A 72089-nucleotide genomic window follows, 5' to 3' on the forward strand; every position below is an offset into this window, starting at 1 on the left:
CAAACTTATGAACAGTATCTCTTAACTCTTGCATATTATTCTGCTCCATTTTTGCATTCTGTTCATGGGCCATATTGTTCCACCAAGAGAATATGATCATCTCAAGACTATTTTATTTTTTTATTTGTTTATTTATTTGTTGCATTTGTATCCCAGATTTCCCCACCTATTTGCAGGCTCAATGTGGCTTGCAAAGCTCCGTTATGGCATTCACCATTCCAGAGTAGACATTGCAATTGGTGTTACATAGAGAATAGGTTAACATGATAAAATTAGGTATACAGGCATAGAAAGAGATCGATCAAAACGGAGGTCGCGTGGTAATGTGTTGTAATTAAAGCTATTGGATGTTGTGGTATGCTTTGTTGAAGAGATATGTCTTCAAGTGATTTACAAAAGTTAGTTAGTTCGTAGGCTGTTCTTAAGCTACGTGGTAGTGCATTCCACATTTGTATGCCTATGCCGGTGTATGAAAAGCTGGACACATGTATTAGTCTGTATTTTAGTTTTTTACAGCTTGGGAAGTGTAAGTTAAGGAATATGCGGGCTGACCATTTAGCATTCCTGGGTGGTAAATCAACAAGGTATAGCATGTAGGCTGGCGCTTCTCCGTGAATGATTTTATGAACTAATGTGCAGATCTTGAACGTGATGCGTTCCTTGAATGGCAACCAGTTTAGCTTTTCTCTTAGGGGTTTTGCACTTTCGTGTTTTGTTTTCCTAATATGAGTTGCATTTGTACCCCACATTTTCCCATCTATTTGCAGGCTCAATGTGGCTTACACAGTACCATAAAGGCGTTTGCCAAGTCCAGTAAAGAACAGATACAAGGTTATGTTGTGTTCAAATAGGTAGGTGTATTCCAGGCTCCTTTAAATCGAACAATGCTTTCTACTATTCTAAATATCTCAATTTATCTGGGACAAAAGTACTCCATAACTGAAACTGCAAGGCAGTATTACCACTAGGCAGTGGCTCCAGTGCCTGATTGTTATGACGGTGCAACATCTTATCGTTAGGACTCTTTGCTTTATTAGCAATATTATCTAGTTTCTTTTGCTACTCTTCACACTGCATTTGATGCTCTCAGCTAAGATATTTTCTCAAGGAATTCCCCTTAGACTTTACTTACCCCACCAGTGGTTTCATTCATTGGACAGATGCTGGGCTCTGAAATCTCTGGGTGAGGGGACCAGAGGTGCTGAGGTGAGGAGATCACAACATAGGGTAAAGTGAGGGTTAGAACCAGGGGAGATTAGATCAGGGGTGCTCAGAGATGAGCAGACGGATAGGATGGGGAGGTGCTCAGGTAACAGGGGATTGGATCATAGGGTTAATTGAGGATCAGAATGGGAGGATTGGGGAGACTAAGAGGCAGGATAATATTGATAACCCAGCAGCCATGACTCTTAAGTTATGCAGGTGCCTGCCAATATTCAGTGCTGCACCACATGGCTTGGTAGCCAAAGACAGGGTGGCTTTTTGGGTGGTCCTGACTTTTTTGCTATGATGACACCTGTACTGAATAAGTTCCAGATCCTTCCTAACTCCATTCCCAAACTGTCTGTCCACTCCCTGATTTTGTTATGGGCCATTAGAGCCAATATTCAGCAGCACTGCCCAGTTAAGTGCCAGCTCCTGGCCGGTTAAATAGCATTTTAGCATCTAATCATGGATATTCAGTGGGAGATAACAAATTATCTCTTGCTGAATATCCACAGTTAGTGGCCAGTGACATAGCCGGTTAGGCATGGGTATTCAGCACCAAACCAGCTATGTTTAGCGGTTAAAATAGACTGCATAAATAGGCCTATCTTTAACTGCTAAGCACTTAATCGATTAGTGCTGATTATCAGCCTAGCCGATTAAGTTGCAGTGGTCAAAAATGAAACCAAATATTCAATGCTGATCACCGAGCGACATTGAATATCCGAGTGGAACATCGGTGGCAGGCAGTCAAGGTGCTGCCCACCGTCAGCTGAATTTTGGGGGGAATAAACCTAATTCAGTATCAGTATTTGTGAAGCAGTAATTGAAACTTAGTTTTCTTAGCACAGTCAATGAATTAACTAATTAGTTAACTAATTAGTGTCAGGTGCTTAAATAACTGGGCAACAAATAAACTACCCTGCAACCTAAATCTGTATGAATGAGTCTGGGATTCAGTATAAAGATACAAAAGGTTTTGAGTCTGGTCTGAACTATAAAAGCCAGTGGGAATTTATTCTGCCATGAGCAAAAGGAATTTCAGAGGTTGAAGCTCATTTGTCTAGACAGGGTTACAAGCCCATTTAGGACTCCATCCACATACTGTTAGAGACTGTACAAATGAAGAATTCAAAACTAAAGTGACTCTAGGTAGCAGCGATCAAAATGACCAAATCACCATAAGAGCAAACTGGAAAACCACCTACAATGCTGCTGGTGCACATTTTTAAAATTAGCATCAAGAGGGAGAGAGATTGAGCAAACACATTTTTAGGCCTTCTATACAGCAGCATTTAAATTTGGTCAGTCAAGTTCAGAAGCTAATGCTGAAAATGGTCACCTTTTACTATTCTACTCTATTCTATTTATTTATTAGGATCTATTTACCACCTTTTTGAAGGAATTCACTCAAGGCGGTGTACAGTAAGAATAGATCAAACACGAGCAATAGGCAATTACAGCAGTCAAAAAATTCAAAAACAATACAAAGTATGGCATGGTATACTACTTATGTCTATGCACTCCCAACGCGTGTCAAAATGGACTTATCACCTGGCTACCGCATGGCTCTTGCGGTAATTTCATTTTTGGCGTTTCCAGGGGAAGTTGACCAACTGGTTTTACACATGAGCAAATGAGGGCGAAGTGATAGTCGTCAATCAACATTGTTCAGATAAGTTTTTGTTTTTCATTTTTGTATTCTTTATTTAGCTATCTGAGTAGCACTTTGCGCTTTGGCACATGCATTATAGCACTATTTTGAAAAACACACATGAGAGTAGCCCGATGAAAGAGGTGCTATGCCACTTGGCAATTGAACAGTATTGCCTAAAAATAGTGGTTGTTGCTGAGGGCACGCTTAAAAAATGTTTCTCTAAAAATATCAAAAAATGAAAAAGAACTTGTTAAAGTAAATACTTTTTAAAATGTATACACATTGGTGCTGATATGTGTGGAGTTATATCATTGATCAATGTGTTTCAGCAGTAAGCGTATAGTCTTGGTTCTATTTGGAGTATGATTACTTATTACCAATGACTGTGGGATTGATTTGTAACTTATCAGATTAGATACTCCTTGAACAGGCATCGAGACCTCCATTCCTTCCACCTCCCTCCACTCTTCTTCCCCTTGTCAGCTTTATCCCATTCCATAGACTCTAACTCTCCTTCCTCTAGCAGCTGTTCTCCCTCTCCTTGATCAGAGTGCATCTCCCAATCTACCCCTCCCCCATCCTGCTGCTGGGAATTGTAGTTTTCCCCTCTACCTTTCCTCCACTGCTGCAAGGGCTTATGGAATTCAATTTCCTCTCTCCTCCTCCAGTTCTGATCATGATTCTTCCCCACTAGAGGGCGAACTACTGATTCCCGAGAATTCTGGGACCTGTAGTTTGTTGTTCTGACCGGTATTTCCTTCTTTCCTCTATTTTTGCCTACTGGAACTGGATGCCTTCTCCTAGGAGCCTTACAATCTTCAGTAAAGGTACAGTAGGGGCATTTTTGCACACAGCAAGGAAGGACTCCTTTAAAGTCTTTCTTGTGCACAGCCAGCAGCTGCCACCCCCAATTTTCTCTCTTACTGATGATAATATATACACTGATCACCACTCCAGGGAATTGTGCCAAAAATATTTAATTAATGTAAATAATACAGCACAACAACATAGTGGAGGAAGCAACATATTGAACAGAATAGTATTTACAGTATTCTGGTAATATATGCAGGTACTTTAACACTTGGCTAGTAATCAGTTCTAGCTCCCCAGATCAGTGTCTTCCTGTTTTGCTTTGTAGTTGTGGTGTGGTGTGGTGCAAAGGGGGTGGAGAGAGTGAGCGAGAGGCATGGAAGGGCAAAGTAGGGCAGAGCAGGGAAGCTCGCTGTTCCTCCAGGCCAGCACAGCAGCAGCCAGGAGGAGAAATTAGTGGTTGGGTGCTTATAACATGTATAGAATGTTTGTACATTTGGGAAACTTGCCAGGTGCCCTTGGCCTAGATTGGCCGCTGTTGTGGACAGGATGCTGGGCTCGATGGACCCTTGATCTTTTCCCAGTGTGGCATTACTTATATATGTCCATACCCCTGTCCAGGAAGGGGTAGCTTATTGGGGGGGGGGGGAGGCAATGCCCTCCCCCGCCCTCTCTAAACTATGTCCATGTGTTTATGGTGTACAGCGCTGCGTATGCCTTGTAGCGCTATAGCAATGTTAAGTAGTAGTAGTACTCTTACTGTGTTGAACTGTTAATCCAGTTACATAGTACACATTGGAAGCCCCATTAATTTTGTATAGTCAATTTTCTGTATATGTGGCAATATACATAAGCAAAATGGTTCTTCTAAGATAGCGCATGACAGAAAAGTACACTTGATGGCATGCACACATTGTGATAAAATCACCTCCAGGATAGTTGGGTTAAGGCAGTTTCAATCTGAACTACAAGTCCCAGAAGGCATTGCAGGCAAGGAGCCAGAGAGTGAGATGAAGAACCCGGACTGGACTCCTAGCTGCAATCGGGGAAGACATGGGTGTAAGCTGGCAGGTTGTGTAGAGCGGCTGCCACTAGGCAGAAAGAGAGTTAGGAAACCCTGTGGGCAGGAGCTCATCATTGGTCTCATTAGTCTAATGCTTAACTCAGCTGGTTTGGGTGTGAGGAAGCTAGTGGAAGGAGAATGATTGGTTGTGGTAGTTGAAGCCAGGGATTGATTGGGCAGGTGGGAAGGAGTCCCAGGAGTTGAGTTCAGTTCAGGAGAGAGAAGCAGAAGGACAGAAGAAGTTTGCAGGCTGAAAATCCTTGGGCAGGGAGGTCCCTAAAGTATGAAGCAGGCTGAGATTCCTTAGGTGAGAGGAAGTCCCAGAAGTATTGAATTCACTGTGAAGCTGATGCAGGGGAAAACCCTTGGGTAGAAGGAGTCCCTAAAATATTGAACTCTCCTGAAGGTAAAGAGGATAGAAGGTAGAAAATGTTCTTGGTGACTGAACTGTGATGATGAACTGAAAGAACTGTTTGTCTTGGGAAATGAATTACTGTATATGGTGCACTGAATAAAGAGCCCAGACTGGAGCCTGTAAGCCTGTATTGAATCCTGGTATGTGCTATGCTGCTGTTGGAACTGTGTACTAGAAACCTGCATGGAATAAAAGTCCTTAAGATTGAAGTTACTGGTGGACATCTATTTCTTAATTGTGCTGGGAGCCTGTGGCTGGATGAGATTGTTCTATCCTTGGCTGCACAAGAGAGGCACCTGGTTACAACATATAGTTCTACTGTAGGCATATGGGTGAATGGTGGGCAGAGTAAAAATTAAAACATACCTTAATTTATTCATGTACTTCAATAATCTATGCTGAAATCTTTACACCTATTCTGTATGCGTGAATCTCTACACTTGCTGTCGAGCAGACACATGCCCTAATTCTATATATGGCACTCAAAGGTGCATGTGCAAATTGGGGCATGTACCCAATTTGGACATGGAATGTAATCGATAAAAGAGCCATTTAGCGCTGATAATCTTAAAAACCTTCTTATTCGCCAAGGCTTATCCCCCTGGCTACTCCTCTGTTTAACCTATCTCTTGTTGGCTCTTCACCCCTGTCATTTACCCGTGTCATCCCATGTACCTTCCCCTCCTGTCACATTCTGTTTCTGTGCCATCTCTGTATTGAATTGTATCCTCTTGACTTAATGTAAGCCACATTGCGCCTGCTTATGTGGGAAAACGTGGGGTAAAAATGCACCAAATAAATACATAAATAAAAATAAAATAATTGGATGCTAGAAACCAATTTTTGTCACTAATTGGCATTAATTAAAAATGTGTGTGCACATCTTTTGGCGCCAGGGTCCGCACACAAATTTTGCATGCGGATCTGAAAAGGGGGCACAGTCATTGGAGTGGCATGGGCAGATTAGGGGTGTTCCTGGAATTTGCACACAGTGTTATAATATTCAGGAGACCTGTGCCTAATTTAAGTGTGAGAATTTACGCCATGTTTCAGTCGGTGTAACTTCTCATGCCCAAAATTGGACATAGATCTCGGTGCCAAATACTATTATATAAATGGCTCCCAACTCTGATTACCATTTATAGAATAGTGCTTATTGCAACATTTTATTGTCACCAATGTTTTTGGCACCATATATAGAATTTTGGCCATGTGTCCATGCCTGCAGTGTATAGTAGATGTGATTTCAGCAGGATTCATGCTAGTATTAAAAAAAAAGAAGACAAATAGGTACAAACAGGTGCTTTCCAGGCTATTTGACTTAGGAGTCCAGTTATAAAATTACAAATTACTCTCCGGTGGTGGGAGGTGGGGCTAGTGGTGGGAGGCGGGGATAGTGCTGGGCAGACTTATATGGTCTGTGCCAGAGCCGGTGGTGGGAGGCGGAGATAGTGCTGGGCAGACTTATACGGTCTGTGCCAGAGCTGGTGGTGGGAGGTGGGACTGGTAGTTGGGAGGCGGGGATAGTGCTGGTCAGACTTATACGGTCTGTGCCCTGAAGAGGACAGGTACAAGTTAAAAATAGCACATATGAATTTATCTTGTTGGGCAGACTGGATGGACCGTGCAGGTCTTTTTCTGCCGTCATCTACTATGTTACTATGTTAAGCCCATGCTAATTGCTACATTAAACACAACATAGAAATTCCAATTAATGGCTGTGGAATGGTCAAGGACTAGGCAGGAAATGCACCATGCAATTAATTCAGAGGTTGTTACAGTGCATTGACTGATAACATGATAGATAAGGCAGTGCAATTAGCTATTCTTCCAGAGGTGTGTATTATTTGTGGTATCATTATTGCAAGTTAGCAATCATTTTTCTGTGTTAGTAGCATGGCTGTCCTCCCCGAAATGTGGAGAATGTCTGTAACAGTCAACACAGAGGTTTTGCAGTTCCTGCAGATGATCATTTTCTGCTAGCACACATAAACTACAAAACCATAGTGCAACATAGTCAATAGAGGCCTTATTCAATTTAGCATGTGTTAAAGATGTTAGCCCTCACTGAATTAGACATAAAATGAAAATGCATATCTGTAACATCAGCCCCAACCAATGCTAAATGCACTGATAGTACTTGAATAGAATGATTTCTAACCTATAGATTTTTATAATGAATTCAGTTTTAAATTATTTAACCATAGCCAGTCCTTAACCTGTCTCAGGTATGAATTTAATATAATGCTAAATTAGAATCATGTATCAAAGCAATATAGATATATTGGTTGGCAATACACTGAAAAAGCAGCCAAAAAAGCAAACAGGATGCTATGAATTATTAGAAAAGGGATGCAACATATGACCAATAATATTATAATGCCTCTGTCTCATTCCATGGTATGACCTCATCTTCAGTATTATGTTCAATTCTGGTCACCGTATCTCCAAAAAGATATAGTAGAATTAGAAAAGGTTCAAAGAAGAGTGACCAAAATGATAAAGGGGATGGATTCATCCCATATGAAGAAAGGCAAAAGAGGTTAGGGCTCTTCAGTTTGGAAAATAAATAGCTGAGGGGGGATATGATTGAGGACTACAAAATCCTGAGAGGTGTAGAATGGGTAAAAGTTAAATCGATTTTTCGCACTTTCAAAAAGTACAAAGTCCAGGGGGACACTCAATGAAATTACATGGAAATAATTTTAAACAAATAGGAGCAAATATTTTTTCATTCAATGAATAGTTAAGCTCTTGAACTTGCTACTGGAGAATGTGGTAAAGCAGTTAGTGTATCTGGGTTTAAAAAAAAAAGAGTTGGAAAAATTTCTGGAGAAAAAGTCTATAGTCTGTTATTGAAGTGGACATGGGAGAAGCCACCGCTTTCCCTGGGATTGGTAGCATGGAATGTTGCTACTAATTGGGTTTCTGCCAGGTACTTGTGACCTGGATTGGTCTAAATACTGGGCCAAAATGGACCATTGGTCTGACCCAGTATGACTATTCTTATGTTCTTATTCTAACTAATTTAACCGGCCGGAAACAATCTTTATCGATTAAATCGCTTGTTCAGGACTATCCACTAATTTTCAGCAGCAATTAACCAGTTATTGTCACCAAAAATTAGCGGTTAGAATCTAAATGAAAACCGGCTATTTAGGGGGCATGGTGGGGGGTGGCATCAAAACTACCCCCCCCAAATCGTCATCCCCTGCTGCTCCCCTCCGATCGCTGCAGTTGCTGAAATACCTTGGATCCCAGGCCCCGCCAACAGAAGACATTTTCTTCCTCCTGCACTGACTGCCTGCCTCTGTGGCTGCTTTTCCTTTCAGGACATGCTCGGTTTCAAAATCAAGCAGGTGCACCTGAGAGGAAAAGCAGCTGCCCAGCAATGGGCAGAACAGCAGCACTGGAGGAAGCTCTGGGTCCTTCCCAGACTCCAAGGGGGGGCCCGGCACCAGAGTTTTCTCTCTCCTGCTCCTGTCAGGACACGATCACTCGGGTCCCGTCAGGAGCAGGAGGGAGCAGGAGAGAGAGAGAGAAAACCCGGTGTTGGCTCCCTTTAGAGGCCCAGGCCCAGGGAAATTTGCCCCCCCTCTCAGTGGCCCTGTAGACAATGCACCTAACTGGTAGATATGCCCATGCCCTGACCTCATGTATGCCTCCCTTTCAGTTAGATACTACCTTATAGAATAGCACCTAATGCACATAGGGGAAGATTCTCAAAATGTTAGTGTAATTTAGGTGCTGGGATGATTCGTCAGCTCAATGGTAAGTAGCAAGTGATGTAAAAAACTAGACAGATGCTTGGGTCCATAAAGAGGAATGTCCCTCAGGACAAAGAGGTGATAGTGCCTCAGTATTTTACTGGTTAGAGCTCATTTGGAGTACTGTGTACAGTTCTTAAGACTTCATCTTCAAAAACAAACTGGATTGAACTGATACAGAAGTTAGCTGCTAAGATGTTCTATAGCCTTCAACATAAAGAACATGGGGTAAGATTTAAAGATCTAAATTTGTATTCTTTGGAAGAAAGGCACAGCAGAGGGTACAACAGAGACTTTAAAGACCCTAGCAATTGAAAGGAAACTCTGAAATGACCGGGTCACGGGATGAGGGTGAAACTGGAGATAATCAGGACTACTCTAAGGAAATATTTTTACCTGGAAAAGGTGGTGGATGTATGGGGCAGCCTCCCAGTGGAGGACCTTATCTGAAGTTAAGAAAGCATGGGATAATCATAGAGGATCTCTGAGTAAGAGAGAGAAATGACATTTTTTATCCTTTAACAAAGCAAACATTCACAAGGCAGTTATTAAGCATATTTATGGAAGAGGCTAATGTAACTTTGAAAGACTGACATCAACAAAGAATTGTTCTTTTTCTTATAATAATTCTCAGTATAATAAAGAAATCTGGATCATTAGTTCACCATAATAATCCAAATCCCAATAAAAATAAATAAATTACACCTTTTATGGATTATAATTTGTTTCATTAATAAAACATATTGGGGCCCTTTTACTAAGCTGCGTAAGTGTCTATGCATGCCCAACACGCGCCAAAATGGAGTTACTACCTGACTACTGCGTGGCTCTTGTGGTAATTTCATTTTTGGCGTGCATCCGATACATGCATCTGAAAATTATTTTTTTTTTTTGGGCACAGATAACGGATGCACACCAAGTGGCATTTGGTATGCGTAGGTCATTACTGCCCAGTTACCGTGTGAATCTTTACTGCTAGGTCAATGGCTGACCCCAAATGGACACGCGCCAATTTTCATTTTGCCGCATGTCCATTTTCTTCAAACATTTTAAAAGGCCTTTTTTACAGGTGCGCTAAAAAAATGGATCGGCGTGTGCTCAAAACCCACGCCTACACTACTGCAAGCCATTTTCACCTTGCCTTTGTAAAAGGACCCCATTTTCTTAGAAGCTAGAGGCACAATAAATTCAGCTGTTTAAAGAGCTCTCTGGTGATTCTCTAAGGACTATCTCTCTTTGATGGAAACCATATAGCATTGTTTCATTGGGAAATACCAGGTCTTTACTAAAGCACAAGCATGTTGCAGTGTTAAGGAAATTCTAAAGCAAAGCAACTGTTCATGATATGTCTTAACAGCCAGATGAGTGTTTTAAAGTGTACAACTGAATTGTTTGTTCCAAGTGTTGTAAAATGTACATTTGCATTATTCACAGCTTCAGTGGTATTACTTTCCTTGAAAGAGTGTTAACTAAGTACTTTGAGAGTTCACGTGATAAGAATTGAGAGGCTGCTCTGAGTGGCTGCTAGTTTGTGTGAATCAACAAAGGGTGCCTCCCCCCCCCCCCCCCTTTTGTTACTGCTGCAATTGTTTTGGCATAAATGAGAAGGCAGGGGGGAAAAGGAACCTTATTTATGGAATAGGATTTATGTTACTGACTTTATGAAGAAATTCGCCCAAGACAGGGTACAACAAGCATCAAATCTTATCTGCTGTAGTCCAGATCATTCCTCAAACTTTCCTAGACCTCTCCTCATGTTACCCACTCTGGCATCACAAAGAGGCAAATCTCTTGATAATCCTTTCAAAATATTGCTTACAAAAATGAAAATGATGAAATGAATCAGACCAAGGATTGGCATACCATTGGCAATGTTCTTCCACTGGCAATGTTCTTATCCTTAAAGAGAATCCCATTTACCATTACCCTTTGTCACCTCCAATTCAACCAGTTCTTTACCCAGTCAATCACTTTAGGGCTCATACCATGGTTCAAGGCAGCACAGTTGTTGCAGCTGCCAGGAACAACTCAACAACTGATGCCAACAAGAGTGAGCAGCAGAATGCAGCTGTGGAGTTTTTGAGGTACACATCACTCAGATTTGGCAAGTGATACACAGTTGGGCTCACTTTATCAGGTGTGGGAACGGCCTTGCTTCTTGCTGCATTTGCAGAATAGGGTCAGTTTTCTTCATCTTCTTCTGGATCCTCTGGTCCTACTTCCAGTTGTTCCTGCTTCATCCTGTGATCCACCCATGTGCCAGGAGGTATTGAGGGAGAACAAATTCAAGCACACGGCCGGGAAGAGGCCCCTTACAGTGCACCTGCAGTGAAGAGCAGAACAACACTTCTGTTGCAGGGCAAAAAGTCAGTTCCCTCACTTTAGGCAGTTGAGGATGAAGGAGAGTAAGGGAATGGAAGCAGAATATACGTCTTCTAATAGTTAAAAAGCTAAACGTGGCCACTTTAAAACTCAACTTGACGTGGCCACATTTCATCTCTCTAGAGGCTGCATCAGGGATTATCAACTATCAGGGTCCCAAACAGTGGCGTAGCGAGGGGGGCTGCCACCCAAGGCAGGGCGGTACACTGTTGCACCCATCCCCTGGGTGCAGCACGATGACATACCCCCCTCGACACACCCCCAGTGCCCACCCTCCTCCATCCAACCAGCTCCCTACCTTTAAAAAAATATCGGAATCCGAAGCGAGGCGCAGTGCCTCACGCCTGCACGTAAAAGAAATGTGCACCGTCTCATCAGGCCTTCTCTCGCTCTGTCTGTCCCACCCTTGCGGAAATAGGAAGTTGCGTCAGCGGAGGGCAGGACAAACAGAGCGAGGAAAGGCCCGATGAGACGGTACACATTTCTTTTACGTGCAGGCGCGAGGCGCTGCGCCTCGCTTCGGATTCCGATATTTTTTTAAAGGTAGGGAGCTGGTTGGATGGAAGAGGGTGGGCACTGGGTCGGGGGGGGGGGGGTGTCGATGCACCGAGGGGGGGGGGGGGGCTGGCAGGGAGCACCCCCCCCCGAGCTGACACCTGGGGTGGACCGCCCCTCCCTTGCTACGTCACTGGTCCCAAAGGCAGAAACACCTAATAGTTGGTAGATGTAACAATGAAAACAGCTCATCAGCTAGCAGCAGGCTAAAAAGAGTGTATCCTTTGTATTCTGCTTTTGTGGACTATACTGCTCTTTATGTAGGGCTTTTGTTTTCCTCTTCTGGGATTCCTTGCTGGAGTGAGGGAATGGAGACAGAAATTACACGTGGCAATTGGAACATAGTTATCTGGAAGCTCAAATGAAAGGGGAGGCAGATTAAAGCATAGTAAGGAACAAGGGAAGAGGGGTGAATCATATTGGGATGCTAGATGCTTTATCATATTCAGAGGAGCAATCAGACCTCAGCTAAGGCCCTGTTACCCTGGTTGAGTCTAATGTAGAACACTTAATCCACACAATAGGATAATGTGTCCACAATATAAGAAAACAATGCAACACCAAGTGGACCCTCTGTTCACTAATTTTTTTTATAGGAGGAAAAGGTCTCAGAGGTCACCAAATAACTCAGCCCTGATAAGTGATCAAGGGTTAGAGAAAACCTTGTGGAGATTATTTCAATCATTGACCAAAAACCTCCTTCATCCTAATTATTTAAACACACTTTTTATTATTTTTTCATGCCAAAATACTGGTTCAAAAGAGTACACATCTTGCATATGCATTCCATCTTACATTGCAGCATTATGTTGGCAGCTAACATTTCATTGCAGTGGCACTTATCTGAAGCTGCTGAATCCTGACAGGCATCCGTTTCACTGCCGCTTCTTCAAGGGATAAATGCCAGTAGTAAAAATACCATGGAACTCGTCCTGCTTCTGCCATCTTATGGGCATTCAGTGAGATGTTGGAACATCCAAGGTGCTCAGGACAGGTGAAGTGTTTTCAGTAGACCCATACTGAATAGATGAATCACCTATGAATTTTGAGCACTAAGTATTATGGTGAAATGGGCAGACCTTATGCGGACTAAATTTGGATATTTTCAGGACCTCGTATCTCAGTTTTGTTATTGGCAGGTTGGCAAACTCCTTGGGTTGGTACTATTGTGACAGGAGCTGGAATTTGTTCTGTTTCTTTGACTGGAGGACATTGCAAATGCACAGGCAGGGAATGGTGTGTTTGTGGAACAACCTTTGTCTTGTTCTGTGCTTGTTCCTCAGGTGGTGTTTCCTAAGATGGGACATCCAATGTTTGAGGAGGCTTTAGGTTCTTCTTATCAGGAAAACTGGAGGAATATCCCATGAATTGTTCATGGTTCAGGAGAAAGCACTCCAGCAGCTGCTGTCATTCATAGTTTGGATGGAGCTGGTAAGCATGAATCTGGGATAAACACCATTGGGAAGGAGGAAGGAGGGTACACCACAGGAGAGCACTGGCAATAACAGTATAGAGTGAAAAGAAGGGCCTGGGGTTATTGGGCACCAAGGATATGGGGATTGTAGGGGTGGGTCAGGCTGAGGCAACCTCAGATCTAAATTTAGGTAAGGGGTTTTTAGAGACATAGGTGAGGATGTAATAAAGCAAGGGCTTCACAGGCTTCAAAACTCTCCTCCTTTACTTCTTCAGTATCTTTGTTTTCCTCTTCATCTTCTTCACATGTAAGAATCTGATAAGCCTAAAGTAGAAGGTGATAGAGAAACTCCTGCTTTAGTATTTTTTACAGAATTATGGGAAGGGGTTTCTCAATCTCTTTCAAATAAAATAAGGTAGCAAAAGTATATTGAAATCTTTTGCTTTCTGTGGGGGGGGGGGGGGCTGTAGGTGTTGGTTGACAGGTAGTAAAAGATTTGAAGGAAGGAAGGGTTTTAAGGGATTGAGCCGAAAGTACCACACAACTGTTATTGAATTGAATCAGATGTTTTTGCACCTCCCCCACATGTTATACTTTCCCCCTCTGCTTCCCTATCATTATTGTAGTTTGAACCCTTCCCTATCCCCTCTCCGCTGTCTCTCTTCTTGATTTCACTTCTCCTCTCTATCATAGAATTATTATGCAAGCCGACTAGATATTGTTTGTTGAGTGGGGGGGGGGGGGGGGGGGAGTATGAGCTTGTAATAAACTGGGAACTTGGAAACTTTGCATCCTTCCAGTGTAGCTGGTCATTATTACCCATCTCAATATAGTTTATTGTTAGCATATGTAAATATTATTTTAGAAACTTAAGAAAAATTACAATGAATATTTTATTATCAATAAGGTTAGTAAGGTTTTACAAGGATAGTATTTCTGTTAACTGAAATTCACAAGGATATTCTTAAGATGAGAAAATAAAGGGGCATTTTTACTAGAGTGTAGTAAAGTCTCACACCCTTACCACTCATTATATGCAAAAATTCAAGTGCTATGCAGTAAATAGAGTTGCAGATAGTGTAGCTTTCTTTTCTTCCTCCTCTTTAGGCAGTTGGAAATTCATCTGTGCTAACTGCATTAATGACAGCACAATAAAGTATCATGCATTAACTGCAATACACAGCCCATGTCTATTCCCTACCCATAATCAACTCAGAAGCAGGACCCCTGATATGATCGGGGATCCTGGACAATAAGAGTCTAAGGCCCCTACCTATCAAAAGTGATTAAACTAGATGGAGGTTAGTAGTGAACGGGACCCTTACTGATGTGGGCCCTTGGGCACTACCTGCCAATCCAATGTTCAGTCCTATCCTGAATCCACCTAGTTCCCCATCCTCTAACAGGCTATACAGTTAGGGCTAGATTCTATATATGGCATCTGAAAATTCCACGTGGAAAGAAAGTACGCCTAGGTGTATTCTTTAAAGCACACCTATATTTTATAGAATAGGCTTAAGTTTCTACACAGTATATAGAATACACTGAGCACCTTTCCACACAACTAAATTTAGTAGCGGCCATTTACGCCATGCTTTACTTGGCATAAATACCAACACCTAAATTAGGTGCAGAGTGGGTGTATTCTATAACAATGCACATAGATTTTAGAAATACTCACACCTCGTGGCAAGATGGCGTCCTAGCTAGACCTACAGCATTCTATGTGTTAACGGGTGTTTTGGTGATTCAGCTTTTTTATCCTCTAAACTTGATATGCCGCACACAAAGAGAAAGGGGACAACAAGGGGGCAACCGTCGCTTCCTTTAACATCGTCTCCTGCCCAGCTAACACTCGATCGGTATGTAAGGTGCTTACCTCCTGAACAAGGACCGGCGTGCCCCGCATTGAGTGATGTCGAGGGAGCGGCACCGACTCAGGGGTTGGATACTACTCTATCGCTGCCTATGCTAAGACCGCCTCCCTGCCCAGCCGCTTCCAGATTTGAAGAAGCAGACCAGACAGCGTCCGATGTGTCGAGTTTGAGCCTGCTCGGCGGTTCATCTTCTGGAGGGGCGGTTGGAAACATCGAGGAGCAGGAAATGCTCAAGGAGGCGTCATTGGAAGTTATTTGGCAAGCAGTCCAGAGGCTGACGGTCGAGGTGGCAAACTCTACTAAGCAAATATCTACAGTTGTGAGTAAACTGACGGCCATGTCAGATTCCTTAGACAATATAAAACAAGAACATACTAAACAGATTGGGCAATTGGAAACGGATGTTAACTCCGTCAAAAGTGTAATGGATACTCTGGTTAAAGATAAAATAATTTCGGCTCGAAAGTTAGAGCAGTTAGAAAATTATAATCGAAGACTAACTTTGAGGTTGCTGAATTTTCCAATGCTACCAACTATGACACCTCGTGATTTCCTTAAGAAGTACCTTCTAGAAATATTGAATTTTTCTTCAACTGATATTCCCCCTTGTAATAGAGTGTATTACCTGCCAAATGTTTCAAAAGAGAGAGATGTCTCTGAGTCAGCAAAGGTTGCTTTGGATATTGATACTCAGAATTTAACTGCTATTTTGGAAGACTCCATGGGAGATGTTACAACAAGAGGAACTTTAATTATGTCTTTAGTCTTTGAACAAGATATAAATTTGTTGATGAAACTTTACTTTAAATATTCCTCAAAATTATTCTGTGGCCAGAGAGTCTGGATGTTTCCAGATGTAGCAAAGATTACACAACAAAGGAGGAAACAGTTTTTACTTTTGAGGAATGATGTTAAGGGATTGGGAGCAACATTCATGCTGGCCTATTCCTGTAAATGCTTAATTCGCCTATCTGGAATCAAATATGTTTTCTTTGATCCACTTCAATTAAAGACGTTTCTCGACTCTAAAAGACCTTCTAGTTGAATGATATAAATAATTCTCAGCGATGATGTATAGGGATGAAGATCAGGATTAGCCTTAGAGAAAAAGTTGCTTCAGTGTTACATACTCCCTGAGTTGTACTTACAAAACCACTCTCCCCCTCCATATGGTGGTCTGAGGAAGAGTAAATACAAATGTTTCATTTAAATTTAGATGTATTTTCCGTTTATGTAATTTCTCTGTATTACCTTACAAATGATTGTTTGTTTGTATTATTGAAATCATATAAATAAATAAATTAAAAAAAAAAAAAGAAATACTCACACCTCGCCCATGGCCACACCCCTTTTCAACTATGTGACTTAGAATTTAAGCGCACCATGTTACAGAATACACTTAGCAAATTGTGTGTGTAAATATTTATTAGTGCCAATAGCGCTGATAAATGCTTGTTAACATCCAATTGACAGTGCTGATTAGCTAATTAAACAATTAAGTTACACGCATTGTTCTAGAATATGCTTTGATTTCCAAGTGGAAATTAAGGCATGATATATAGAGTCCTGGGGTTAGGGCATTGATTGATCATTGACTATTGCCTAATTCTAATAATTTAAATTTACATTTTGCACAAATCTTAAAAGAAAAATGTTACATTCATAGAGTTAAGGCAGATTACTAAGCAGTGAATTTCTTCTGTCACTGGCACACTCATTAGGATTTTGCAGAACTGGCAATTAGAGAGTTAGTTCAACTCTATTTCTCTGCTATTATCAGAAAAGCTGCAATTAAGGCTAAATTCATATAACTGACAAAGAAAAGTATTACAGTTCTATTGAGATAGCTTACAGTTATTTTATCTATTTGTTTATTGAAATTTAATATGCTGCTTTCCATAAGAAATGCATTGAAATGTTTTACAAAAAAAATAATCATCAAAAACTACTCCTTCGTTATACTGCAATTACGTCTGTGATTTAGGCACCCTGATGGCAAGAGGTAGGTGCCTATTCTTTTATGGAATCTAAGCACTCAGGTTCCATTATGGAATATTAGTGTAACCAGGTATTGGCATGTCTGATGTAAGTGCCTAAGGAACCCTTTTACTAAGGTGCGCCAAAAAATGGGTTGCGCTAGAATATGTGCATGTTTTGGGCATGTGCAGATCCATTATTCAGCGTGTCTGTAAAAAAGGCCTTTTTAAACATTTTTGCCAGACGTGCGGCAAAATAAAAATTGGTGCACATCCATTTTGGGTCTGATACCTACCGCCAGCCATTGACTTAGTGGTAAGGTCTCACACGTTAACCATGCGGTAATCGTCTGTGCGCATAAAATGATGATTACCGCCTGGTTTCTGCCATGCGCCAGATAATAAAAATTATTTTCCGGCATGCTTAGCGGACACACGTCAAAAATGAAATTACCGCAAGGGCCACGCAGTAGCCAGGCAGTAACTCCAAATTGACGCATGTTGGTGCGTGTAGACGTCTACACGGCATAGTAAAAGGGTCCCTTACAGTTATACCTGTAAGTTCGAGCACCCTTCTATGTTCCATTCATATTCTGACCCTGTGTACACCCCCCTTTTCAAATACAGGTCCCCCATTCTTTTTAATTTAATTATGACACCTTTGGGTAAAAGGTTAGCTGGGTTGGGTTTTAGAATTTTGATGTATGTAGATGATATAACTGTTTTTATTCCTTTTGAAGGCCATCTGTCGAATATAGTTCCTATTGCAACTGAGGTGATTAGTATAATAGAAGGATGGGCAACTACCTTTAGACTTTAAGGGGGGACTTTTACTAAGGCTCGCTCATGTTTTTAGTGCGCACTAAAATTGGGCACACACTAAACATTAGAGCCGCCCATAGGAATGAATTGGTATCTCTAGCGTTTAGCGCATGCCCAATTTTAGCATGCGCTAAAAACATGAGCGAGCCTTAGTAAAAGACCCCCTAAATGAATAAGGATAAAATAAAGTTTATAGTGTTTGGTAGCAAATTCAATATATGAAATGAGAACAATTATGTATTGATAATATTACTTTTCCACTGGAGTCTTCCGTTAAAATTTTAGGAGTAATTTTTGATAAATATCTCTTGTTTGAAGAGCAGGTGAAGGCAGTAGCCTATAAGGTGTTTATTACACTGTAAAAGCTACGTCGTATAAGATCAAATTTTACGTGTTTAGATTGTGCAAGCAATTGTGCTGTCACTATCGATTACTGTAGTATTATTTACCCACGTTGTATGGGCATAGTGTTTAAAAAACGTCAAACTGTATTAAATACTACTGCATGATTAATATTTAGGATTTCTACATTTAACAGAGTTTCCCCATTATTGATACAGTTGCATTGGTTGCCAATGCAAGCACAAGTTGTCTTTAAGCTTTGTTTCCTTGTTTTTAGAATTGTGTACGTTGAAGTACTGGAGTATATGGTAAGTCTGATATGATTGCCACATAGAAATATTGCACCTGGATCTTGATGTTTTCTACTTTTACAATATCCAGATCCATAACAGATGGTTTATAAACAGGCTCTCTCTTGTATATTTGCTTATTTGGCAGCTAACCACTGGAATGAATTACCTATTGATCTAAGAAAGTAATCTGATTATATGGTTTTTTTAAAAACAGTTGAAAACCCTCTTGTTTAAGAAGTTTTTTTATGTGACTGTGTTATTTTTCTTGATAGTTAGTTGACCATCATGTGTAATACTCTTGGAGTTGTTCCAGTTTACTTTTTTGTGAGCTACACTGAACCTTTGTGGTAAGTGAGGGATACAAGTGTTATGTATTATTATTATCATCATTATTATTAGTGCATAGATGTTGTACTGAAAAATATATATGCATATGAATGCATCCTGTGCATATTTGCTAGAATTCTAAACATTTACATGCAATAGATACATACATTTTAACACCTGGTTGCTCTTAAAGTGATTCCACTACTCAACCCTAACACCAATAAAACCTATTAGTTTAATATATCAAACTGTCCTCATCGTCTTGATATATCATCCTGCTGCATCCCTCACCATCAACAACCTTTTTATCATTCTTGCTTTTTCAAAATTCTTAACCTCACTACTTTACCTCCATTCCCCATTCATACCCCACACAGGGATCCCAATGAATCTGAAGGAATAGAAGCTTTTTGTGTTCAGAATTTTGACTTATCTTACTCCATCTAAAAAAACAGAACTTATTTATGGCCAAAAGTTATGTATTGGCCAGCCTCAAAGCTAAAAAAAAGAAAGAAAGATTTGTGCAGTTAACTCTGAGGTTAATTGCATATATTCTTTTGAATATCAATCTCTAGTAAAGAAAAAAATCTTTAAAGGGATAGCTGTGTTATTGTGATGTAACAAAACTGGCAGAGGCAGAAGGCACCTTATAGATTAATCGATCTATTGAGACATGAGCTTTCAAGGACCACAGTCCACTTTATCAGATGCACTCTGTTCCTCAGATGTTCATGCCTCTATGAACAGGTAAATCTATAATGTGCCACCTGCCTCTGTCAACCTCTTGTCTTACTATACCGTATGTTCAGCTTTTGGTTTTTCGCTATTCTCCATCAACTGTCATGCTCTTGATCCTTTACTTTTCCTAATGGGTGTTTGTATCTTTGTATGCCAATAACCCACAAATTTGTCTTGCCTGATTTATTGCTTTCTCCTCTCTTCTTATGAGTAAATTGAGGAGATCAAATAGTCTTCCCTTGTTGCTGCATTTCTGCTTCTCCATCTTAACATACACGTGTTTCCATTCCATAAACACATTTAATTATATCCATTTTAGGTGCATTTCTCTGGAGTGAAAGCTCCTATTAAGAAGGTTCTAATCATCTGCCCAATTGTCCATCCCACCATACGCACAGCTTTGTTTGCACATGTAGAAACCAACTTATCAAAAAGCATGGTAGGAGCAAGCATAGGAGAAAGAATAAAGCAGCCGCTAACCATCACAGAGTATGTTATGAGGATTCCACGCTCCAACACTCAAGAATAAGAGACAAGTATGCAATAGGGATCTCAAGCCCCGTGGCACAAGAAGAGGTGAAGCCTGGCTACTGCAAAGATATATGTGTGCAATGGGGATCTGAACACCTACTGCACCAAAAGAGAGGCTTGCTTGCAGAAGAAGAACAGCTACAAACAAGAACTGGCAGACTGATGTATGAATTATGGGAAGTGTAGAGTGAATGGGAGGGGGAGTAGGAGTTAATGCAAAGTGAATAGGAGGGAAGGGAAATAGGGAGTGAGTAGAGGGGGAGGGAAACCTAAAGGCAGAGACAGTGATTACAAGGAGGAGGGATAGTGAATAGGAGAGACAAGTAGTACTACATACAGTAGCAGACAGGACGTGAGTGAGGGAGAGAGTGGAGTGGAGCAGGAGACTACAAGAGGTTGGAAAAAAGGGAGTAAGAATGTAGTGGAGGAAAATAAATGAGAACACCAGGAAATACATACCGCCTTCCCCCCTCCCTACACACACATGTACTCCCTATCCCCAAACATTTTGATACCTACCCACTATCTCCTTATCCCACAAACATAAATAAAATGAATAAATAAATAAAGCCTGATACCTCCCATAGTCTGTATACCATAAGATACCCTCAAGCATCACCACCATACCAAAAGCTTTCTAACATCCCCCACACCATCCACATAAGTACATAAGTACATAAGTACATAAGTAGTGCCATACTGGGAAAGACCAAAGGTCCATCTAGCCCAGCATCCTGTCACCGACAGTGGCCAATCCAGGTCAAGGGCACCTGGCACGCTCCCCAAACGTAAAAACATTCCAGACAAGTTATACCTAAAAATGAGGAATTTTTCCAGTCCATTTAATAGCGGTCTATGGACTTGTCCTTTAGGAATCTATCTAACCCCTTTTTAAACTCCGTCAAGCTAACCGCCCGTACCACGTTCTCCGGCAATGAATTCCAGAGTCTAATTACACGTTGGGTGAAGAAAAATTTTCTCCGATTCGTTTTAAATTTACCACACTGTAGCTTCAACTCATGCCCTCTAGTCCTAGTATTTTTGGATAGCGTGAACAGTCGCTTCACATCCACCCGATCCATTCCACTCATTATTTTATACACTTCTATCATATCTCCCCTCAGCCGTCTCTTCTCCAAGCTGAAAAGCCCTAGCCTTCTCAGCCTCTCTTCATAGGAAAGTCGTCCCATCCCCACTATCATTTTCGTCGCCCTTCGCTGTACCTTTTCCAATTCTACTATATCTTTTTTGAGATACGGAGACCAGTACTGAACACAATACTCCAGGTGCGGTCGCACCATGGAGCGATACAACGGCATTATAACATCCGCACACCTGGACTCCATACCCTTCCTAATAACACCCAACATTCTATTCGCTTTCCTAGCCGCAGCAGCACACTGAGCAGAAGGTTTCAGCGTATCATCGACGACGACACCCAGATCCCTTTCTTGATCCGTAACTCCTAACGCGGAACCTTGCAAGACGTAGCTATAATTCGGGTTCCTCTTACCCACATGCATCACTTTGCACTTGTCAACATTGAACTTCATCTGCCACTTGCACGCCCATTCTCCCAGTCTCGCAAGGTCCTCCTGTAATCGTTCACATTCCTCCTGCGACTTGACGACCCTGAATAATTTTGTGTCATCGGCGAATTTAATTACCTCACTAGTTATTCCCATCTCTAGGTCATTTATAAATACATATAAATACATATAAATACATAAACACATATGTTTAAGACACTTTCACAGAGACCTACACATATGAACACTGTAGCACTAACATATGTTCATCATCGGTCTAAAAACATTTTAAATTAAGGATCAAGAATCAATAAATAAACTACAACTCCAGTGAAAGAGGCTAAAATCTAAGTAAGTGTTTGGGTGTGTAGAGGTCTTTTCCTCATTTTAGAAAAAGTATTAAAAGAATATATGTTTCTACAATAGTACTGGACTCTTCGACACTGTGTTCAACATTAGCACATGGCCATTAATTTGAAAAATAGAAAATTGGCCATTTAATGGATGTGTGGAAAATGGCCTTAACGCATGGGAAAAACCTAAGTAAGGGCACGCTAAGAGGCATATTTTCAAAGCACTTTGGGAGGCTAAGTTCCATAGGTTTCTATGGAACTTTGGGAGGCTAAGTGCTTTGAAAATAAGCCTCTAAGGCAACTCCAGTAATTGGGAAGCAAAGTCAGTGCTGGGTAGACTTCTATAGTCTGTGCTCTGCCATCGCTGGACAGATTTAGATGGGCTGGAGTGGGGCTTCAATGACACTTCCAGTAGTTGGGGAACACAGCCAGTGCCTGGCAGACTTTTACAGTCTATGTCCTGGCAATTACAAATCAAGATCAAGTATGCATATGTAGTATCGCATCATACCTTATGCTATACGTTTATCATGTTTGGAAGACTGAATGGACCTTACAGGTCTTTATTTGCTGTCATCTACTATAATATATGTTACTATATTCAGTATCTTTATGGCGTTTGAATGATTCCATCAGATTTCATATAAACCTGTGCATTATCACCATGCATTAAGAATTTAAACCATACATCCTTGAAGTTTGTTTCCAAGTGGCTGTACATATTAATTAAGCAACATTAGAGAATTGCTCCCTGGGAAACACCACATTCCAGCACCATATCTGATCACCCATTAATAGGCATTTTACTTAAAAAAAAATCTTTTGTGGGTCCTTCTGCCCATAAATTCTTGAAAAATGTGCTATACAATACAATATTCAGCTGCTCAATATTCAGAGAAGCTATCTGGATAACTTTGACTAGCTACTGAAAAGACTTAGGAGGTCCTTTTACCAAGCTTCATTATTATGACCTTACTCGTTTACCTTATTCATTTTTCATTATATACCTTGTTTGCCTGTCTTGGCTAGTTATAAGATGCAAGAACTATGGACTGCCTCTTATGTGTTTCTGCAAAGAGATTTGGGCATCTTAAATCGTAATAATAAATCGTAATAAACCCGCTGCAAAAATTATGGTTTTACTGTAGCAAAACAACTATTGGGATCATAACACTGAAACATTTATAGAAAATGAGTGGTCAAGATCTGCAGATTGGCACTTAACAGACGATATGAAAATTAAGAAGCGATACTACATGTGAATCAGCGAATGCAATCTCTTTATTGAAGCGCCCATGCAATTTAGTCTTTAAGGACAGTGACCCAGCATTAAGCGGTCACAAGCACAAACGGGCAGTCGCCCAGCACAGCAGGAATAGGAGGTAGGGGGGAAGGGGAGGGGGAGGGTGATGGAAAGTATAGAAGAGCTGCAAGCACAGGCAAGTTAGGAAAGGGATAAGAAAGGGGGAGGCACTAAAGAACAGAGGACCTATAGGGAGGCAGGTAACAAGACAGGAAGACTGGGAGGTGGGGAAAGAGGTGACATCTGGGAGCAAGAAGGACAGTGCCTGCAAGGTTCATTCACCATTTTAGCCTGCTGCTCCCACAGCTCTCCCACCCCACCCGCCCCATATCAAAGAGATAGGGACTTGTCGCAGCATTCCACAGGTGGTGGGTCCTAGCCTGAAAGAGTACAGGGCACTATGTTTCAGACCAAAGCAAGGTTAAAGGTCATGTGGTTGTTGTCCCATGCTAGCAGTGGCATGGATGATGTCAAAGATCATGGGCAGTTCCCCTCTTGTACGGAGGGGGGCCAGTGCCAGATTAGCAGATGATCAGCAGAGCCTACCTCAGACTTGGATGGAATGGGGAGGCTGAAGGCTTCAAGAGAGAGAGTCAATGGGTATGAGAGGGAAGATGCTTTTACAGCAATCCCTTGAGCAAAGCTGTGATGTTAACGCCTGGGCATGTCGGCGGTATATGCCCCAGGTGGAGCAAAAAGCTACAGCGTGATTATGGCAGAAAGAAAGAGAACTGTGTGACTCAAAAAGGCTAGGCTAGTTGCCTCAAATGCTCTAGATAGAAATCAAGTCATATATTTGATTGTTTATTACTATAATATGTACATGTTTGGAAATTGCTTGCTATTGTGAATAATTCATAGATATAAATTGTAGAATGCTGCGGCCACAATAAATTCCACTCTTTATCGGATAACTGGTCAAGTGTGAATATATACTGTGTGTGGTCTGGACTGAAAGGAGAGTGCTGAAGTCCCACCTGCCCGATTTGTTGGTCATGCTTCTCACCCTTTAAGAATGAGGCTAATAGATTATCACCATTGTCTTAATAACAAGAAGATGACAGCACCTTCAGTGTCACATTGCATGGAAAAGAATCACATTTTTGAGTCTTTACAATGTGTAATTTTAGAACAAATCAATGTGTCTGCCCGACAGAGGAATGTTTGGAGGCTCCTCCGTTGATGTGAACAAATTCTTTTTTTTATGCAGTGCAACTTTGGGGAGGAGGCTTTAATTGTGAGCATTTTTGTTCCCTTACAGCCATTTTGGAAGCCAGCTTGTGAAGCAGAGTAAGGAATGTTCCCCTGAAGCAGCAATTAGTGAAACAGGAACTCCTTGTTGGGTTGATATGTTTGAAATGGTGAAGATGGCAGCATGGATACATGAAAGACAGCACCAACACTATTAAGTTAAGTTATGGTATTATGGGTGCCCACAGCACTGAGTAAAATGGCATGTAATATCAGCCGAGTCCACACACTTTCAGTCAATATGGAAGTTTAGTGGGGTGAGGGATGTGAGGTTGGAGAAGGAGAAGGTGGCAGAGAGAATAAAGAGGTACTGAACCAGGAGGTAACAATAGGCATAATCACATCAAAACATTTTTTTATGTTTATTGTGACTCTTGTGACATCCTTATTTTAAAATTGACCATCTCCGCTCTTCTTTTTGGTTCTTAAGGCTGATAACATGAGGTATTATGCTCTAGTTGGTAAAGGACAGAACAGGAGTGGATTGGAGCAGTGGCCTAGTGGTTAGTGCAGCGGGTTGCAGACCTGGGAGAACCAGGTTCAATTCCTGCTGCTGCCTGATGGTAGGCAGTGGGTTGAGATCCTGGGGAACCAGGTTCAATTCCCTCTGCAGTTCCATGTGTCCCTGGGCAAGTCACCTAGTCCTCCATTGCCCCAGGAACTACTACTACTACAAAATCATTTCTATAGCGCTACCAGTCGTACGAAGCGCTTCACAATTGAACATGAAGAAAAGACAGTCCCTGCTCAAAAGAGCTTACAATCTAAATCAGGACAGACAGACAGGACAAATAAGGGATAAGGGTAGGACAGACAGATAGAACACATAGGGAAAAGGGGCTATTGAAGAGAGGAAGACAAGATAAAGGTTACAAGCATGTGACAAGTTAGGAATTAAAAACAGCATCAAACAGGTAGGCCTTTACACTGGATTTGAAGGCGGCCAGGGATGGAGCTTGACGTAATGGCTCAGGAAGTCTGTTCCAGGCATACGGTGCGGCGAGATAAAGGGAACGGAGTCTGGAGTTAGCGATGGAGGAGAAGGGTGCAATTAGGAGAGATTTGCCTAGTGAACGGAGTTCCTGGGAAGGAGTGTAGGGAGAGATGAGGGTGGAGAGGCAGTGAGGGGCAGCAGAGTGAATGCACGTATAGGTTACTAAGAGGAGCTTGAACTGTATACGGAAACGGATAGGGAGCCAGTGAAGTGATTTCAGAAGAGGGCTGATATGGGCATAGCGACTTTGGCGAAATATTAATCATGCAGCAGAATTTTGAACAGATTGAAGAGGAGAGAGATGACTGAGTGGAAGACCTGTAAGAAGAACAATATATAAGGAACAATATTTAAGAGATTGTGAGCCCATTAGAGAGAGAGCAAATTACCTGTAATAGAAATTGTAAACCACAAAGCCACCTCGGGGATCACTTGTGGTAAATCTAGAACCATTACATTATGCACAGTTTTGTTTAATTGTGTTTTGCAAATGTGACTAAAGCTCTGATCCTGTTTTGTATTGTTTATTTAGTTCTCAAGGGGATAGAAGAGTGTGAATTCTGACATTATAAGCAAAATTACCCACACATATGGTTTAAAACAGAAGGATCATTTTTGACTTGCCTCAAGCAGTTTATAACTTCTGATGTTCTCCCATTCTTTCTTGTTCACAACATTTTGGTGTTCTGAAAACAAGGACTGCGGTAGCATAAGTAATGGAAATAGTATCTGGTTATCAACACCATTTGCTAAAGTAACTGTTTGCAAAACACCATCTGTAGTGTTCAACTACTACCAACCTGATTTAATTCAGTAGGGGCTGAGAGAACAGAGAAAGGAACAAAACATTTAGAACGTTGGTGTTTCTGGGACATAAATCGTAGATGTCTGCCCAGCTCTTTTCTTATATTACACCTACTGGAGTTGCTGTCAAAGCCCACTCCAGGCTATCCGAATACGTGTTGTCATTTGCGGGTCCCAGACGGTAAAAGTCTGGCCAGCACTGTCCTCAGATCCAGCTACTGAAGTTGCCATTGAAGAGTAATTAACGAGTGCCTCCTATTGAGGAAGTGCTAAGTGAAGCCGCACTAAGGGGCCCCTTTACTAAAGGGTTGCTGCGTAGCAACCAGGAACTATCACTGGCTCAATGTGGCTGCCGGCAGTAGTTCCGACCTGAGTGTGTGCCATTTACAGCACTACAGAAATGTTTTCTGTAATTATCAGCTTGGTGCTAACCCAGTGGTAATAGATGCTGCCCAGTTACCACCGGGTTACTGTGGGACCCCTTACTGCCACCTCAGTGGGTGGCAGTAAGTGCTCCCCCCTGCATGGCTATAAGGTAAAAGCAATTTTACCCCATGGTCGTGTCAACTTTCAGCCTTTTTTACCCGTTGCAGTAAAAAGGATAATGAGTGGACTGTTGGGTAGACTGGATGGACCGTTCAGGTCTTTATCTGCCGTCAATTACGATGTTATGTTACTAGGTGCAGCTGCGCTAATTACAGCCAGGTTCAATGCATGCTAATGCACATGTCCATTCATTCATTTATTTCAGAGGTCATGCTGGGTACACCCCCAATTAACACATAGCTTTTGCACCTAACACACAATGAGGGACATTTTCAAAAGGACATGTTAAGTCAGAATAGTGATGTCCAAGTCAGAACGTCCCAAATGGATGTTCATCTCGCATGTATTTTCAAGCAGGAAATATGTGAAATGGACATCCATTGACTGGAAATGTCCAGCATGAACATCTATTTTACAAACTGGTACATCCAAGATATGAATGGGGAAAAATAAGGGACATGGACATCTGTATGGCAGCAATCTTTGAAAATGACCCTACAGAGCAGAAGGGGAGCCTACTGATTAGTGCAGTGGATGTTTAAACCAAAACACCCAGGTCTAAATCCCACTTTAACTCTTTTACTTTGTAATTGTGAGCACTCCAGGAACAGAAAATACATACTGAACCTAAGTGTAGCCTTTGGGCTTGCAGGTGGCTTATATATTTAGGTACAGTAGATATTTGTTACGTTTCTGTAGGGCTCACAATTACAAAAAAGAAAACAGTTGAAGTGGGATTTGAACCTGGTTCCCTTGGTTTATAGTCCACTGCAGTAACCACTATTCTGCTCTTCAGTTGTCCCCTGCTTTGTTTCACATGCCCATAATGCATGGAGTTGTCATAAAGCCTAGTATCCCTTTTCAGTTTTCCCTTTCAGGGGAGAGGGAGGGGGGAATAGCAACCTCTGGGGGATTAAGAAAGTGTTATGCTTTAATCCCTCCAGTGGACAGCTGCTCAATCAGGGCACCTTTTTGTACCCTGGACATGCTTTAATCAGATCTAAATAAGAATGTCCATCTTTTTAGATGTAGATATTTCTTCCCTTTCAATAATCGCTCTTGGAGTCCAGATTTCAGTCCCTCCCTAATCCCACCCAAAACACACACTCTTGCTATTTGGACATTCTGCACTGTTGGATGTCCTCTTTCTTCCTTTGCAAAATTGGTACTTGGATGTTTCAAGAACATGGAAGTCCATTTTGGCCTTTGAAATGTCCATATGTTTCAAAAATATCTGCCATTGATTTGGGTACATTAACCTGGATTCTATATAGTGAGACCAGAGTTGCGTGCGCAGATCAGGTCGTATTCTGGTTTGTGCACACAACTTAATTATCTTAACAAGCCAATCAGTGCTAATAATTGCCATCCAGAACTTGCTATGTGTATTCTGTAAAGTTTCTTCATGTAAATTCTAAGATACAGAACCAAAAAGGGGCATGGCAATGGGCAGATCGTGGGTGTTTCTAAAATCAATGTGCACTGATATAGAATACACCCACTCCAAGCCTAACTTAGTCGCTGGCATTTACACCAAGTTTTACTTCGTCTAAATACCTGCAACTAAATTTTGTCACTTGAGTAGGAGCTAGGCTTATTATATAAGCCACACAACTTTAGGCAGCAGCAGCACCTCACAGATGCGGTGTCCTGCTCCTGCAGCTCACAATCTCCCACCCTTGTGACGCTTGCCCTTTGCTATTAGTGCTGCCTGACAGCAACTCATAGACACAACGCCAACGTCCTGCTCCGGGGCCTTCCCTCTGCCACGCTGATGCAACTTCCTGTTTACGCAGGGCAGGACGCAGCAGAGGGAAGGCCTCAGAGCAGGACGTCGGCACCGCATCTGTGAGTTGCTGTCAGGCAGCGCGATAGCAAAGTGCAAGTGCTGCCGTGGGGGTGGGAGACTGTGAGGTGCAAGAACAGGATGCCATGTCTGAGTGACAGCACCAATAGCGTTAAATGCCTCCAGACTCCCTGTGCCCTTATGTTGGGAGGAGGGGGTGCTTGGGGGGCACTAGGCCACCAGGGCCTCAGCCATTGGGGGGGTCCATGGATCCACTGGACCTCCAGGAGGTGGCAGTCTGGGCTTACAGTGACAGCCCAGTTTGCCTGGCTTAGACGAGGGAGGGGCACAGGGTTAAGGTGCTATTCAGCCAGTACAATCAGAGCACAGTGCTCTAATCATATGGACGGAATACCAAAGAGCTACATTTAAATACAATTTAAATGAGCTCTGCCGTATTCCCTGTGCACTCATGCCACACCCCCTCTGATCATCCACGCTGGGTAAATACAGGAGCTAGTCCAGAGCTAGTGTCCTCCAACACCCGCATTTATGTTTGATCATCGAGTTCTTAATGCATGACTTAGTATGTGGTAACCTCAAATATACTGCAAAAGTAGCTAGCGTGTTTGTGTGTTGGCTGTTACTACATTAAGCCATGCATTAACAGCCTAATGCACTTTAGCAAAAGGGCCCCTCAATGTTTTTTTTCAGACCTGCACTACTGCCTTAATCAACCAACAGATTAAAAGTCATCTTTTTAGTATTGCTGTCAGTCCAATATAACTCATTTTAGAGCCTTTTACTAAACCAGGTTAAGTGCTAACACATTCTTAACACAGGGGAAAAAAGGTTAGCACAAAAGACCCTGGGCCCGATATTTATTTAACGGTGATCAACAATTTGCTGACTGCTGCTGCTAAATCTAGAAATTCAGTGCCAGGCCATATCTGAGCTTCAACATGGAATTTCCAGGTTTATGGAGCCAGCTAACACATAGCTGGTTAAGTGCCATATTCAGCACTTAACTGGCTCTGGGTTACCATATATTTTAACATAGTAAATGATAGAAAATAAAGTCCTGAATGGTCCATCCAGTTTGCCCAACAAGTCATGATTATACCACAAAGAATATAATATAAAATATTTTATCATTGTCTCTCTTTGGCATTTCTAGGACACAGACCATAGAAGTCCACCCCTGTCCTTAGGTTTCAACTACTGAAGTTGTCGTTGAAGCCCACTCCAGCGTATCCAAATCCATCTTGTCATTTATGGGACACAGACCATAGAAGTATGCCCAGCCCTGTCCTCACATTATAAATTACTGGAGTTTCTGTTGAAGCCTCCTCCAGCCCATCCTTATTAGACTGGCCAAATAGACATCCCAGCAGAGCAGTGGGGCACCCTAGGGGGCACTGCAGTGGACTTCACATAAATAGTCCCAGGTACACATCTCACCTTTACCCCCTTATTTTGTATGGTAAGCCCTCCAAAACCCACCAAAAACCTAATGTACACCACTACAATTGCCCTTATGTCTGCAGATAGGTACAGTAGGTTTTTGGTGAGTTTTGAAAGGCTCACACTTTCCACCACAAGTGTAACAGTCCCCTTCTCCATGGTGCACTGCACCGGCCACTAGGCTACTCCAGGGACCTGCTTGCTGCTCTAATAGGACTGACCATAATATCTGAAGCTGTCATACAGGTTGGTATGTACTATTTCTTTCACATCTTTGGGTGTGGGTGGGAGGGGTCAGTGACCACTGCGGGAGTAAGGGGGGTCATGCCTTAATTCCTACAGTGGTCATCTGGTCATTTAGGGCACCTTTTTGTGACTTAGTCATGATTGAAACAGGTCTAGACCAAAATGTGTAATTTTTAGCCCCGGACATTTTTGGTTTCTTCCATTATTGGCAGAAGAGAGTCCAAGTTTTGAGAATGCCTAAATCCTGCCCCCAACATACCACTTTGTGATTTGGACACACTGCAGAGAAAAAAAATCACAATTTGGACATTTTTTGGAGAAAAATGTTTAAATGCCAATTTATGCCATTTTGAGATGTTTTTCTCCTTTGAAAATGAGCCTCAAAATATACTAAAATTCCTCTTAGAAAAAGAGAAAGAGCTGAAATTGTATGAAATGAATAAATTTATGTCAATCATATACTAATTAAGTGAATGATATTAAATTTAATGTAGTGATACTAAGTAAATTAATAGACTTTTCTGTTTGTTGTTGCAGAGTGAGAAGACGTGAAGAGAATATCAAGTTTCCCCAGAGATAGTCATGCACAGAAAGAAAGGTCATTTGAACCATTTATTGTGAAAATGGCAGTATTTTGTATTAATCTCACTTTAATTAAAGGTTATCAACATATGTAATATTCAGATACAAGTATAAGTAGTTAAAAAAACAATTGAGTACATCAGATATCTTTTAATTAAGATATCCTAATAGTGTAATGCATCAGATTTACTGAAATAAGTTTTGTTATTCTACTGCTGAATTGTCATTTTTGGAAAGACATAAATCATTTAGATGGAAGTGTAAAATTAAAATAAAATTAAATATCTTAACTTACAAGGAAGGGGAAGTGTGATGATCTAATTTTCAAATGATACAGAGAAGGCCTGATACTACATGGTTAAGAAAAATTTTAAAACCTATCCTAGTGATGCTATAGCAAATCAGGTTTTTGGGCCATTTTCTCGAAATATGCATACATTCAGTTTCTAGTTTATGTATATTTATCTCATATAGAAACTTAGAAAATGACAGAACATAAAGGCCAGATAGCCCATTCAATCTACCTATCCACATCACCTGCTATAACTTCCCCCCCCCCCCCTAAGAGAGTCACATTCCTGTCCCATGTTTTGTTTTTTTAATTCAGATACAGTCCTCATCTCCACTAAACCGGGAGGTCATTTTACGCATCCACCACCCTTTCTGTATAGAGTCATTATCATTACCCTGAAAACATAATTGGTTGTGGGGTTACAAAGACAGGTATGGGAAGTCTTGTCCTAGGATATCCTGCTATCAAAAGCCAACAAAATAACAAAAACTTTCAATTTTTTTTTCTTTTCTTACTTCTTCTTGTTGCTTCAATGTTTTTTTCTTTTCAATGATTAGAAAGAGGCTGACCCCATAAGGGGAGGACGCACACAAACGGGCCGAAGGACAGCGAAGGCGAGGGAGAGGGGGGGAGGGGGTTAGGTGAGAATAGAGACAAAGGAACAGCTACAGGGAAGCAGGCGAGGAAAGAGTTAAGGAAGAGGAGGGGAGGGGGAAAGAGGGAGAGAAGGCAGGAAGGATACAAGGAGGAAGTCATTTTGCGGACCAGCAAGCATAAGATATGAGTTCCAAATAATGGCTACTCCTTTACATCATTTTGTACATCATTTGTTGTGATGTACAAAAATGCAAACATACTTACTCACTCAAACATCTAACACTTTGATGCTAAAAAATCATTTAGGGGTACTTTTACCAAGATATGGGAAAAAGAGCCCTGTGCTAGCAGCGGGGGCCGTTTTTCCCATTTTTTTCCACAGACAGTAAAAGCCCCTCCCCCCAAAAAAATGGCCACGTGGTGAGATAACTCTTACCACATGGCCATGCTGTGGGGAGCCCTTATCGCCACCCGATAAGTGCTCTCACGCTAACTGGCAATGCCCGGTTACTGCCGGGTTATCGTTGCTCAAGCCATTACTGGGATTTTTATTTTCCTAAAAAAATGGCACACGCTCTGGGTGAGACTACAGCCAGTGACCGAATTGGGCCAGCGGTAGTCCTGGAAAAGCGAGTGGTAAACCTGTGTTGGGTTTACCACCGCTCTGTAAAAGGGCCCCTTAGTTCTCTGGGTAAATTTAGTGGTGCCTTCCGGTGTTAACCTAAAAAGTGTCTGATATTACGTTTGGCTGCTATACACCTAGAAATAACAGTAAGGGATCACATTTTGGTCGCTAGTAAACAATGTACAGGAGATTTTGTAAGTCTATATGTAGAACTTTAAGGGGTCGTTTGACAAAGATTTGAGCACATATCCTAATGGAGGACAAACCTATAACAGTTACCTTGTTTGGAAGGCCAAGTATATGCTATTTTGAGGCAATACTCCAAATAAATACTGTGCTTACAGAATTGTTAAATGTTCAAATGTTGTTAACTAAGAAAATATATATTTTCAGGAAAAGCTTCAGACTCCACAATTAGAACTACCAGTGCATGGGAATACTATCATTGGCACAAAAGCGTCCTGATTTTCCAAAGTGAATTTTGATAATACTTTTAGATTCATGTAATCTTTTAACTATATTAAATTGTAGAGTGCTACAAAAATTCATTAGGGAGCACAATTCTACTTATCTTATGTAGCAGCCCCTATCTCCAAATGATGACTCTGTCTTGCATTTACCAGGTGTTTGCTTAAAGAATGCTTCAGTGGCCAATGATGATACCTCAGACAGAGTATCCTGGGAAAAACAAACCAACCTAATCTTATCTCAATTTCTCCAAGAAACTAAGAAAATGATAATCAAATTCTCTTATACAGAATAGTATTACTCTGGTATTTGTATTGCGGAAGTATTGATTGTTACTCTTGTAATGATTGAAGTGAAATGCAATTGGTGTTGAATTTCAAAGTTTTTATTAATATAAATTAAACTCAATTGATTAAAACAGTTAAAAATTGTTGAAAATCTACTTTACAAATGTGTACCTTCAATAAGAATTAGCTAAAATGTTAAATGTGGGTTTTGTTTTGTTTTTTAAATCCTCTAAAAAGTAATATGTGGTATGGATACAAATCAAAATTCAAAAAAGGCAGACAAATCCACGTAGTATGAAATAACAATTAGGGGAAAAGCCTGTTAAAAATATAAATTAAGCTGAATTCTTACAATAAAACTTTCCTTTATTTTCCTATCACCACAGAATTTGCAAATTTACCTCAAAACAGATTATTCTTTACTCTTAATTTATAGCAGGGTTTTCCAACCCAGTTCTCAGGACACACCCAGACAGTTGGGGTTTTGAGGATATCCCCATTTTTATCTGCTTTATAGCAGCACAGCATCAGAAAAGTATAATTATTGTACGTATTCTCCCTCTCTTTATTTTCAGTCAACATTAATGTTAACCTTAAAGAATAGATATTTTTCTTAATTTTCATTCAGATTTGCATAATGGTCCTGTTGCCATCAGGCACTCAGGTCAGTATACTCTTTTAAACTTCTTTCTCTCTTTTCTCTCTATTCTTTTTCTCTACTCAATGTATATGGAACTGTATTTACAAAATTTGCCAACTTCTTCATAGCCTTGAATAGCTATTTGTTAGTTTTGTTCTCTCCTTATTTTCTTTATGTGCTGTGTATCTGACGGTGAATTTTATCTTTGTTGTTCTTATTGTTCTTGCATAAACAAAAAGAGATTCCATTGCTGCAGCATTCATGCAAAAATCCAGTTCTCTTAACAGATGGCTCAACAATCATAAAATCTCCAAATAAAAACCCATCATTGTAGTTTAAAATAATTTTACACTTTGTTCCAAGACAATTTCTCTGTTTCTCACCTAGCCCACCCCTCCCTCATCCTTTCAGACTGTCACTGAAATACTTTGATGTTTCACTTATATATGCTGTTACTTATCAAAATTTGTTTATTTCTAATCTGACAAAGAAGGGCTACCTTTGAAAGCTAATCAAAAAATGTATTTCGTTCAATAAAAAAGGTAGAAAATAAAATAAAAGCATATGTTTTATTTTATTCTATTTCTCTTGACTGGCTTTAGAAGTGGACTCAGAGAAAGGTACAGCGAAGGTGACAAGGTGGATGATGTTGATAAAACTACTACTTGACTCGTGCCGCTCGTACTTTTGTGCTACAGTGAAGTTACTTCACCAGAGCGAACTTCAGCTTTACTAAATATTTCAGATTCTCTCTTCGGGAACCAACTGAACATCAATACACAGGGACTCCTGAGGCAGGCCAGAGCGGCCGAAACACGATTCGTGTCGAGTCCAGTCTTTATCAATAAACTCTTGCTGTGAACTTTTTTCGAGTGCAGTAGTAGTTTTATCGACATCATCCACCTTGTCACCTTCGCTGTGCCTTTCTCTTGGTTTTACCATTGCGGAGGTTTGTTTTCTTTAAGAAGTGGACTAACATGGCTACCACATCTCTCTACTATAAAAATCCTTTTTTTTTTAATTACCCTCAATGCATTTATGGATAGTATTTCTTTTCTTCCTTTTCAAGGTGAATGTTATTACTAGCTGCCATTTTCTCATCTTTCTTAAAAAAGGAAGACTATAGCTAAAACAAGTATGGAGGGTGGGAAATGACTGGGGGGCGGGGAGTCCTTGGTGGGAATTGTCTCCATTAAGTGGGAATTGTCCAAGGGGGAATTGTCCTGTCTCGGGGGGGGGGGGGGGGGAATTGGTGGGTGGGAACTCACCTGATATCATCTGAAGGTATAACCAGTGGCGTACCAAGGGGGGGGGGGTTGTGGGGACGGTCCGCCCCGGATGCACGCCGCTGGGGGGGGGGGGGGTGCTGCGCGCCTGTCAGCTCTTCATTTTCATGCTCCTGTTCCGGGGCAGAGGGAACATGAAAACAAAGAGCCGGCAGGCGCGGGGCACCCCCCCCCCCAGCGGCGTGCACCTGGGGGGGTTCTTTTGCCGGGGGGGTGTCGCGCTGTTCCAGGGGGCGCTGCACCAGGGGGGCGGGGCGCATCGGCGATCCGCCCCGGGTGTCAGCCCCCCTAGGAACGCCACTGGGTATAACTACTTTTTTTTTTTTTTTTAGAAAACTGGCTTTGTTCCTGATGGTTTTGGAGGGTATGGCAGGAGAGAGGTGAGAAATCAGTTGGAGAAATAATTTATGAACAAGGAATGTACTGTTTTCTTTTGTTATTTGTTATCAAATGAAAGCAATCTTTTTTTTTTTTTAGAAAACCCACTTCTGTATGGACCTATAGTATTTGTATGAAAAAATTAATGACGATGATTTTTTTTTGTTGCCAAGAATCTGTATTCGATCAATGTGTCTGGATTGCTCATTTCAACAAACGCCTGTACTTTCCAAGGTAATACAGTTTTGAGATTCCCCAAGGCATCTCTTTAAACAAGTGTGTAACATAAATGGCCTTTTAGCTACTCCAAATCCAATATTTATGATGTAAGTAATTAGAAAACTGGTTTATATCTTCTAAAAGATGTATCAGCATCCTATTTGCCAGTTTATGCTATTACTAGTGTCTGCATGTGTTATTAAGCAATTCCTTTCATACCTCTTACCAGATTTAACTCCCATGATCTAATCACAACAATAGGTATGGCTAAATGATACACATATTTGTGCTAATAGATATGCCTTGATATTTCTCTCAGGTTAGCAGCCCATTTCAATGAAAGTTTGCTCTGTATGCAAGTAAACTTCCACTGCAAACTATTTCGAATGAACATTTCTTTTAAGGTCTGGCTGAAAAAGATAGTTGTACACCTGAAGGTATAGATATCTTTGCAGGACAGTTTTCAAAAAAAAAGTATCTTCATATGCTGGTTTTCCTAAATTTTTAATTAATGAGTTGCTTTGCATATGTGCAAATTCTATAAAGACAACCACACCATTCTGTGTCCCCCAGCTCGTACATTTTGTTTTGTCAGTGATCGTAGGTTAGTGCTGCTCAGACCAAGACAAGCCCAACTAAAATTTACTAGACACTGTTCTTCCTTTTTTGCCCCCATTTTGTGGAACTCCTTCCCCTTGTTTATTTGGACTGAATTATCTTTAAAAAATTTTAAATCAGGTTTAAAAACCTGGCTTTTTCACCATGCCTATGAGTCTATCTAGACTGGTTGCAATCTCCTATCAATGGGGGGCCCTTTTACTAAGCTGCGTAATGCTCTAAGCACGCCCAATATACTCCAAAATGGAGTTACGCCCGGCTACCACGTGGCTCTTGCGTAATTTCATTTTTGGCGCACATCCGAGACACGTGGCCAAAAAATAATTTTTATTTTCTGGTCGTGCGTATCAGATGTGCGCCGAGTAGCATTTGGCGTGCATAGGTCATTACCACATGGTTACCATGTGAGACTTTACCACTAGGTCAATGGCTGGTGGTAAGGTCGCAGACTCAAAATGGACGTGCGTCAATTTTGATTTTACTGCATGTCCATTTTCAGCAAAAATATTAAAAAGGTTTTTTTTTTACAGGCGCTGAAAAATGTATCGGCGTGCGCCCAAAACCCATACCGTAAGCCATTTTCAGCTCACCTTAGTAAAAAGACCCCTGGGTTATATTTTTTTTAATCATTTTTAAAGATTTTTTTGTGTATGATTTTTGGAACTTTCTTTTTCACCTTTCCCTTTTCTTTTTCACAGCCCCTCTCTCTCCTTTCCTGCTCTGTTCTTCTGCTCTCCCTACTTTCTGTTATATCATTAGTCCTGTTTGGTTTCTGAGTGTATGATTACTCTTTCCTGTCAGACTATGTAGTTCCTTTCCCCTCTTTGCTGATTTTACACCGTAAACCACTTTGATCTGTGAGTTAGCAAAAGCAGTTTAACAAACATAGATAAATAAAAAATATCTCTATATAAAAGGCACCACCAACGTTCTAAATGAAGCCTCCAGACGGAAGTGTGAAGGGGGAGAGGTATCCGGTTTCCCCATGAGTGTCTGCCCAGCCCTCGCTCTCTCTGTAACACAAACAGTGAAGGAAAACACAGCAAAGCATGAAATCAAATCGCTCTCTCTGTAACAGTGAAGGACTCAGAGGGGGGAGGGGAGAGAGGGCAGAAGCCCTCACTATCTCTATAACACAAACACAGCACAGCAAGAAACTTAACACTGAAGGACTTGACTCCGAGGGGGGGGGGGGACAGACAGCAGGGACACACACACTCCCACATGCACACAGAAGAAAACCTTGCTAGCCCCCGTTTCATTTGCATCAGAAACAGGGCTTTTTTACTAGTATATAATAAAAATCCCAAGTTGAATACTAGCTTAGGGCACAAATTTTTTTTTAAATTTTTATTTTATTCATATTTATAATATATCACAAAACAATGTGAATAAGCAATCGGCATAGATTTTACAGAAAAATACTATACTTTAAGGGTAAGAAAATTTTTTACGGCCTTTCCGACCACTAATAAAGAAAACAATTCCAAGATTTCAAGAATCAAATAATAAAATAGAAATATACAGCATACATTAGCTTCCTCTGTTTTCAAACCCCAGCCTACAATTTAGGGAAGAGGCACAACATTCATGTCCACCCTCGCATCGAGAAATTCTTTAAGCTGTTTTGGTTCCATAAACTGAAATTGTTTACCCTCAAGCATTACATTACAAATACAAGGAAAACGCAACACAAAATTTGCCCCCAATGCCACAACTCTGGGTTGTAGTTCTAAAAAAGCCCTACGTCGCATTTGTGTAGGCTTTGAAAGGTCAGGAAAAATTCGAACATTTGAGCCAAAAAACAGTCTAAGTGTCTTAGGGAAAGTCTTAATACAGCATTCCGATCTGGCTCCAGCACAAAAGTGACCAGCACTTTTTGACCTCTGAGTAATGATTTCCAATGAACTTTCCAGGAAAGAAGTAAGATTCATTCCCTCTCCCATCACAAGGGGATTCTTCTCCGTCTCCTTAAAATTCCAGATATAATAAGCTCGTGTGATGGGAGGTAATGTATCCTTATCCATTCCTAGTATTTCAATCATATATCTCTTAACCATTTCTAATGGAGAAATTAATGGTGATTTGGGGAAATTAAGAAACCTAAGGTTAAGCTTTCTAACCTGGTTCTCCAGGTACTCTAAGCGTTTATGCAGGAAATTATTATCCTTAACCAAAGTAGTTTCGAAAGTCCCCATTTCATGAATCCTAGTATCCACATTTTCCATTTTTAAGGATTGCTGTGCAGTCACTTGCGCTTGAATCAGAACAGCCTCAGAAAGAGTCTTAATATCAGAAGTATTTTCTTTCAAAGTGTTTTGCATAGTGGATTGAATGTTGTAAATCATATCCCACAGTGACTCAAGCGTCACTATAGCAGGTCTAACCACGCCAATTACAGGTAAGGAAGAGTGAGGTTGAATCTCATTGCGAGCAAGTTTAGAAACAATATCTTGCGGTAATACCTTCAATGCTAATTGAATTTGTTGTTCTCGACCCTGAGATCCACTCTCCGCCGCTGCAGTCCTCCCTTCAAACAGGTCTGGTCTCACCCCTTCGGTATCAGTCTCTGTTCGGGCTGCCTCATGCAATTCACTTCATGGCTGCGGCGGTGCTATGTGTTCCACGGGGCTCAGGGAAGCCCCGTTACCGCTCTCTATCGACGTCAACGCGTCGACAGTGGCAGATGGGGTCGATGTACCCAGAGGACCCGGCTGCTGTTTGGAAAATTGCAAGGTCGTTTGCCTCAATGATGAAACGGCTTCGGGAGCCGAGGGGTACTCCTTAACCTTTCCCCTCCGCTTTCCCATTAGCAACGACGAAGCGAAGGCACCGAAAAAGGTAAAAGACTAGAGCAACTTCCAGGAGCAAGTCAGGAGCGTCTGTTCAGAGCGCCATCTTGGATAATCAGGGCACACTTGTATGCCTAACTTTGGACATGAGCAATTTGGCTGGAGTAAATGCTCATGCCCAACAATGGTTAGTTAGGCATATAAATTCAAGTATTCTTTAACCATCCACTTAAATCCAAGGAACACCCTGACCTATCCATGCACCTCCCTTGATCACTCCCCCTTTGAAGTTGGGTATGAAATAAATTAGGTACAGGTTATATAAAAGGGGCATAGGGCAGATCCCTGCATAACTAATGACTGACAATTAGTGCTTACGAATGCTAATAATTGATTGTTATTACCTATTTAGCCAATTAGTTTACACACAGATATATGATCTGCACCCAAAATTGCTCACTCAACTTTGGGCAACTTATACAGAAGCTGGTGACTAACTCTCAAAGGGGTCCTTTTACTAAAGGGTTGGCGCACGGCAACAGGCTTGCTGCATGCCAATCCACAACTACCGCAGGAGCCCAGCAGCAGTTCCCGCCCCCAGTGCATGCCATTTCCGGGGCAACAAAAATATTTTCTATTTTTGTACCACTGGTGCTTAACCGGCATTTATTGGGTTACTGTCATGTCCCCTACCTCAATGCAAGCGGCGTCCTTGGGCTCTGCGGGGTCCCGTCGACACACACACTTGACAGGCACAGCCCTGAGCCATGTGTGTGTGGTTCTTCTCTGGCTGCAGGCTCCTTGATTGCTTTGCTTCCATGCACCTGGCTCTGCTCTCTCTCTCTGCCTGGCTTCCAGGCTCCTTGATTGCTTTGCTTCCACCCACCTGGGTCTGCTCTTCCTCTGCCTGGCTTCCCTTGCTTCTCTCCTATTGGTCTTCCGGTTCCTCCTTCCTCTGCTTTTATCCTATGGTGGTGCCCCTTCTTCCTGCTGATGTTAGACGCCAGCACTTTAACAGCTGAGCTCTCCCTAGACTCCTTGCTTTGGCTTCTACTTTGGTAGGTGTTACATGCTCAGTAGTGTGCTTCTCCTCTACTTTGTTCTTCATTACTGACTCTGCCTGTACCTGGATTACTCTTGTGTCTGCTGCCTGCCTAATGACTCTGCTTGTACCTGGATTACTCTCGTGTCTGCTGCCTGCCTACTGACTCTGCCCGTACCTAGATTACTCTTGTGTCTGCTGCCTGCCTCCTGACCTTGCCTGTACCTGGATCACTCTCTTGCCTGCTGCCTGTCTGGCCATCACGTTCATCACCCCGCTTCCTGCTTCATCTCGTAAGCCCTGCAGGCCGCCCGCACCTAGGGGCTCAACCTCTGGGGAAAGGCGGTCAGCGCAGGTGAAACCCGGGGTTGTCCGGCCGCCAAGCAAAACCTGGTCCGAGTTTTGTCCACTTCATCAGGGTCTGTGGTCTGTGCAACTAACTTCACTTCTGTGGCTCATCTCTGCAAAGATCACAAACCCTGATGAAATGGACAAAACTTTGGCCATTGTTGGCCATGGATAGTGTGAAAAAACTGTGCATCTATAAAAGATAAGTTTTTGTTCTATGGACTTTAAAGATTTCAATAATGTTTGGAGGTTTTTGTGCTGATGATGACAGCAAGCACTACGTGAAGTTAAAGGCCTGTGAGCCTAATATAGAGGAGTCGAGGCTTTTCCTCCATTCGTATGAAACATTGCAATATGTGTAATGTATGAGGCAACAACATCATTTCAGTAAATACAGTATTAGTGAGGATTTTTGTTGCTGTTGAAATTTTTCTATTAACCTCTATAACTCCTGGACTTGATTATAGAAGTCACTTACAGCACAGCCAACTCTAGCACAGTCACCCTTTTACTGCAGCATAGTAAAAGGACCCCAAAGTTAAATCATTTAAATATCGGCACCAGAGTGTTCATTGCAGCTTGATTTCCTGTTATTTTTCCTGAAGCATAAAGCTACCCTGAGGTGGGTTTTGTTATGAGGATGGGTTTCACTTCAATGAATTTCTTTGGAATCCCAAAGAATCATTTCATTCCTTCTTACTTACACTTAGTGATAAACAGTATCTTTACCAAGTATCCGTGACTAATAATAGTTTATGGTCCTTTCTTCCAGGAAGTAACCTAAATCTTTAGCAAACTGCTTTCACCACATCTTCCAACAACAAATTGCACATGAGAGAGAACAAAAAAAGTACCCTTAATCTAAGTACTTAAACCAGGCAAAGCACTTGGAACTATAATATATTTTTGGCAGTCTTTGCTATTTGAAGAAATCAGTCCTGGGGCAAGCACTTGCTGTGATAGTGCACATGGGATGCACTTTTAGTAGTGGATCATTTCCAGGATCACATCATGCATTTAAAAATGAACAATGTCCCATGTTTGTCCTGGCAGGAATGGCAAATTAGCATCTCTGCAAGAACTGCCTGAAAGAACCTTGCAGTTGGCGAGCAGGCTGCAATGTCTTACTTATCTGTTCCAGTTAGCAGAACAGCAACCACAACTGATATAATTCACTCATCCCTGAAACCAAGGTACTCTGCTGGGTTTCTGGAGATGTCTCAACTGCATTATGGGCAGCATATGACTACCCTGCTCATACAAAAGTGCTGAAAAATAAAACCGTTCCCTCTCTCTGCTTCAGGGCTGGATCACCCTCTATGGGGTAGATTAAGTAAATGGCACCTAAAGGCTAGGATACAGGGCGCTAGGCACGAATACTGTAACACTGCCATTATAGAATATTAGCTTAAGTCCACATTCTCATGCCTAAATTTAGGAATGAACATCAGGGGTGGACCGAAAGTGGTCAGGTCCCCCAAGGACAATGCCCGCCACCCCACCACAGCACTGCTGCCCCCTTCCACACGTCACAGCCCCTCCCCCCACCACACACTACAGACTCCTGCAATGGGTTCTACCTTGAAGGGCCCTGGTGGTCTAGAGGCTTCTTCGGGAGCAGAAAAGAATACCACTCTTTCCTGCCCGTTGCTGCTACTCTGCCTGTGCCTGGCGCCGTGGCTGCCATGTTTTCAAAATGGCTGCCAAGAATTCCCGAGGTAGTCTCGTGGATCTCGGCAGGCATTTAAAAAAAAAAAAACGGCGGTGGTAGCAGGCAGGAAAGAGTAGGATTCTTTCCTGCCCCGCAAAGGCCACTAGACCAACTAGACATTTCAAGGTAGGACCACTGGGGAAGGCTGTAGTGTGTAGCGGCAGGCAACTGGGTAAAGTCTCTGGGCTCTTGGGCACTGCCCAGTTTCCCAAATGGTAATTCCACCCCTGATGAGCATTTACACCAACCCTACCTACAAGCATTTAGGTACATAAATGCAGTTATTCTACAAAACTGCATCTAAATGCTGGGCATGCCCCTGGCCCACCAGTGCCCCTCCCATGACCATTTACATTGTTTATAGACTACAGGCATAGATCAGTTACATACATAACTTCTAAATAGTGCTTGTTAAGACCAATTATTGATAGTTATCATCAATTAAGCACCAATTGAGGTAATTAGCTTACACACAAATGACCCTATTCTGTAACCACATGTCCAATTCCATGCCTATCTTTGGTTGCCATTTATAGAATCAGGGGGTATAGGCAAAAGGGTGCATTGTTTGGAAAGAGCCATGTTTTCAGTAAAGTTTACCAAGTGGAAAGAGTAGAGTAACGAAACTTCTCACAGATGGTGTTCAAATCAACGTTTATTCAAAATTCTTCTAAAACATCGGTGACGACCCAACACGATTCATGTTTTCAGCCTAATCAGCCTGCATCAGGGGTCTAGGGTAATGTAATTCAATACGTATTTCCAAAAAGTCATCAAAAGGTTAAAAACCAAACTGAGTAAATCTCCAAACACGGCTGTAGCAACCAGTGCTGTATCTGTACAAAAAGAGAAGGCGGGGGAGAATGTTGACATTTGAGTACCGGCACCTTTTTCGCTAGAAAAAATGCACTGGCTGTACCACAGTTGTGGAACTCACTCCTTATCAACATTCTCCCCCGCCTCCCCCGCCTTCTCCCCCACCCTTCAGGGGTGGGGTGATCACTGAGGGATCCACCCCACAATAGCCAGGCCCCCTGAAACCAGTCATAGAATCTATGACAAGGCAGAATTTATGTGTACAGCCTGAGCTCTTTCATTAAAACTTGAGGATCATGGGTCAATTTTAGCAGACAATGGAAAAGATGCCAGTACTCAGTACCCCCAAGTACCCCCTCAAAAAAGCCCTGGGTACAGCTTAACAAAAGACGGTCTCATATGTGCTATAGAACTATAGAGTATATTATGGGGGAAGAAAAAGGAATAATCAAAGTCAAGAAGATAAGATAGAGCTTATGAGTTTTGATTAGCCAGACCTCGATTTTGGGAAGGGCCTGAGTTCAAAGTGGGGGGCACATTTTGCCCTGCATCCCCACTGCTCTCCACCCCTGCTGCAACCCCACATAACTGGGCTGGCAGGGGTCCCCCATCCTAACCAGCAGAAGCCTTCATGTAGCGATACTTGGCGCTATGCTTCCTGTCCTGCTTTCCCACTGTGGTACTCGTGCTCAGTTTTAGTGAAATTGAGCACACACGAAGCTCACATCTTGACATTTGTCCGATATCAATCAGGCCACAAGGGCATTGAATTAAATAAATAACTCCAACTGACTCGCACGTAATCACATTTCTCAAATCACTGCTCTTACTAGATTTCACATAAACATAAGTGCAACCTTCCAGTACCACTGTGCACACAGAACAATGGCCGCATTTCTTATGGCCTCAATTAACCACAATCTCAGGATGTAATCATTGCATAATCAAACTTTGAGCTGCATTTAAATGCTTGTCATCCTACAATCAAATTTGAAGTCAAACTGCTTCAACGAGACATTAGAACCAGTCCATAAACAAAATATATCATCAATGAACCAAATCCAACAACTTGCATAACCAAAAAAGGAAGAAGGGTAAATCCATTTCTCTTCAAATACCGCCATAAACAAATTGGCTACCATAGGAACAAAGGATGCTCCCATTGCCATCCCAGAAACTTTGCTGATAAAACTTGTTTTTCTTGTTTGTTGTTGATGCAGCTTTTAACTCTTTTTGATGATTTTGCTTAAGTGGAGCTTTTTTCTGACCTGTGATGGTTGTGGATTTGCTTTAGCTCTATGCAGTTGATACAAGCTGAGGAACTGACTCCGAGGTCTTTTTTCCTCCACTTTTTTTGTATAAAAAAGTACAGTATTTGTACATCAGAGTGACACTGTTAGACAAGTTTATAGAAACATATTAATGAATTTCTATTGTATAAATGTTTTGCTCATGTGATATTTTTGTCAAAAATGTTCCCCAGACCACAAATAGATTCTGTAAATTAAATCAGAACCATCCAAGAGAAGGCTAGTGCTTCAAGGATTAGGAAAAAGGATAGTCTCACCTTTTGCAACATTGAGAAACAAATGTTGGAGTGAAGCCAAGTTCAAACAACATACAGTCATTGAAAGGTGAGGCATCAGCAGAAGACGTGAAAAACATGAAACACAGTTTGGGCATTGTCTGTATAACAGTAATGACTACCTCCCATGGACCAAATCACTAGGAAAAGCAGGAAAAGAAATACATTGAAAAGAGTAGGTGCTAAGATAGAACCTTGGGAAACTTCTCAGACCAAGGCATAAGATGAGGAGTTGAGAGGGCATGACATGAATCTGAAAAGATCTGTCAGACAGATAAGACTGAAAAACCCAGAACAGCTCCAGAAATATGTAGAGACTGTAAACATGAGAGGAGGAGGGTACAATTGACAAGGTCAAATACAGATGAAAGTTTGAGCTAGACGAGAATGGCCGAGATAAGAGAAAAAGGGCATGCATGTGCAAGGTTCACACATGCTTACACACTTTTCCCCAAATTCTATATAAGGCACCTTAAGTTGTGCATGCTATTTTGGCCACATGGTGAAAACCTGGTGTAAATCTCAGAGCGTAGATTTAGGCACACTGGACCATATTCCATAACTAAGTGCCTAAAGTTTGGAATGCCCATGGAACACCCATTTCCACGCCCATAACCACACCCCTTTTTACCTCCACACGTTAGTTCAGTGCGCATCATTACAGAATACGCTTAGCGAGTTGTGCGCCTAAATTCTAATCAGTGCCAATTAGTGCTCATTGTTGTTTAAGTGCTGTTATCGATTCTAATTAGTTTAAGCCAATTAAGTTAAATACATTGTTAAGCCGATTTCAGCGCCTAAATCTAACTGCACTGTATAGAATCCAGGGGAGTGTGCCCCTTTTTCATATAGGACTACATACAGCAAACGGTGCCCAAATTTGGGCACCAAAAAAGATGTACGATGTTCTGAGTTGGGTGCTATTTATAGAATAATGCATAGTGCCGGGATCCATGCTCAACATTTGGGCACAAGGAGTTATACCAGCTGAAACGTGATGTAAATCCTTGGGCATAAACTAGGTGCAAATCCCCTGAATTCTATAATACTGCTTTCATCTTTAGTGAATGCCCTCCCATGCTCCTCCCATGGCCATGTCTCCTTTTCAGATGCACACTCAGGGCCGTGCCAACACGGTAAGCGAGGTAAGCATGGCAGGGGGGCGCTTCCCTCTCGCTCCCATGTCCCATCATGTCCCAGTTGGCCTGGCCTGGCCCGCCCTCTTCTCCCCTCCCCCTTCGCATCCATGCTCTCGTCTCTCCCCTGCCCTCCCGCTCCCATTGTTCAAGTGCCCGCCCTCTTCTCCCCCCCCCCCCAACATCACTTTTCTTTTTTTTTTCTTTTTAAATTTACCTCCGTGGTGGTTCCGGCAGCGCAGCATCAGTGAAGGAGGCGGCGCTCCCGATGTCTCTAGCCTTCCCTTCGCTGTGTTTCACCTTCTTCTGACGTCATTTCCTTGACGTCAGAAAAAGGCGGAACACAGCGAAAGGAAGGCTGTTGGGGGGAGAGAAGAGGGCGGGCAGTTGAACAATGGGAGTGGGAGGGTAGGGGAGAGATGAGAGCATGGGTGCGAAGGGGGAGGGGAGAAGAGGGTGGGCCAGGCCAACTGGGACATGATGGGACATGGGAGCTAGAGGAGAGAGAGGAGCATGGATGCGAGGGGGGGTCATGGAAGGGAGAGAGGGGAATTGCTGGATAGGGATTAATGGAGGGTGACAGAGGAGCATGGATGTGAGGGGCAGGGCTCAGGGAGAGAGGGGAATTGCTGGAAAAGGATGAATGGAGGGGGCAGGGGACAGAGGAGCATGGATGGACATGGATTGGGAGGGCAGGGCTCAGGGAGAGAGGGGAATTGCTGGAAAAGGATGAATGGAGGGGCAGGGGACAGAGGAGCATGGATGGACATGGATTGGGAGGGCAGGGCTCAGGGAGAGAGGGGAATTGCTGGAAAAGGATGAATGGAGGGGGCAGGGGACAGAGGAGCATGGATGGGAGGGCAGGGCTCAGGGAGAGAGGATAAATTGCTGGACATAGAGGGGAGGGAAGAGAGATGAAGGAGATGAAATGAGGGAAAAGGAAGAGAGGAGAAAAACTGCACATGGATGAAGAAAATAGGCAGAAGCTGAGGATCAGAAATGAAGAAGAAAGGAGGAAATGAAAAAAATAAATGGAAAGAAAGCCCTGGAAACGGAGTTAAGAGGACAGATAGCAGCAGAATCAGATACTGGGCCAGCATGATCAGAAAAAGAAAGTCACCAGACAACAAAGGTAGAAAAAATCATTTTATTTTCATTTTAGTGTTTGGAATATGTCCACTTTGAGAATTTACATCTGCTATCTTATTTTGCAATGTATAGCAATTTGTTTCTAAGAATATTGCTGACAATTCCTGTCAGTGTGGCAAGTGGTGAGCGATCATTTTCACGGGGGGAGGGGGGGAGGGGGAGGGCCGCCGCTAACTGATAGTCTGCAGGGGGGGGCGACAACTGATAGTCTGCAGGGGGCGCCAGAGACCCTAGGCACGGCCCTGTGCACACTAAAAGATTTACGCTTGCATCTTTAGAGAATAGCATTTAGCAAGATGCACACACAAATACAAATTGTTGCCAATTAATGCCAATAATTGATGGTTAACACCCACTTATTGGCACTAATTGGCTTGTTACTCCATTAAATTGGACACCTGGCCAAATTTCCATGTGCAATTTTGAGCACCATATATAGAATCTGGGGGTTGGGGGGGCGTAGTGTGCACTATTATTGGCAAATGACAAAAAACTGAAATGTCATTTTTTTTTCTGCTCACGTTTGTCTGTTAACAACATGCAACAACTTGAGATGTGTTGTTGACATTACAAATAACAGCCCATCTCTATTATTGGCCAAATCCCTTCTTATGCTTCCATTGGCTTTATGAGTCAAGTGGAAAAGGGCAGAGTATAATCCATCCAGCTCTGGAGTCACACTTCAGTACAATCCTGTTACAGCCATATTGCAGGCACACATACACAGTGGGACTCAGAAGAGAAGGCAAGGCAGAAGGAGAGGAAAAGCATCAAAATTACTCCCATGCACATGAATAGAAACTGTGCTGCTGCAATCATGCACCAAGCCATACTTACATCTGCTTTAGGCAAAAATGGAAACTGGAAACGTTAAAGGGACCTCCAGAGGTGAAAAATCTGCATACCTGGGAGACTGTTGCTAGGCACGTCTGTAGGCAATTTATGGCTCTTCTACATATCACTTTTAACACAGCTGTCCAGATAACCCACCCCCAACATTCAGGCTCGAGAAACTGCAAAGCATCCATAACTAATCTTGGTTCACCATATTCACGAAGTTATCAGATAATGACGAACTGTTTTTCTTTGGAGGACAAGAGCAGAGAAGAAAGCCTGGGCCCAGCAATCCATTTTTATTAAGTATTAATAACATGACTATCGATTTCCTCCTCATATACTAAATAGCGATGATCCATAAGTCTTAGGATAGGAACACATCAACAGCTCAAAGATCTCATAAATCATTATATCATTTGTGCACTGTCTTCCAGGGACATAAGTTTGAAGATTATTACTTAAACATGAGTGAAGCAATACTAAACAGCAGAAAAAGTTGCTATATTAAGCAATATCAGAAAGTTTTAGAGTACTGAAATGTTATCCTGACACATGAAAGGCTGAAATCATCCAATTGCATCAAAGGGGAAAGCAAGAGTTTTATTGCAACTGAGCTGAGCATAGCTTCTGGTCCACCAAAACTCATTGGGTCAATATTCAACTGGTTGTGGTGGTTAACATTTATTTAAACACTTGCCCCTGGATTCTATATATAGCACTCAAAAATCATCACCCAACTTTGCATGCGCATCAAAGTGCACATGTAAATAAACTGAATAATGCGCACCTGAACATCAATAACTGGGTACTAACAACTAATTTTTGATGTTAATTGGAATTCCCCACAATTTGTGCATACATCTTGCTGTGTGCTATTCTAGTATGGTACCTAACTTGAAAAAGGATTGCAATGGGGGGTGGGGGGGGGGGGGGAGTTGTTAGGGAATTCAGAATTATAGAATTTTGCCTAAGCGCACCTAACTTAGGTACCAGCATTTATACCTGGTTTCATCAGGTGTAAAGCAGTGGCGTAGCTACGTGGGGCCATGGGGACCTGGGCCCCCATAGATTTGGCCCTCTACCCCCCTGCCGATGACCCTATTGACCCCCCTCCTGCCGCCAACCTGCCGTTGCTGTCACCTACCTTTGCTGGCGGGGGACCCATATAACGTGCAGGACGTCAGATTCAGAAACAGAACGAAGGAAGAAGAGGACCTTGGCTGGCGGGGGGGTGGGGACCCCGCTAGCAAAGGTAGGTGACGGCGGCGGCAGGGGAGGGTTGGCGGAAGGAGGGGGTCGAGAGGGTCGTCGGCAGGAGGAGGTCAAAGTTGTTGGTGGTGGTAGCGGCGGCAAGGGGGGGGTCGGCAATGGCGGGGGTGTCGATGGCACCGGGGGGGGGCTAAAATGTACCCCCTCACATCGGGCTCTGGACCCCCCTCCTGCCAAAGTCTGGCTACACCCCTGGTGTAAAATCCAGTGCCTAAACGTTTGATGCGGAATCAACACTAGGGTCAATTCTATAAAGTGTACACAACCTTTATAGAATCGTACTCAGCGCCAATATTTTGGAATGCTGATTTTTGAGCACCATTTATAGAATTTTGCCCTTACTGCTTCTGGCTGTATTAGACTTGGATATGCAGTGTTGGGTACAATTCAGATCTGAACATCTGAGTCTTTGGTTGTGCCCAAAGTTATCTAGGTTCAGCTACTATTCAGCGTCATGCCCCCATAGGTAACTGGGCAAAGTTAGCCAAATCTCCCAATTAGCTATGTGAGCACTGGCTCTGAATATCAGCAGTGCTTACATAACTCCTGACTCCGCCTCCAGACTCCTCTGGCACTAACTCGAAAGTGGTTGGAATATTCAGTGGCACTCTCTGGTTAAATGCTGCTTAACATCTGCTTCTGGCCCTTCCAGCACAATTTAACCAGCAGAATCCTCTCCTGCTTGCTTAAATCACTTTGAGTATTGATCTTCTTATAGTGGAGTACAAACTTAGATTGTGAGCCCTCCTGGGACAGAGAAATATCCATGTACCTGAATGTAACTCACCTTGAGCTACTACTGAAAAAGGTGTGAGCAAAATCTAAATAAATAAATATTTGCTCCTGGTGGTCTGTGATCTCAGTTGTATAATTACTTCAGAGTTTCTTGAAGGCCATACTTTTTCTTTCACCTTCACTGACAACTTGTTAAACATTCAACTGCCTATTCCTCAGATGTTTTGATACAGTACATGGACAGTTATTGTCCTTTCCGTATGCAATTCAGAAATTCAATGGCTTATTTCCAAAACCTGCTAAGTCTAATTTGGGTAAAAAAATGAGCTATAGGATATTGTTTTCTACCAGTGTAATTAACTGGTAAAAAAAAAAAAGTGTGTTTGTCATTTGCCTGCATCCAAATTAAAATTCAACAATAACCTGATACTAGATTGAAGAATACAATTCACTATCTACGAATTGCAAGTATTTCACTCTCAAAACAATTAATTGCAGGGTACTCAAAGTGGCTATGGGTCATGCTCCTAATGAAGCATCGGCGAAACAGGGGCTTGATGTACAGCGTACCCAATAGCGTGAGCCACATACCAGATAAGTGCCTTTCTGTATTTCTAATTAAGTATTTGAAAATAGAACAAAAGAAACTCTAAAAAAATAAAAAATAAACAAGGCACATTTGGAGAGGTTTTTTGACTCACGACGACGCTCGCCAGCAGTTTACATCCAAAAAACATTAAATTTTCAAAGGTAACCTCTGAGCAGCGAGGTATCCACTATAAAAAAAGGTGTATGTGGTTACCGAGCATCTGAAGTCTTTTCTTCCCCTTTTAATTAATTGTTTTGAGAGTGAAATACTTGCAATTCGTAGATAGTGAGCCAAATTAAAATAACATTTATTTCCAAAATCAGTTAAGTCCAGGCAGATGTTACTTCCAGAACCAGCTAAGTCTTGTACATTCTATATCGTTAATATACGAGGTAGCATGGCATGTAGACACCTATACTGTGATATGCCAGTTTTGGATAAACAGGCAACAGAAAAAATATTTTGCAATTTTAATCTTAGTTTAATATCTTAAATATGTTGTACCTCATACACTATGGTGCTAATTTTTGAACCACATAGATGTGCACAAGCATTATGATAGCCCTGTATATCCAGAGAGTAAAACCTGAGACTGCTAGTTACCAAGAAACAAGCTCTTAATCCTTAATCCCAGTTCTATATTTAATCCATCTGATGACAAGATAAAAAGTCAGTCACTCAGTTACAATTACATTGAGATGGATTAGGGATTCTGCACATACAGATTGAGTCCAGGACTGTGATCAACCTCTCTCCAGAGAGGAAGAGCTGTCAGTATCTGGTAATTTGGATACTGAAATCAACAGGCACAGCAGCTGCACAAGTGACCTTAAACAGCCACACAAAGGTGAAAAATCACTATACCTTTCTACCCTGTGAAAAAAAAAACAAGCAGCAGTTTACTGCCTCAACATGGAGAGTTCATGCCCTCTACACACTGGATCAAAAACCTAGATACATCTCCCAGCCCTCTTTCAATTCTCTTACAGAAAGCAATCTGAGGGGGAATTCTGCTCCTCCCAGCATGCCTAGAGGCAAACAGTAACAAACCTCTAAAAGATACTGTGGCCCTGATGCTCAAAAGTAAATATGGGTGCTAGAGGCCATTAGTGCCATACTGAACATAAGAACATAAAAGTCGCCATACTGGGTCAGACCAATGGTCCATCTAGCCCAGTATCTTGTTTTCCAAACAGTGACCAAGCCAGATCATAAGTACCTGGAAGAAACCCAAATTGTGACAACACTCCATACTACAAATCCTGGTGCCCCTATTTACTTGCAGGGAATGTTCAGAGGCCTGGAGTGCAGGAACAAAGGAGCATGCAGACAAACAATGAAAGTAGCATACTATGTATTCAAGCTCATATTAATGAGGTCATTTTGTATTCTTTTTCAATGCTCAGAAAAGAGCACCTGAAATAAAACTGCTTTACAGCTGCAAAAAATAACACCAGATCAGATCAGGTGCTAGGCTGTTGGAAGAGAGAATTTCTCATGATTTTCATGCTTTTCTCATGAATCTTTCTGCAAAATCTGCCAGTTTTAATTGATTTGGAAGCAGAAGGAAGCCCGTGCCAGCCCTGGTCAGGGTTGCCAGGTGGAACATTTTTTTCCCCACCTAAACGAGCCCAAATCCAGCCCAAAACCCGCCCAAAGTCAAACCCCGCCCCTGCCACCCCCACCCCTGCGTCATCACCCCCGCCCCTGCCGTCATCAACCCCGCCCCCGTCGTCATTGGCCCCGCCTGCCCCATCATCGGCCCCACCTCCCCATCAGCCCCGCCTCCCCTGTCATCGGCCCCGCCCATAACATCACTAACCCCGCCCAAAAGACCCAAAACAAGCCCAAAAAACCGCAACCCGCCGCGGGCAAAAATTTCCCGTGGCGGGTCGCGGAAAACCACCCAATTGGGCGGTAAAACTGCCCACCTGGCAACACTGGCCCTGGTCTTGAGAAACAGCAGACCCAAGCAAAAGTACACATTAGCGTCTGTTTCCTGCATCTAAATTTAAAGCATCCATGGTAAAAAAAAAAAAAAAAAATTTTAAATGCACAAAGTGAAAACACACATTGGCATCTGTTTGCTGTGTCTAAATATGTGTCCAAGCTTAAAAAAAAATGTTAAATGCTGACATTTAAACTGTAGAAAATAGATGCCAATATATGCTTCGTATTCGGGTTTTATCAGGTGCATGTGCACAGGAGCTGAGTTTATCGCGGAACTCTTCTGCGCATGCACCAAACACAGTCCTCCCATGCCAAAGCACAGTCCTCTCACCAAACTCCTTAATGCTCAACACTATGAGCATGCCTATATTTGCATTCTTCTTTGCTGTTCTGGCAGAACTTTTACAGCGCTATTCGAAACACTGTCAGAGTTTTGAGCACTGAGGCCAGTGCAGGACATAGGTATTAACAAAGGCTAATCACAGAGGACTGCAGAAATGCAGAGACCTTGTCCATATACACAACTTAATAACATACAAGTAGGTAATCTAATATACACATTCAGCACAAGCTGCCCTATGTAATGGGAGCAGAACATGTCTATCTAAAAAAACGTCCAAATAGCAACTTTGGAAAAGCAGAAAAATTAAAGTCCAACACTGCAATTTGTCATAATAGCAAGGGGGAGTGTTGAGGGAAGGTAGGAAGTGTGTGTTTGGGCAGGACTAGTAAAGGCCCAAACACAGGAAGTCGAACAGCGATAATCAAACAGGAAGAAACACCCAAGTCTTAGATTTAGGATGCCCTAAGTTAGATCTGTTTCAATCAGGTTCAGGGTAAAAAAAGGTGTTTTGATTGAGCAATGAACACTGCAGGGATTAAGACATGATCCCTCCGTAATTCCCTAGTGGTTACTGTCCCCATCCCGCTCCCTGAAAGTGAAGCTAGAAAGGAAAACCAGGCTCTATGACAGCCTCTGGTATTATAGGCATTCTGAGCAAAGTCAGAAGCAAGTGTAAGGTATATCCTAGTGGTTAGTGCAGTAGACTAAATCAAGGGATCCTGATTCAAATCCCATTTTAACTCTTTTTGTTTTTTTATTGTGTGCCCTCCGGAACCAGAAATATACCTGATGTGTGTAGTTGTGGGGATACCTCAAGCTGATTCTCTGGAACAGGGTGACACAATATTCACTAACTTTGTCCACTCTACTCTGAGAAAACTGGATTTTTGAGAAAAAAAAAAAAAAAACAACAACTGTAGGATTTTTTTCTCTAAAAGTTGGAACATTGGCTCATTAGAGGGTGATGAGATAAAACAAATTTTATTTCTATCTGGAACAGGCCTTAAACATAAAAACAGTATTCTCCAAGTTTTCAATGAACTAAAGTATAGTTAACAAAATGACTTTTACTTAATTTTTTTTTTGTTCAGCTGAACTTTACAAATAAATTATATATTTCTTCTTTTCCTTTACAGAATTGCCCTTTCAGTGTCCAAAACTCATCTGTCCTTGGACAAACTATCAGATAACGATAATTTTCCCAATTTTTACTATGACAAGTGCTTTTATAGTATCTTTCTCCCCCACCCCGTATAAGAACTGATCCTTTGTGATACCTTTGTTTTAAGTATCCAATTGTCTACTTCACAACCCCCCCCCCCCCTTTCCTGCAGGTAAATATATACCTTTGTATTTTATTTTGTTTTACTACCCCAGTTCTCTTCCATGCTTGTGTGACGATATTTAGCTGTGGTCTTTCCTGGCTCCTCTGCTTTGGTCTTTCTTGAATGATGGGACCCTTTACAAACTCAAATAAAAAAAAGAAACCCTGACTTCCTGTACCCCAAAGGAAAAACTGGGCTTTAGGATTTAATTACTGTGGCCACACTAGTTAGTGCAAAATAAAAGCTAATTATCTTCCCTGTCTTCCAGGACCTATTATTTTCACTTTTCCCTGTCACTAAAGAAGAGCTTGTAACTTACTCTTCTTCACAGCCTCAGGCAACACTCCTTGCACACAAGTAAAACCAGTGTCTCACTTACTCATTCTAGATCTCAGCCACCCCAGATTAAAATTCCACACTTCACTTATTAATTGTAAGGGATTTATTCCTAATTCTCATCAGACTCTTTCAAACCATACACTCACACTTACTTAGGCTTTCCACCCAGCTTCTTCTGGGAACACCTCCAACACATTCACTGGACCAGATGGTATTCATCCCCGAGTATTGATAGAATTGAAAAATGAACTTGCAGAACTATTTCTGGTAATATGTAATTTATCTTTAAAATCAAGCATGGTTCGGAAGAATGGAGGGTGGCCAATGTAATATCAATTTTTTAAAAAAGGTTCCAGAGGTGATCTGGCAAATAGACTGGTGAGCCTGATGTTGGTGCCAGACAAAATGGTAGAGGCCATTATAAAGAACAAAATTACTGAGCATATTCAAAAGCATGGATTAATGAGACAAAGCCAACATGGATTTAGTGAAGGGAAATCTTGCCTCACCAATCTATTACATTTCTTTGAAGGGGTGAACAAACATGTGGATAATGGTGAGCTGGTCAACATTGTGTATCTGGATTTTCAAAAAGCGTTTGACAAAGTACCTCATGAAAGACTCCAGAGGAAATTGGAAAGTCATGGGATAGGAGGTAGTGTCCTGTTGTGGATTAAAAACTGGTTACTAGAAAACAGACAGTAGGGTTAAATGGTCAGTATTCTCAATGGAGAAGGGTAGATAGTAACTAGTGAGGTAATTAAATTTGCTGATGACACAAAAGTTATTCAAAGTTGTTAAATCACAACAGGATTGTGAAAAATTACAAGAGGACCTTACGAGACTGGGAGACTTGACATCTAAATGGCAGATGACGTTTAACGTGAGAAAGTGCAAAGTGATGCATGTGGGAAAGAGGAACCTGAATTTTAGTTATGTAATGCAAGGTTCCACATTAGGAGTCACGGACCAAGAAAGGGATCTAGGCGTCATCGTTGATGATATGTTGAAACCCTCTGCTCAGTGTGTGGTGGTGGCTAAGAAAGCAAATAGAATGTTAGGTATTATTAGGAAAGGAATGGAAAACACAAATGATGATGTTATAATGCCTTTGTATTGCTCCATGGTGCGAACGCACCTCGAATTTGTGTGCAATTCTGGTCACTGCACCTCAAAAAAGATATAGCAGAATTAGAAAACGTACAGAGAAGGGCAACAAAAATGATAAGGGGGATACACTCAGCATATTCTATAACTTACAAATGGATTTGTGAACTCTGCCAATGTTCTATCCAAACTCTGCCTCTGTACATGCTCACTAGAAGCATACACATCATCATGTAATTTCCTGTGATTTTACACTGATTATTATTTCATAAAAAAAAGTCATTTACAAATGTATGTGACCATATATAGAAATAAAAGTTGCTTTACAATATTACCCCCCCCCCCCAAAAAAAAAAAATTAAAAAAAAAGTGTTCAAATTCAGGACCCATGATTACAAGGTTCCAGAAGGAGCTCTGGTGCAGGACCTTGATCTAAAATGTCACTGCAATTACTTTTTGAGTAGGAAATGAATGTCTCAATGAAGTTCCTCTATGTTTGTTCAAAAATGCTTGATTATGTTAAGCACAAATGTCTTATGCTCCGGGTTAGTGCAAAATTCCATGAGTTAATAATTTCTATAAATAGTTGGTGTGTTACTGTATATTTTGAATTTTTATTTCTTGTTTTTATTTTAATTATTGTGAATTATGCTTCTACAAATTTAGGTTGAGATTTTTTGTTATTACAGTAAATGTTTACAGTAAATGTGACTGGGTGAGTTATAAATTAATTAATTAAATAAACAAATAAATAAGTTGTCAAAATAATTTAACATTTTATGAAAGATACATTTAAATACACAGAACTGCAACAAGCAAATAAGTGAAATATAAGATATGTCATAACATTTTGTTAAGAAAAGGCCCTAGTTACTAAGTTATGGTAAAATGTGTTATTTTATCATATATAAATTTACCTCAGGATTTACTAATTTGTGGTATCTCAGTACTACAGGTTAGTGAATCCTGTCGTCAAGTTACCTTTACATACATGCAGCTGGGAATATCATATAATCTTGGATTTAGCAATTCAAAAATAGTGGGGCCGGACATTTTTTTTTAAGGGCCAATCCCAATCCCCTTCCAAAAGTACTCTGTGCCTACTGGAGGGTAAAAGGGGAAGGAAAGCAGGAGTGATACCTGTACTTTGCTGCCTCAGCAGCTCCAAACCTCAAACTAGCACACACATCCCCCTAGTGAGAGTCTTATGATACTACCATTGCAGGTTCAAGGCTGCCAAATTAAGGGGCTCTTTTATAAAGGTGCGCAGAAAAATGGCCTCCAGTAGTATAGATGTGTATTCTGGGCGCGCACAGAATCATTCTTCAGTGCACTTGTAAAAAATGCCTTTTTAAAGTTTTGCTGAAAATGGACGTGCGCAATTGCCACACATCCATTTTGGATCTGAAACCTTACTGCCAGCTATTGACCTAGTGGTAAAGTCTCATGCGGTAACCCGGCAGTAATGACCTATGTGCGTCAAATGCCACTTGGTGCGTGTCTGATACGTGCGTCCAAAAACAAATTTTTCAGACATGAGTATCAGACACATGCCAAAAATGAAATTACTGCAAGAGTAGCCAGGCGGTAACTCCATTTTGACATGCGTTCGGCATGTGTAGACGCTTACGTGGCTTAGTAAAAGGGCCCCTAAGAAAAACTGGGATTACTTTAATCAGTGGGATTTGAGTTAGAGACTTAAGTATATGTATTGTTAAATAACTTCTGGTTTTTAAAAGAGAAAGAATGTAATCAGATGTATTATTTCTAACTAATATTGGACAATAAGTATGTTTTCAATGAAATGATTTGACTATACACGGTATTGGCCTTGAAGAAGCCAACCAGATGATCAATGTGGAATAATGAATTAGACGAGTAATATCTGGGGATAATCAGGTTAATGCCACATTTTTTTTTGTTTACTGTTTAATTGATCTCCTTATCTTGTTTCACTCTCCCTATTTAGTCGTCTAAGGAAGAGTATAGAATTACCTGACTGAAATAATTGTATTTCCAGCAAGTTGTTTTATAGCTTGTAAAAATTTAAATGGTTATAAATAAAAAATTTAAAAAAAAGCAAGGGCCCCTAAGAGAGCAAGCTGTACTATTCATTGTCCATAACAATTAGCTGATTGCATTCTCTGCCTCTTTAACAGTTTACAGATCCTATGGTAGCCTGCCAGTAGTTCAGGACTGGTACACAGCAAACCATTTGCTGTGCACCAACTCTTTAGTAAAGGGCCCATGAATACATAAATATATAATAGCATGTCTCTTACAATAAAACCAAATATAAAATGCAAAATATCAGTAACTGATTTATAAAACATAAACAAACATAAATACTAATTAAAAAGGTAATAAATAAAAAAAATGCTTTCCCACTGTAAAAATAAAATACAGTCCATCAATAAAAAGCAAAACGTGCATATCCATCCTTATATTAGAAGTATGCATTCCTTTTATTGCAACAAATCCACACATCATACATCTCTTCAAATTACATTTTCAAATATAATCCTTAATGTCCCTCCAGTAAATGCAAACAGAAAACCAGTCCCATAAGAAAACTAACAAAATCCATTTCTTGATGCAAACCCCTTTGGGTTAAGGTCTGCTACTTAAAGATAAATTGCTGTTCAGCTTGCAAAACAGGTTTGCTGGTTTCTACCACCTTAATGAGCACGGGCCAAATCCAAAATTACCGCCATGGGGCACGCTAGCCTGTTGGTAGTTTCGTTTTGGCACGTGCTGCATGTGCATAGGCCCTACCGCGTCTTAGTAGAAGGGCCCCTAGAATTTTTTTATTTAATAATTGTTTTAGAGCATCCAGATATAATGATACTTCCTGTATTTCCCTTATTTTTTTTTGGGGGGGGGGGGGTGCGTTATAAGCAAATACTAGTTAACTTTGTCTGTTTTCAGGCAACACAGTTGGTACTCTTTGCCTGTTGATCTGAGAACTTCTATCTATTTCTTATTTTTCTTTCCAAAAATCTTTGAAGACCTATTTGTTCAAGAAATATTTGCTTGCATAAAGTCTTCCGCTGTTTTGTACTCTATTCCAATGTAATTGTCAGCTTATATTTGCGATCCGCTTTGAACCTAACTGGGACTTGGTGGAAAATAAATGCCATATTACATTATATTACATTACCTTTCTTGCTCTTGACAGTTTTTGTGTATCTAAACTAATACATGCATTACTCTTTACAACCTTGAAAATAAACTACTGATGCAATCCATCCTAAAACTTGTACATATAAATGCCATCTTTAGCTCTCTTTGCTGATAAAATGAGTACTAAAACTAGTCAGGAATATATTAGTTTTGTGCAATAAAAAGGTATCACCTATAACTTGTTAGACTTTTATTTTTCAACAAATCAGCCTGACCAAAGGAAAAACTGTTGAATGGCGATTACAGCATGACGGTGACATAAGCACCCATCATCACCATTGGTCAATCACAATCATGCTCCAATCGTTGCCTCCTAGTCCCCCCTACTAGGCATGTTGGGAATTTGTGATTAATTAATCTCACGCTGATAAAGGTTTTCAGTATGGTGTGGCTGTGAAGAATATTTGACTATAAATATGCATCAAACTTATCAAAAACACTGCAGCTAGATTGATCTTCAAACAATACATATAGTAGTGTTTCATCATGTTTAGTAAAGCTGCACTGGCTTCCTAATCAGTAAAGGATTAACTTTAAAGTGGTATGTCTGCTTTTTCAGATTATATATGGATTTACTTCTGAATTACGTATCAAAACACTATCAATTTCCTAATTTGGTTTTTCATCCCGATTATGAGATCAATTAACCCTATAATTGCAGTGCTGGTTATGACGGCGCACTAGGGGTGGGAAGTACCGCCAGGCTGCTGTGGTAACCCGCCAGTACTTCCTGTTTAGTGAGCATTAAGCACGCATTGGGTTTACCGCCGCTTAGTAAAAGTGGACCTCAAAGTTCTTTGATAACTGTTTCCTATAAAATTACTAAGCTGATTTGCATGCATTTGCAATCATTACTACTACTACTACTTAACATTTCTAAAGCGCTACTAGGGTTACACAGCGCTGTACAGTTTAACAGAGAAGGACAGTGCTGAGTATGTTTAGTTGCACTATTGAAATGATTAACAGTAGTAGCATTTGCATGCAAATCAGATCATTGATATTTTGTTAATTAAACATTGTGGCATTATCAGTAAAGATCAAAATTTGATATTTAATGCACTTTAGCCAATAACTTCCATCTAGCTGGGTTTAAAATTGTTATGATTCTGTTTGACCTCTGCTACTCTGACAGGGGAATGCTTGGAACCGTTCCTGATTGGCCCATCTGGGCTGAGCTGACGTCAGTCTGATCTACTTAAGCTTCCCCTTCCCTACAACCCTTGCTTTGGCGTATTCCTTTTCTTCTGAAGCCTTTCTGCGCTCTGTCTGAGCTATTGCTCTGTGCTATAGTGGAGTTTGGTTACTCCTTACTTTGCCTTCAGCTTTCTGTTGCGGTCTCTGTCTGCCGGCTGCTTTCAGCGTGTGTCTAATTACCCCTCTACTCTGCATCTGGGATTCTCTCTCTCTATGGTTCTGGGCTGAGTGGTGAGTTCCTGCTTCCTCCTTGTTTGTTTGGCTTCCCTTCCCTTGGAGTAACCCTTTTGTACTGTGTCTGTATTTTGTTTTGTATGTCCTGCCCTTGTAGACCTTTGATTCTCTCTGTGGGTTTTTTTTTTTTGTTCTTTCCCTGTGCCTCAGGCAGCTATGTGTTCAGAGTCTGGTTAACCCTTTGACTGCCGTGTTCCTGCCTCTGGCAGCTGTGTGTTAAGAGCAGTCTTTTCCCCTTGTGTCTGTTTTAGTTCTGTTTGCTGTCACTACCCTCTCTATTTGCTGTGTACTGCTCTTTCTGAGCAGAGGGGGGGGGGGGGGGGGTCTGGCCCTGCACTCTAGTTTTGCTGCCTTTTCCTCCCCTGTTTGCTGTGGGTTTCTGCTCTCTGTATCCATATTTTCACAGTCCCTTATTTCCTTTGTGCACTGTGGGGTACAGCCTGACGTGTTTCCTATAGTTACCTCTCTTAGTTCCTTTTCCCTTGTGTCCTTAGGGAGCACTTAGTGTGTGTTGGTGCTCTAGTCCCTGTGGGGACCCCTCATTTTTCCTTTCTCCCTTCCCCGGTTTTGAGTCGGTTCCAGTTAGGCCGTGAGGCCCGTATGACTGTATTCTGAGCAAGTGGGTTCACGTTAGGCCCACCTGAATGCCTTATCTTCCCCTTTCTGGAAGTGCAAGTTGGTTGCGTGTGTGTGTGTGCAGGGCTTGGTAGCTGGGGCCGTGTATAGTGCCTGTTCGGTCCATCCTAGACCTTGGCCTAAAAGCTATACTAGGCCTTGGCCTAGGTTCAAGGGCTCACGACCAGACTAAGAAAAATCAAGGAAAGGATAATAAGGATGAGCCAAAACCGTCAGTGGACTGACTCTGTGTATTCAGTGCTATTCAGTCTGTACATTTCTGGTGTATTACTTTTATTGGTTCAACACTTCACGAATACTTTAGGACTTTTAGTAACTAAACCACAAGGACTCCTGAGGCAGGCCTCTGAAGCCAAAACACGATTCGTGTCAAGTCCAGTTTTATTGTGAAATAAACTTCTAATGTGAACTCTTTGAGTCCATTGGATGTTTTTTCATCATCTTCGTTGTCTCCCTAGCTGTGTTTGCTTGACTGGAATCTTTAACTGCCCATCTTCTTCCCCTTTCCCAGTAGCAGGTAAGTTGAAGTTGGTGCTCTAATGTATTTAGTTAAGGGTGCAGTATATAATATTGTGTTTTCTATACAGGGGAATAAGCCTTGATACAGCCGAAGGCAAAACATGATAGTGTCAACACCAGTTTTCCCAACTTCATACAAGATAAGTTATTGAAGTGTTTTAAGTATTGTCTGCATTTACAAACAGGATTTAACAAAATAAAAAAAGTGATAAAATGGAGTTTAAAAAAAACTGATAAACTGATGAAGATACAATGTGATGATTTCCCCTATCAATTGTGGAAGGAAATGGCCCATTACCCCCAAAAAAGAGTTTTACTATAAAATTGGTGATAGCCAATTCCTTTGAGAAACATGTGAACATTAACAGAAATTAGCACGTGAGCCTTGCCACCACCCATTTTGTAGGTGGTAAGGATTCAAGCAGTAATCTGACGCTGATCATTTAGTGCTCAGTAATGTGGCTGCACTGACTGAATTGCACTGTCACACCCACTGTCTACCCCCCCAGACATGCCCTCACCACGAAAAAAAATGTTTAGTATGTGGTTTGTGCATACATAAAAGGATTTTACCATAGGATGCCTCAGGGTGTCCTTTTAAACTGCAGTAAGTGCACATTATGAACCATTAGGCATTTGATGAAAGTAGACCCCCAATCTACCAGTGACCCAATGCAGACGCTGGTGGTAGTTCCCCCAGCATTTGCCATTTCTGGTGGTAATCGGGCAGTGTTGCGTACTGCCCGGTTATAGCTGGGTTAGCGTGAAAGCCCAAACTGCAACCTCAATGCGAGGCGGTAAGTGCTCCCCCTGAAATGGCTGCATTGCAAGTGCAAACTTAATGTATGACCATTTCTTTTTTTTTTTCGACCTTTTTACCCACTGCGGTAAAAGGGACCCTGGCAAGTGGCAAAAATGGCCACCGCTGCTAATGCAGGGCCTCTTTTAATGCAGCATAGTAAAAGGGTCTTTCAGCTGCTTAAGTGTTAATTTCCTCTGCACTCCCATGCTAAAAGGGGCTTTTACCCATTACACCTAGTTATAACATTGCCTTTTATGGGTTAAAAAAAAAAAAAAAAAATATATATATATATATATATATATATATATATATATATATATATATATATATATATATATATATATATATATATATATAACTTTTAACGTTGTTTATCTAACTAGACAGCTTAAGGAATAGCATGAAACATAGAGAATGTACCACTGAAAGATTGTGAATCATAAAAAGGAAACATAACAGGGAATAGTTGATAATGCTCTCTATCTGATTAAATTAAAATAAATGGCTTTCTCCTCACCCTGCTGTTAATTCCTGCCATTAATTTGTTCTTTTATGTAAACTTTGCAAGAAAACACCTGATTCCTTAGCAGTAATTCTGTGCCTGCTCTATCTGGTAGAGTAGTTTAAATAATATTTTTGATGAGAAACCCATAATTTGCTTAATGCATAGAAAAAGGCTTATGAAAAGGAGTCGGAATTTTATTTTCCTGGCTTGACAAAGCAATTACTTAGGACTATAGCCATTAGAGAAAAATCCCAGGCAAAAGGCTTTCTCTTCCTGACCACTAATCTGCAGAGATATACTGGCAACCTCTCAAAACACTTACAAATATACATTATTCAGTCATCTCTAGTACCAAAACACCCCCCGAAGAGTGAAAATGAGGGTCATTACTGAGAATTTTTCAAAAGATTAAGGAACATTACAAATTAAAATGAGGGTCTCCTGCCAAGTACCAACTGTACCTATTTGGAAAGTGAGTTTCCTGGGCACCATTAAATACATTAATAGCAGTGGCATTTTTTGCATTGACTACACAACTGGATATTCCTATTTTAAACTAATTCAGTGGTTTCCAAATGCAACAGTGTGTGTATGTGCTTTCTAATTAGTCATTACACTCAAACACTGGAACATTAGCGGTTAGGTTTGACAGGTATTACTTTCAAGTGCACTTAGCAAGTAGCCTCACATCAAAATTGTTGTAGTGCCTGATTTTGGAAGCATTATTTATATCAAGTAGTGGTGAGACATTGTGCATTGCTATGGTAACATCTATGCATGGTTTACGCCGTGATAAGAGAATATAGATTATTTACTTTTGGCTTGTGCCAAATATCACGAGACAGAGAATTACAGAGGGATCAGTTGCTGATTTATTGGAACACAGACATGGCCTTACCGAAATACACGGCGTCTTCATTTTCCTAGAACAACTTGTCCTATGATCAATTTCCAGTTATAGTTCTTTAAAAGTACAGGCCTGATCGTGCCAATAAAGCTTTGTGTTAACTCCTTGCATGGGTTTAATATGTGGAGGTCTGCACATACCCCATAGAACCAGTTGGCTAGAAGTCTAATAATCAGGCTCTAAACCTTTAATGCAAAAGGATTGTCTTGTAATTCGACTGCCTGGCTCCAAGAAGTAAGGCAGGAGCTGTGAGAATTTGCTAATATCCCCTTTGATTTCAAAATGCAGTGAAACTTGAACCAGGGGATTTAGCTGTGCATGAGTTTAGGCCAGTAGGGACCTACACATATCTAGCTAAAAGTCCAAGCAGATCCAGGTCTGATCCAAGAAATAAACAGCTTACATCATGTTTGTTCTAGGAACTTCTCTGGAGCACCTTAGACAGCAAAGCAGTTCTGTAGTTTTATAAAACAGGGTTTTGGGTTTTATTCATTATTATTAGTTTCTGGTAAAGATTATGTTGTTTTATTTCCAGGCTCAGGGTTTCTGACTGCCAGTAAGGAGTTATTGGATTTTATAACATCAGAGATTAATTTTGTTCTTGAATTCTTTATGGGAGTCCTTCATTCAATTAACTGTTGAATATCATAACATTTTATTTAACCTTTCAATGTGCTGAAAGACATATGTGATGGGATGATTTTAATTGACTCTCATGGGGTATAGCAAGGAATATAACAGTTTATTCTGGGCTAGCTAATTGAATAAAATAATTTAAAAAAAATGGAAGCACCTCCTAGAAAAACCTCAGAATTATTGGGAATCTATGGGTGGTGCCAAGTAAATTGAAAAGGCTCCTTATTCCAAAGGTATCCAAATGAATGACTTGGTAATTAGCTATGTTGATTACATATCTTAGGGCTCCTTTTACTAAGAGGCAGTAAGCCCAATGCGAGCTTACCACTCGCTATATAGGAAGTACTGCCGGGCTACCGCAGCAGCCCAGCAGTACTTCTCACCCCTAGTGCGCCATCATATCTGGCACTACAAAATTTGCTAATTTTTGTAGTGCTGGAGTGTGCCCAGCAGTAATTGGGCAGTGCTGTGGGCTACCCAGTTACTTCCGGGTTAACGCTGGAGCCCTTACCACTGCTGGTTTCAACGGGTGGCGGTAAGGGATCCCCTTCGAAATGGCTGTGCGGCAAGTACTTTACTTGCCACCCAGCCATTTCCTGTCGGAAAGTGAGACTTTCCTTTTACCAGCTGCGGTAAAAGGGGGCATTGTCGCATATGTAAAACACACTCTGATGCCAGCTCCGGCCCCCTTTTGCCACAACTTGGTAAAAGGGTCCCTTAATTCTTTAAACACTTGTTTTGATATGTGCACACATGAAATATTCAAATATGCACACACACTACTAAAATGTTAATAAAAATAATTGTATAACGAGCATTTCTTTTGCTGCCTATTAATAATGACAATAACTTTTATTAAGCTGCGGTAGCGTACGACCAAATGAGACTACTGCCATCCCCATGGCGGTAATTTCAGATTTGGCACATGACCAAAATGTCTGGATGAATTATGTATTTCCTCCCACGCACGCCGTTTCCGGCGGTAATCGGCAGTTGGCACACGCTGAGCAGTCAATGCACGTGTAGAGCATGAGCCCTTAACGCTAAATCAATGGGTGGCATTAAGGGCTCAGGCCGGTTTTACATACGTGCTGGTTTCAGTTTTACCTCATGCCCTTTTCCCGTCACATTAAAAAAAAAAAACCTTTTTTTGCAGATGCGGTAAAAACTGACCCGACGAACACCTAATACATGTGCCTACACTGCCACAGGCCACTTTTTACCACGGCTTAGTAAAAAGGCCCCAGAGTTTGTTTAGGTACCAGGGACCAAGAGATGTCCAGACAATTATCCTTGGGCTCTACTTTTTAGAATGGTTGCATTATAGGAGTCACCATCCTTTGTGATTTCTACCACCCAGACTTTTTTCACATATGGAATCTTCTGGTAGATCATCAACACTCTCAGATGACTCAGTCTCGGTTGGGTCTCCTGATAGGTTCTTGTTGGAGGGTAGCTCTACTTCACCATCTGGGACAGGTGCATGGGGTGCTTCTGCCGTATGACCTACACATGGCCAATTTCTGATTTGCTGAGACAGGCATTGTATCCTATCAGGTGAGAGATAACTGTGAACACCTTGGATGCTGACCAGGCTTTTTCCTTTGCTGAAGTCTCCTTTTGGTACAGTTAGAAATGAGACACCTCACAGGTATGTTAGCTTGTGCTGGCATAAATGGCTGGAGCTGGCTAGGTTATCTCCCTGCTGGCACAGGGTATGCACATCGAGGGCTCTTGTAACACTAGGTTTTACCTCTGATATTGATTCTTGTCTTATGGTATCTGTGAATACAAAGAGGAACATATAATAAGGGCTTCTGGGATCCTTTTACAAAGCTGCAGTAAGCTCTAGTGCGCTACAAGAAAATTATTCTTTTGCTGAATGGGGTGTGTCTGGGCAGTGGGCATTTCTGTGCTAACCAGTAAATCTGCATTCCTGCACGCTAACCAATTAACACCTGTTTAGCATATGAGCCTGTACTGCCTACCTAATAGATGTCAGTAAGGGCTCACTCACTAATCTTTTTTTAATGGTCACACCCTAATGGCAAAATTTGCGCAAGGCCATTAATTTGGAACATGGAAAATCAGTCATCTTATGGCTATGCTTAAAAAAGGAAAGTGGATGGGATGATACACTGCATTTCTGTGGTTATAGTTAAAATGGTTTATATATTATATAGGAGTACTTTTTTTCTACCTGGGGAAATAGAGGCTTACATCACATTTTTGCACCTGGGGCACTAGTGGATTACATGAGCTACAGTGGGAATTGAACCCAGTTCCACTCATTATCAGGCTGCTGCACTAACTCCTGCCTTGGTGTGTGGGAAAGACCCATGGAAGGGCACAGTAAGGACACTTTCTACAGCAGCTTTGTAAAAGGATCCCTCTAAGTTTAGGATTTTAACCGATAAATCCAAATAAAACACCCCAATGCATAAATAAATACATAAAAATAAATAGGTTTTTATTGGATAAACTCAAAGAAAACATCACTTCTCTAGTACTCATTCACTTCACTACTTGCCTGCCTTGAATCCTTCACTTGATTGCTTGCCTTTTCCATCCCACATTTTCCCACCTATTTGCAGGCACAATGTGGCTTACAATATTCCATCATATGTATGATTCCATTGGAAAAGGTGCCAAGTAATAGTACCCATTCCACAAAAACATCTGTAACCACTAATTTTATATGCACTCAAAGATCCTCTGTAAAATTAACATCGGAATTTGCAAGTTATAAATACCTGAGAATTGAGCTCTACATATAGGTTACAGCTCACCGACATATCATTCATTAATGGACTCAAACTCACCAGCAACTATGAGCAAATTGATTGCCTGTCCCAACTTTAAAACCTCATTTGAAAATTATGAACTTACTCTCAAATTACAGGTTAGGATCATTGGGATTTAGTGAAGGGAAATCTTGCCTCACCATTCTATTACATTTCTTTGAAGGGGTTAACAAATATGTGGATAAAGGTGAGCCGGTTGATATTGTGTATCTGGATTTTCAGACAGTGTTTGACAAAGAACCTCATGAAAGACTCCAGAGGAAATTGGCGAGTCATGGGATAGGAGGTACTGTCCTGTTGTGGATTAAAAGCTGGTTAAAAGATAGAAAACAGAAAGCAGGGTTAAATGGTCAGTATTCTCAATGGAGAAGGGTAGTTAGTGGGGTTCCCCAGGGATTTGTGCTGGGACCAACCGCTGCTTTTTAACATTTATAAATGACCTAGAGATGGGAGTAATTAGTGAGGTATTTAAATTTGCTGACAACACAAAGTTATTCAAAGTAGTTAAATCATGAGAGGATTGTCAACATTACAAGAGGACCTTACAAGACTGGGAGACTGGGCATCTGGCTGCTGTACTCTGAGCGGTCTGGAGTTTCTTTGCGAGTTGTTCTTTGCATCCAGCATAAATTCCATTGCAATAGTCTGCGTGACTTAGTACCATTGATTGTATTAGGTTACAAAATATTTCCCTGGGGAAGAAAGGTTTTATGAGTTTAAGTTTCCACATTGAGCGGAACATTTTCTTTATTGTGGAGTTCACTTGGTCCTCGAGAGTGAGGTTGCGGTCGATTGTCACGCCGAGTATTTTCAGGCTGTTTGAAATAGGGAGGGTGTGTTCTGGGGTAATTAAGGTTGTGGGTTTGTGGAGTGGAGGAGTAACCTAGTGGTTAGTGCAGTGGACTTAGATCTTGGGGAACTGAGTTTGATTCCCACTACAGCTCCTTGTGACTCTGGGCAAGTCACTTAACTCTCCATTGCCCCTGGTACAAAATAAGTACCTGAATATAATTAAACTGCTTTGAATGTAGTTGCAAAAACCTCAGAAAGGCGGTATATCAAGTCCCATTTCCCTTTCCCTAAATGGCACATGACATTTAATGTGAGCAAGTGCAAAGTGATGCATTTGGGAAAGAAGAACCCGAATTACAGCGACATCACGCAAGGTTCCAAGTTAGGAGTCACCGACCAAGACAGGGATCTAGGTGTCGTCGTTGATGATACGTTGAAACCTTCTGCTCAGTGTGCTGCTGCGGCTAAGAAAGCAAATAGAATGTTAAGTATTATTAAGAAAGGAATGTAAAACAAAAATGAGGACGTTATAATGCCTTTGTATCGCTCCATGGTGCGAACGCATGCCGAATATTGTGTTCAGTTCTGGTTAAAGCAAACCAATTCAAAACTGCATAGAGCAATATAAAATCAGAAACTTAAATTCTATCTAATTGCTCCAAATCAACAGGATTTAAATGAGTCTTTGAACTGCTATACTATCATTTAATTATATGTAGCCTCATAAGCCCAGGGTACCTTTTTTCACATTAGCACACCACTGACTGACATTCATCATCGGCTACCACCACCTACCCAACACCGCAGAGAAAAACTCTCCTATCTATATCTAATCATGAGAGAAAAATCTGCAATGTTTAGGCTCATGGGAAAAACCAATTTTATAAATCCACAGTTCAAATGCTCATCAGATCCTAAATTTGACCCATAAAACTCTATAATAGGTCTAAAAAAGAAGAAAAAATGTAATTCAACATTGAAAAATACAAAAACGTCAGCACAATACATTTCTCTTCATATCCATGCAGACACAAAATGGCAAATGTTTTTATAGGACGCCCAGCTTCTTATTTTTTCTCCTGATGAAGTGAGCGAAACAGTGGGAGTCCTAATCCTGTCGAGGAATAAGAAAGAGTGGGAGTAAAACGTGGACTTTAAGAAGTTACAGCCATGGATGTATTTAAAGAGAATATAAACAGTGATTGAGCTTTTGGAATAAGGCAAAGCTAAGTGCACATATAGACCTGTTCAACCTGGCTGACGTTTTTGTATTTTTCAATGTTGGCTTAACTAGCCAATCAGTGTTAACAACACTTAGGCAGTAATGAGAGCTAATTGGCAATAATTAGAATTTACATGCATAACTCGCTAAGCATATACTGTAATGAACTGTGCCTAAATTCTGAAGCACGCAGTTCAAAAAGGGTTTGACTACGGGTAGGGAAATAGGAGTTTTGTGGGCATTCACAAATTTATACTCTTGTTATAGAATATGGCCCAGTCCATGTAAATCTACACACAGGGATTTATGCTACATTTTTGTTGATATAAATGAAGGTGCACAGCTTTAGGCGCTGGGCTATCAACTAAGCAAATTCTACATACTGAACGTAAATATTATAGAATACGCTATTCCTATTGGCTTCATGGCATTTAGGGGTCCTTTTATAAAGGTGCAGGAGGGCCTACACGCATAAAGCATGTGCCAAATCAGCACTACTGCCCAGCTAGCGCATGAGCAGGTGGTAATTCTGAATTTGGTGCACACTGTATCCCACGGTAGAAAATAATTTTCTATTTTCTACCATGGGCCTCTTGCCTGGAGGTAAACAGCAGTTGGCACACGCTTACCACACACGACCTTACCGCTGCCAATGGGTGGCAATAAAGTCTCAGGCTGAAAATGGACGTGCGCTGGTTTCAATTTTAGGAAAAAGGTCCTTTTTCCTAGACACAGTAAAGAAACGCCCAGCGCACGCCCAAAAGAGGCACTCGAACTACCGCAGGCACGTTTTACCATGGCTTAGTAAAAGGACCCCTTAGTGCACACCAATTGTTAGCATGTGCTAAATCTGTTAGCACACCTTAGTAAAAGGACCCCTAAGTTTTCAGCTGAAAATTCACCTTCATTTAGCAGCTTAAAAGTTATGGGCCCAATATTCAAAATGATTTAACAGCCAGGTTAAATCACATGGAGCAGGTCAGGAGGGGATAGTCATTGAGCTGAGTATCCACTCTGACCTCCATGGTATTATCCAGACCGTGCTGGGGTAGTCCGGGGCGGAGTCTAGGCAGAGCTAGGAGTTGCTTGGGTACTGGTGATACTCAGTGCCAGTACCCACACAGCTAACCAGGCAAGTAGGACTATATATATAGCAGTCCTATCTTTGCCCAGATAGCTAGATGGCTACAGTACTGCATATTGACCAGACCTACATTAGCTTCTGGGTACAGACACTGACCTGGATATTCTGTGCCAGTGCCTGGATATGGCTTAGCGCTGAATATCTGGATCTAAATTAGCTAGAGACCATCAGTGTTTATGAAAACTGACTGCTGATGGATCAATAAAGACCCATATGAGTATAAATTTAGGCCTGACATCTATTTGCCTGTATGTATAAGCCTAATGATTGAGTCGAGTGCTGAAAATCAATGCTAAGCTTCTAACTTGTTGAACTGACTCAGATCTTCCCCTTTTGCCATCCATTTTTTATGCTCCAAAATTTAGGAGTGTCGTGAGTACATATTTAGACATTCAGCCCTGGTAAAAAAAAATTTAAGAGGCCAGTTTGTATCTTTAGTGTTGGGAGTGGTCTTGGAGGACTGGAGAAAGGTGAATGTGGTCCCTCTCCACAAATGCAGAGTAAGGAGGAGGTTGAGAACTACAGGCTGGTTAGTCTGACCCTTTTTGTAAGTTAATTAATGGAAACACTTCTAAAACGGAAAATGAGATTTCTGGATTTCAATGGATTGCATGGTTTACTAGAGGCAGGTCTTGTCAGACAAATCTGATTAATTTCTTTGACTAGATAGCTGGATTAAGGGAGAGTGCTATATGTGGTAAGCCTAAATTTTACACTGAAAAACAGGAGATTAATTTACTCACAATGGGGTCCTTATACTAAGCCACGCTAATAAAAGGCCTGTGCTATTTTTAGTGCATGGGTCTCCCCATGTGCTGAGGTCCACTTATAGAGCGGTAGTAAAATGGCCACAATTTCAATCTCCCCTTAATGTCATATGCTAATTTCCTTAATTAGCACGTCGCCAGTAGTGCATGAGCAGGGCTGCCAGAGACCTAGTTGGGCCCGGGGCAGAATGGGACCGTTGCGAGCTGCCCCCTCACTCGTGGCATCCTCCACTTGCACCACCGCTCCTGCCCCTTACTCTTCTGTGTTTGCCTCCAAGGGGAGGCCCGGTTCCAGCAAGCCACTTCCTGTGTGCCTGTTCCCATGGTCTGTCCTCTCCTGCTCCTGTCCGTGTTGGGAGTCAGGACCCGGATGATTGCATTAATGCAATATCACGCTAATGCATTCATCCGGGTCCTGGGCGGCACTCAGGAGCAGGGGAGGACAGACCTTGAAGTAGGCAGCAAGAAGCAGCTTATTGGCGCTGGGCCCGGGGAATTTTTGCCCCCCTTCCGCCCCCTCTTGGCAGCCCTGTGCATGTGCTCTTACCACCACCTATTTACTAGGCAGTAAGGGCTCCTGTGCTAAACCCATGCTAATCGGCAGTGTGAAACAATGTGCCAATTTTATTCTCTCCCCCCAAACATGACCCTGTGCAAAAAATATTTAATATTTTTTAATGCATGATTGGCGCGCACCAATCCCAGAACTATAACGGGATGCCTGAACGCATCCCAGGATACTGCCTTTTAGCATGTGGTAATTATGTGTTAGTGCTTACTGACGCCTACTAAATGGGCCTTGATATATGTAACCCCCAGATCCTTCAAAGTTCACCAATAATCATTGAGGGGAGGGGGTCTTTTACAAAGGTGCGGTAGTTAGTTCTTCACTACTGGAGTCTCCATCCAAGCATCACTCACACATTCACACACATGAGGCTATTTAAGGGTTGTTTTTCTTTTATTTATTTATTTTGTGGTATAGCATTGCATTGTATGCACAGCATTAGCGTCATATCTGTGCTATTTGAATGTTATAATACTTGTTTATTAGGTATTTCATTGGTAGTATACTGATATTGCATCATATATATGTCATTTAAATATTCTTCTATGCTGCCTATTATGGTATCATTTGTATTCTGAATTTATCATATCTATATTATACGATGGCTTTACAGTGCTTCTATATATGTATACTTCTGATATTGTATCATGTAAATCC

The sequence above is a fragment of the Microcaecilia unicolor genome, chromosome 2 (genome assembly GCF_901765095.1).
Source record: "Microcaecilia unicolor chromosome 2, aMicUni1.1, whole genome shotgun sequence".
Classification (NCBI taxonomy): Eukaryota; Metazoa; Chordata; class Amphibia; order Gymnophiona; family Siphonopidae; genus Microcaecilia; species Microcaecilia unicolor.